Source organism: Arachis hypogaea, chromosome 10 (assembly GCF_003086295.3).
Source record: "Arachis hypogaea cultivar Tifrunner chromosome 10, arahy.Tifrunner.gnm2.J5K5, whole genome shotgun sequence".
NCBI classification, from domain to species: Eukaryota; Viridiplantae; Streptophyta; class Magnoliopsida; order Fabales; family Fabaceae; genus Arachis; species Arachis hypogaea.
The window spans coordinates 107483355-107555443 of record NC_092045.1 but is presented as its reverse complement, the minus strand read 5'-3'; the positions used below and the strand labels follow the sequence as shown (position 1 = coordinate 107555443).

At 33.7% G+C, this 72089-nt stretch overlaps 3 protein-coding genes, 1 long non-coding RNA gene and 1 other non-coding gene across 8 annotated transcripts; 4 read left to right on the top strand and 1 right to left on the bottom strand.

Annotated features, from left to right (window-relative positions):
* Window positions 1-13918: 13918 nt before the first annotated feature.
* On the top strand, window positions 13919-17861 carry LOC112716365 (probable auxin efflux carrier component 8). The gene is made up of 6 exons (XM_025768269.2): window positions 13919-14589; window positions 15424-15613; window positions 15856-15941; window positions 16263-16420; window positions 16520-16596; window positions 17312-17861. Exons 1-6 carry the CDS (start codon window positions 14061-14063, stop codon window positions 17376-17378), a joined length of 1107 nt encoding a protein of 368 aa, XP_025624054.1. The 5' UTR covers window positions 13919-14060; the 3' UTR covers window positions 17379-17861.
* Window positions 17862-32724: 14863 nt separating this feature from the next.
* Window positions 32725-32832, top strand: LOC112719516 (small nucleolar RNA R71). The gene has a single exon (XR_003161815.1). It is a non-coding gene; the product is annotated as a small nucleolar RNA R71 (small nucleolar RNA).
* Window positions 32833-40060: 7228 nt separating this feature from the next.
* On the top strand, window positions 40061-43226 carry LOC112716364 (mitochondrial outer membrane protein porin of 34 kDa). Its single transcript, XM_025768268.3, has 6 exons — window positions 40061-40428; window positions 40553-40620; window positions 40977-41087; window positions 41853-41939; window positions 42089-42297; window positions 42675-43226. Exons 1-6 carry the CDS (start codon window positions 40380-40382, stop codon window positions 42979-42981), a joined length of 831 nt encoding a protein of 276 aa, XP_025624053.1. The 5' UTR covers window positions 40061-40379; the 3' UTR covers window positions 42982-43226.
* Window positions 43227-53617: 10391 nt separating this feature from the next.
* Window positions 53618-57653, bottom strand: LOC112716363 (hypersensitive-induced response protein-like protein 2). 4 transcript variants are annotated; one of them, XM_025768267.2, is made up of 6 exons: window positions 56545-57653; window positions 55477-55674; window positions 54882-55002; window positions 54700-54791; window positions 54476-54572; window positions 53618-54223 (listed from the first exon to the last, which is right to left on the bottom strand). In XM_025768267.2, the coding sequence occupies exons 2-6, from the start codon at window positions 55663-55665 to the stop codon at window positions 53856-53858; spliced, it is 867 nt and encodes a 288-aa protein (XP_025624052.1). In that variant the 5' UTR covers window positions 55666-55674; window positions 56545-57653; the 3' UTR covers window positions 53618-53855. The 4 variants fall into 4 exon arrangements, with proteins under 4 accessions (XP_025624052.1, XP_025624051.1, XP_072061471.1 ...); XM_025768266.3 differs by having other exon boundaries at window positions 56534-56779; XM_072205370.1 differs by having other exon boundaries at window positions 55888-56626.
* A 12799-nt stretch (window positions 57654-70452) lies between these two features.
* On the top strand, window positions 70453-72061 carry LOC140175897 (uncharacterized). The gene is made up of 2 exons (XR_011866895.1): window positions 70453-71032; window positions 71146-72061. It is a non-coding gene; the product is annotated as an uncharacterized lncRNA (long non-coding RNA).
* The last annotated feature ends 28 nt before the right edge of the window (window positions 72062-72089 follow it).

The following is a 72089-nucleotide window of genomic DNA, read 5'->3' as shown; positions in this document are numbered from 1 at the left end:
CAAATAAACTCCCAGACTCAACGTATGAGCGCCACGTCAGCATATGAGCTTCCCATTTGTATACTATAAAGATAAAGATATATATATATATATATATATATATATATATATATATATATATATATATATATATATATATATATATATCCAAAACCCAAAATGTACATAAACAAAATTCTGCCTCTCTATAAACCTCTAAGAGAATAAAAAAGAATAAGTTATGCGAAGAGAAAGCTAAGTACATGTATATACATCACTGCATAATAAAATAGCTCAGTAACCACTTCGCTTCAAGTGTCCAGACGCCTAATGAGATACATCTTGACCTGCATCTGAAAAATAACAACATAGTATGGAATGAGAACCGGAGGTTCTCAGTATGGTAAAGGTACCCACATAGTTAATATAAAAGGTCCCGGAAGAGTTAGAGGAATTCCTAGAACTTCGACACTCAGAGTTCAGCTTAAGCATTCAACTAAACCAGAAATTAGGTAAGTTATCTAAGGTATTAAAGTTCTAAACATAACTTTAACTTAACACTTCACTTTCTGACTCCTCCAATCCTCCGAGACACTGGTGGAACAACCCCCTTCACACCTCTGTCAAGAGGGGTTTCTCAGAAAAACATACACATACAATTCAAGCAAAGAAAATACAGATAGAGAAGCATATACAGCAAGTAGAACAAGTAGCGGATAAGCAGAATTAAACAGTTAAGCAAACCAAAACAATGCACACTCAAGCAAATAAACAAATGCATATGATGTATGCCTATCCTATGGGTGATGAGGTCTCATCTGTCGGTTATACAGCCAACCCGACATGTCCTGGTAGTTAACCATTGGACAATCCCTCTGTGCGCGCATCCCAAGCTCAATAATATTCCATGGAGTCAAACTCCAAGCTCAAATATAATATTCCATGGAGTCACACTCCAAGCTCAATAATATAGTATTCCATAGAGTCAAACTCCAACCTCAATAATATTCCATGAAGTCAAACTCCAAGCTCAAATATAATATTCAATATTCATATATATATATGCATGCCCATGGGGGAATCCAGGGAGTTAAAGTGCCCAGTCACATCTTGCGACAGAAGGTCAACAAATAGTCTCAAATACGCAAGCCACATAATAATCTCTTTCCTTTTTAAAATAACACTTCAAATCAAAACTCCAATTCTTATAGAAATTTTGGCAATATCTCCTCTAAACTTCGAATTTCTGCCACCTTTCAAGGGTCCTAATTATCAAACCAAACACCTCTCAGTCATTCAAATCATTTCCAATAACAAATTATTTCAAAATCAAACAAATACCAATATTAAATCTTTTTCCAAAAATAACCAACTTCAACAGCAAATTATTAACAGCTAAACCACACATTCTATTCCATATACACAATCCATCAATTATACATTCAGTTCATTCCTATCTTAAGGTCTTCTAGCCTAAGTTTTCACGTGACATTAAACATTAACTATGAGAAACTAAAATTATACTTTCATATGGAATCAAAATATTCAAAGCTCCAGTAAAGTTTTCTGATCGAGCTATCGAAGAAGAAAACATCCAGAATCATCTGTGTCTCCTAAAATTTCTGTTGACCAAACTTAAGGGATAGAGGAGCTATGTCACCGTCAACTTCCACCAATCAAAAGTGGTGTCAACGTGTAGAGAAGGAAGATACGAATACTTTTACCGAATTAATTTTTTTATTGAAATTACGAATTGTAAGAAATCGAAGCTGAAAAGTTGGAGGAGGTTTACGTTCTCACGCTTCTCTCTCTCGCCACTCATTCTTTCGTGTGTGTGTGTATATATATATATATGACGGCGCAAATATAATAATGATAATAAAATAAATGTTACTTATTTCTTCAGATAATACTATTATATATAAAGCTAGTGATATAATAAGGCTAATGATACTCATAACTATATATTATATATATGTATACGTATATAACGACTTTCCATTAGGTAAGTGGTTGTCGCCTTTTATATATATATATATATATATATATATATATATATATATATATATATATATATATATATATATATATATATATATATATATATATATATATATATATATATATATATATATATATATATATATATAAAACGTAATGTATAATTGAAATCGCCTTTATTTCCGTGCTTTATGATTAGTAACAATAATAATACTAGCAATAGTTATAATAATAATAATAATAATAATAATAATAATAATATAATTATAGCAATAATATATATAAAGTTGACTGTATATGAGTTATTAATATAAATGATATTAATAACTTAAAGATAAAAGATATTTAGTGAAGTATTAGCAAAGCTAAGCTCACTAAAGAGTATCGATATTTATTCATATAAACAGATATCGAACTCGATAATAACATTATTAATTAAACTCTATTTTTAAATTAAAATATCAATTACTTCAAATTAAGATATACATATAAGTTTCATTACTTATAAATTACTAGAATTATAGTTTTAGTTATGTAGAATATTTCATCATATATATTATATATGATGAAATATTCTACATAACTAAAACTATAATTCTAGTAATTTATATATTAGAATATAACTTTAATTGAACTCAAATAATTATAAAAATTAATTCAACTACTTATAATAAAATGATTTCTAAAAATAGAGAATTCCAATTTATAAAATAAATTGTAATATATTTATATTTATATTTTTAAAATTGAGAGTCGCTACATGAAAGACCTTTATCGGAGAATTCCTATATTAATTCCAAAATTAACAATCATCAGAATATAATAATATACATGGGAGTTGAGATGGGTTACATGAGAACAAAGAGAGTTATGCAGAACAAAGAGAGTTATGCAAAAACAAAAAAATATAATAACAAGGATTCAGAATAATAAGAGTACAGAATAATAAGAGTACAAAATAATCATCAGAATAACAAAAATTCATAGTAACAAGAGTATAAAATAATCATCAGAGCTCAGAATTCAGAATACTAAAAATGTCAAAAAAAAAATATAATAGTCTTAAATTTTTTAAATCCTTAGATATCACGACTATATTTGATCCAAATTAAAAATTTTTGAGACAAAATTTAAAACAAAACTTAAGCTAATTCATTTTTAAATTCACTACGTAAAAAGTTATTTAAACACACAATTTTTTATTTTTTTTAATTTTATATTATCAATATGTTAAAATTAAATTCTATTATAATAATAATAATAATAATAATAATAATAATAATAATAAATTGTAGAATATATTTTCTGTTTTTCTTTATAGACATACAAGTCGCCGTTATAGGTAATGATTTCTAATGTAAGTAAAGTTTGAGTATAGTAAAACAATGAATCCCGATCAAATAAGTGTGGAGCTTCAACTAGGAGCTGGCCGTGGTGCATGGAAACCTAGCGTGCACGTACCATATTTTTGTAGGAGTGGATCATGAGAGCTTGTAGATGTTCTGATTTAAAAATTTGTTAAAATTAATATTGTTCGTGCAATGTTACTGTTAGAATCGGAAGATGTTCATGTAAAACACATAATTGCGGCAAGAAAATTGGAGTACACATTGTGTGACAAAAACAAGGGAGCAAAGCTGAAGAAAAAAGGTAAAGAAAAAAAAAATCCTATCAAGTGAGAAAATAAAACGAGGTTGAATGTGAGAGTATTTTTTTGTCTTAAAAAAACTCTCAATTGTTGAAAAAAATAGAGGGTTGGATGATGGTAGTGGCACTCGAAAATATTGCCATGTAAAACAATGTCCTAACAGAAAAAATGATGAATACGCTCTCATGATCTCTTCTTCCTGGTATTTTTCTTTTTTTTTCTGCCTTTCTTCAAACCTAGGTATTCAAAATTTAAAATGCGTCAAATTAAAAGGGTAAGAATTTCTCCCTTTCTCCTTTATTAAAAAAAAATTATCAATTAAATCAAGTCATCAATCTTTTTATTTTATATATATATATATAATTTAAAAAAATAAATAAATACAAATAAATTATGAATCTATTTATTTATTTATTTATTTATTTATTTATTTATTTTCTCTATTAACATTCAAAATTTTTAACAAAAGTATCCTTTTATTCATTTTTTTATGAGTACATAATTACATTCAAATTACACAAATAATATTTGTATTTTAATATTGTAATATATACAAATATGTATTTCATTATAAAAAATAATAAAAGAGGAGAAATTTGATTATTTTGAGTAATGACATGACATGTTTTAAAAAATTTGTTGTTATTTAAAAAAAAATTATTATAATTCTATTGAGTACAAAAAATTCAATGCAATTTAAGAGAACATTTTATACTCTCAAAAATTATATGGGACTTATAATTTTATACCAAAAATATAAATTTTTTGTACATAAATAATTTTAAAAATGATAAAAAAATGGTTAAAAAAGAATCAAGTTTCTTTTAAAAGTGTTGGATAAAAGGATATAACTCAAAAGAACACTTTGAGAAGTTTAATTTTTTTAGTGAAAACTAAATTGGTAGAAGTGGATTGGTTAAATTTGGACTGTATAGAGTGTCATCTAATTAAAAGAAAACCAAACTAGATGTCCCTTCACTAATATCACATGTCATGAGCACCCTTTTTACTTGAACACCTCCTTGTCATGGACATTCCAGCAGAACTTTAGTTTAATTTGTGAGAATCAACTTCCTCCGTTTCTAGTAAAAAAGACTTGAAATAATGAAAACACCTAAAAATATTTTCTGTTAACTACCTTATTTAGTAATAAGCCTTGAAATAAAAGGAGTAGGTTAAACATCACACTGTAACTATTGGATAATGGACTCCCTTCTCAAAATGGCTTTACACTATAAAAGGATCTCAAACCACCTCTTTAAAAAGACTTTTTTCTAAAACTTGGAAGTTCATATCCATCTTTTTCTCTCTCCAAATCTTTCTCCTTGTTCTTATTTTATTCATCAACTTCACACATAAAATTAGCATTCGGGTGTTCCACCCGACAGTAAGATTCATCAACCATTGTCCACTCTAAAAGAGCTCATTCATTTTCTTGTGACATTAGTGGAGGTCTCAACACTTGTTCTTCACCTCTATTCACATCATTAATTCTTATGTTACTTATTTGCTATGATAAAAGTGTATTCCTCACAAATTTACTTACCCTTAATTTCTTATTTTAATCTTTTTTTTTACTTAATCTATTTTCACAAAATTCACTCAAATCATATATACTCCACAGAAACATTTTTCATTGGGGAGACGCCATCTTTCTCATTTCTTGTATTTGGACCCCAACTCGCAGCGGACCATTTATGTCTTCTTCCACCTCTACTTCTTCTTCAGCTTGATAATACTTCATTAGCATCCATGAGAAGAATCAAAGTCCCTTTTCATTCACCAATTTTCTCAACTTAAAGGATTATGGTTGAGAATAAAATAACGCCGTTTTAATATTTGAAATTTATTTTGTTTCTAAACCTTTTTTAAACCATCCACATCATATACCATAACGGCCACATTAAATGGCATTCATTTTAAGCTTTTTTCTTATGTTTTGTAATTTCAAATGAACGGAAAGATTTAAATGTCTAAATTTTGAGGAAGTCAAAAAATTAAATGTATTTTTAATTTTTAAAAATTTAAATGTCTGCAAAATAAAAAATAAAAAATTTATTTATCTTTTACTCAGTTTGCATAACAATCTCATTATACACAGGAAAAGTCTACGGGGCCAGCAGTTTTATTGAATTTTGACCAGTATATAACCAGCAGAAGAATGTGAGTCATTGGATAAAATCTCATACCAATCTCACACCATCAAATCATCATTGATGGCTAGTTGATGACTAACAATCACAAAAATTGTTGGCCCCTAACATTGCTCTTATACACATACTCATCTTTCTTAAAGCCTATAAGTTGGTGGTAAAATACTAAAATCAATTACAAATAAAGATTTTGCAACCAAATAGAATGAGTTTGAATCTTCTCATTTTTCTTTTCTCTACTGATCTTACACACCTCAGACTTATTACTTCTTGTTATTAGGATTATCTTTTATAATAGTGAAATATAAATTTATAGAATCAAGACACAAAGGTTGCAGACCTTGTTATTTCGAGTTGATATTTTTCATGAGAGTGAGGATGTATTTCTAAAAAATTCTGATGCTCAAGTAAATAGTAATCAATAATAACATACTTTAGACATCTATTAAGACCTTTATTTATAGAAAATAGAGAGAATTTAAATAAATCCGTGCGAGATATATATATATATAAAATCCTACGTGGATATCATTCAAATTATATCTTGGATAAGTTTATCCTTCCAAAAAAATTATGTTTAGACTAACCACAACTTTAGACTTGATTTAGAAGCCAAATTGTAACATTTTTGATACATATAGTCTCTACTTCAGGAAAGTAGAATTTAAAATCTTTTCTATGAATTGTTCCATGAAAATAATTTGAATTTGTAAAATTATTTTTTTAATTATTAATTATAAAAAAAGTGGTATGAATCAAATTAATTAAAATGTCAATGAAAAATACATTATTTTCTAAAGCCACCTTTAAACACATTTCTAAAAAAATTTCGTGCTATTTTAATTAACTTATAGAGATGACTAACTATTTTTCTTAGTAGAAAATGTATGTTTTCAGAGACCGACACACTGAAACTAAAAGTCTAAAATTTAGTATTGTATTTAGGGATTAGAAATTGGCTAAAATTAAATTTTTATTTCTAAAAATAAAAACTAAAACTTTAATAACATTTTTTTTTAAAATATTTTAATTTAACTTTTTAAATTCTTATTCTATCTCTGCCACCATCTTCCCCTCTTCAACCTTCCAAATTCGCCTTCAACCTCACTCGTGTACGTCCCTGTACACTTACCTTCGCACTCCGATGACAATGATGCCTCATTATATTCTTCTACAACGTGAACCCAAAAGAGGAAGTCCCCTTCAAACCCCAGAGCCTTGGGAAGGATATTAGACTCGAAGATATACGTGATAAAGAAGGAGACTAGGTACGGGTTGAAGGCGAAGAAGGAGAAGGTGAAGGATGGGTTCAAGGAGAGGGTGGTGCAGGTAGTAAGGAGGGTGACAAAGTAGTTAAGGGAGGAAAGCAGCTGAGGTTCAGGACAGTGGTAGGGTGGTGGTTGGAGACAAGAAGGGGCAAGTGGGTGTTGATGGTGGAACGGTGATGCTCGGACAAGAACGCGGGTGTTGATGGTGGGACAAGAAGGGATATGTGGATAACGAAGTGATTAAGCTTTTCACTTTTCATCTATGTGTTAGTGTTGCAAGTGTGAGGAGTGTTGAAGTTAGTCCCATATCTAAGAAAGCATGGAAGAGTGAGGAGTTTAAAAGACGAGAGACCCATTGACTTGACACCTTAAGGTTTTGAGTTGGATGTAGTGTCTTCTCATCTTATGTTCTCTCACTTGATTCACTTGATTCCTCCCCGAAATCTCCCCGATTGTCGAGAGCTCCCCACGGTCTCTGGTGAGGATTGTTTCTCTCAACCTCAATTTTTCTACCGTCTAATAACTAGGGAATTAGTGGTTGTTAGTCTACTATCTACAAAGTTTCAATAAAAAATAACATTAGGGATTCCTTATAATTTTCTCTTTTAAAAATAAAATGATCTATGAAATGGGGAAAGAAAATATAAAAGTATTTTTAAAAGGGTCTGAAAAAGGCATATACAAAAGCAGGTGCTCTTTAAGCTTTAATTTAATGTACCCATGTAACAAGGAGAGGAACATTATTTCGAGATTTTAGTAGTAATCCCATATAGGATCGTAACAAAAAGAAAATCATTAAAAAAATAATAATCCTGAAAAATCAATGAAAAGGTCAGTTAAGATTTAGCTAATACGAATTTTAGATGATTAATTATTATATTCTATATGTGAAATTTTTTAATATCTAGATATACAAAAATTTTGATAATTAACTGGTTTTTTTTTATATTTAACCTAAAAATAATTTGGCCAAACACTACTAGTAAAGAAAGAAAAGGAAACCATAATGCACTGGTGAAGTTCTTTAACTAATATAGAATCACTGCAAAAAAGGCTTTATGTGGCGAATGCTCTGCAAGAATATAGGTAATTAATTATTGAATTCCTTTAGAAAACTAAATTTTGCAATTATAATCTAAGTGGTAGGGTTATATATTATTCAACCTTTTTTATTTAATATATCGAACTAATAAAAGTCAAAGTGAAACTTTAGCAGAAGGGAAAAATATTAAAATAATGTTTGTCCACATAAGGAGTTTATACATATGAAACTATTCTTTTTCATCGAACAAAGCATAAATGATGCATAGATCATATTAAAGAACTTTTCATATTCCATGTTTCATCCTCCAAAGACAAACATACCCTTGTAGACTCTAATAAAATTACTTTATTTCAATAACATTTGTCGCAAAGAATTTAAGCATATATATTATCTATTATAGATATTATTAATTTTACAATCAAAATATAACATATATTATACTCTTAATATAATTAAAATTAAATATTTTTTTAAAACTAAATAATTCTTTTCTTTTTTTTTTATTCTTTCACCTATTATATCTCTCTTATATATTATTATTAATAATTAATTACAAATTTAACAATTAAAATATATAATACGACCTTTTCTAATTACAATTAAAATTAAATTAAAATTAAAATTAAAATTAAAATATAGTTATCTATATCACTAATTTAATAATTACGTACAATGTGTCACATAATACTCTTTTATTAAAATAAAATATTTTTCTCAAAAATTAATAAACTCTTTTTCTTTATCCTTTTATCTATCTCTTTCATGTTCTTTATTTCTCTCTTTCCTTCTCACTCTATATATAACTTATAATTTATAATTTATATTTCTAATTTGACAAACTAAAATACATCATCATGAGATATTCTTTCGTTACAATTAAAATAAATTTTTTCTTCTAAAATTAACAAATTCTCTCTCTTCTTCTAAAATTAAAAATTTCTCTCTCTTCTTCTTTATTTTCTCTCTCTTTTAATTTCTCTCATTCTTTATGATTTTTCTACAATTCTGTTCTATAAAAAATAAAATTAATAAAATAATATAATTCAAATAAATTCATAAAACTTTAAAAAATATATTAAATTTATAATTAAATATAATTTTATAAATTCCTTAATATTATTCACATAAAAATATATTATTATTATTATTATACATACTTTTTTAAATTTCTTATTTAATTTTAAATTTTCACCGCATATCTTTTGAATTCATATTTTCACTTCTCTTCCTTCAAGTATTTATTACATATAATTTAGAAAGAATATTAATATTGTGATTAATAATTATAATCAAGATTTAATTATTTAAAAAAAATTAATTTTAAATTAATTTTATAACTATCAGTATAAATTTATTTTATACTAATATCTAATTTTATATATATATATAATATTATTTTTAAATAACAAGTATAAAAATTAATTATTTTCATTTATCCAACAAATTTAACATTTGATCAAATGTAAAAATATACACATTAAATTTTTTTAAGTTTTAGATAATTATAATAAAATTAATTATTAGTAAAAAATTAAACTCTTTCACATGAGAATAACGAAAAAGCTTATTATTTAATTTTTTTTATCTATAAAGACTATAATCTTTTTAACCGAGAACTTTTGTCTATTACGATATTTTTTTAAAAGTAACTTAATTTTATAAATTTTTCTACCATAATCTATAATAATAAAAAAAATAGCATAACATTAAAAGATTTTTATTCCCGAAACATTATTACGGACAAAAAAATACTTATTTATTCTAAATCATAAACTTCGACCCTATGTTCACAAGTTCAACTACATTAACAAGCTCTAAAAAGTGTTGAATTAAACTTAGAGCCTTCTTCTGTTCTTTCTCATCATTTGACATAATCGTGTTGAAATCTCCTACTATAACCACTCTATCACCAATAGTAGTGATTAATTAGAGAAATCGGTTATATTGTTGTTGTCTAAGTGCATTAGTTTTGTGTAAATGAATAACAAAAAAATTGTTCAAAGAATTAATGTTTTGATGTTTTTAATCAGAAATAGTATAAAATAATCATCTATATTAAAAATATTCATCTTACCTTTTCTACTCGCCAAACCACCAATCTCCCTGCCATATACCCTTAGGTTTAATAATAGAAATTATGCAAAAATCCACAACTTTTTATTTGTTTTTTCACAAATAAAATAGTATTTTTTGTCTCACATAAGGAGAATAAACTTTTTTTTTTAATTTTGACAATTTCATATTATCATCTTCAAAGACATCCACGTATCAATTTTGGGTTAGCACCTTCCCTTCTTTAGTTCTATTTGTCATATCCCAAAACATATCTTCTTAGAATTCCCATCCCCTATATCACTAGACTAGAGGTTTTCCTTTTAGCTTCGAGTATGGTACCATGTGTTGAGTTTTGTTCCATGGCCATTTGCTTCCACTTTTGGCCTCTTCCTCCACCCCTACCTTTTTTCTCTGATCTCTTAGACTCTGTTTATTTTTAGAGACAGAGACATTATGTGCAGCGACACTGAATTAATATAGTTTGTATCCATCCTAACAGAAAAGATATAGAGACACTAACAAAAGACACAACTTATTTTTTATTTTTTTTATTATTCTTGTTAATTTTTTATAATTATATTTTTTATTATTATATTTTTCTTCTCAAATTTTTTAAATGAAAAAAAAGAGAATAAATTAGATTTTCATAATTTGTTATAGTTTATCACCAAATAGAATACAAGAACACAAAATTTTGTGTCTCTATCCTTTGTGTCTTGTTCTCATTGTCTTATCTTGTCCTTTTCTCAAAAATAAACGCAGCCTTAGTGCCTTCACTAAATCTAAATTCTACTTTATTTGTGACATCTCCTAGCAGAATAGACTGGTCGCTTTCTATCTTAGTATGTTTTTGTATGTCGCCTATCTCAATTTTAAATGCCTTTTCATTACATGTGATCGTGCGTGCGTGCGTGCGTGCTTGCGTGTGTGTATTAGGTAGAGTTGGACTTCAGAATGTTATGTTTGCATCAAATTTTGGATTTAATCTTGACATCCCAAAAGTGACAGCTTTTCGAAAAAAGGTATTTTTGTACATGTAATTTCTGTTGTGTTTTTTGTTGTTGTTGTTGTCATTGTTTAATTATTTACCAAATTATCATTATATATCATCCAACTCCTTCAACCCCTGAACCTCCTCTACAATCTGATTTTTTCACTCCTTGAGTTTACATTCTTTTGATTAGTATTAATACTAAAAATTCTCGTCCAATTCTACTAAAATTTGGTATTTTGTCTGAATTTTTTTCTCTCATACTTAGGGATATCAATGAATTTTCATAGAGGAGGAGATCTATCTCCTATCCTCTCTCATTTCTATCACGAGTCCTTGCTTATTTCTTCCTACAGGGGAAGTATATATCTGCGAGTATATGTGGATATTAAATTTTACATTTTTTTTAAATTAATACGACCATAATAAAATCTTATATAATTCGACTAAATTTATTAAATCAAACACAATTCAAACATAAATTTAACATAATAATATACATATAAAATTTTTAATATATAATTTAAAATAAAATGAATTAAGATTACTTACACAATTTATATATATAAAGATATTTAAGTAAAATTTTTTTACGATTCGTGAAACAGATACCTCAATTCTCACTCCTAATCTGTTCCGTTTATTCGCGGTCTCCCGGAGCAGGTCCTCGTGACGGAGGTCATGACCACACACTATCCTTCTCCTTCAATTTCTTTTTCCTTTTCTTCTAAAGTTAGTAAAGTTTTGTGAGAGAGAGTACTAAATTTTGAACTCAACTAGATGTACAACTGCTTTGATAGGTCATGGCCAACATATTAATCATGTGATCATCATTGCTTTAGATAGATTTGAGGCAATCTTGAAAAGAGAAAGAAAAGAAAAAGGTGATTAGAGTCTCTTGTGGCAAAATTCCCTGCCACAACACTTAGTCACACTTTTGACCAAAAACTACAAATTATTCTTCTTCATATAATGTTTATGTTTCTTAACACAGTCTTTCATTACTTCACTCGCAATTCACTTCTGTATTCTCCTTTCTCTGCATTGTAAGAGCCCTATTAAATCCAAATAATAATACATGAAGCAGGATAAATAACAAATATATGAGTTTTCAATTAGTAACATACATTATGATTAAACATAAACATTCTGATTGAAAATTCGGATATTTTATTTGTTATTGTTCATGCTTCAGTTATATATTTTCTTAAGAACCTATGAAGTATGAACTGAAAGACATTTCTTGATTATTACCAGAGATTAAATAGGGAATCTATTCTTTTTTTTTTCTCTCTTTGCCCGTGTGACACAAATGCCCTCATTTTTTATTTATTGATTATTAAGTTCCTTTCTGATCCCATAATCATGGTACCTCCCCCCCCCCCCCTCCCGGGAAAAAAAAAAAGAGATTCGTTATTATATCACAAAACAGCAAGCTGACATTCGATGTTAGTTGTTTGTTTATTGCACATTGAAAATGGCAAGATATGAATATAAATTCACATCCAAAAATTAACTATCAATTTATTTTTGTAAAGAAATATATATTTAGTGTTTATAAAAAAATTAGAGGTGTGCATGGTTCGACCCGGCCTCAAGATTCGACCCGGTCACGAACACTTTTAAAGGCTAATTTGGTGTGATTTCACCGGGTTTAGGGCCAGGTAAGGGTCTAAAAAATAGACCCGGTAATTATTTCGGGTCGGATCCGGGCCATGGTCTGGGTCACCCGAAATTGGCCCGGTCATCATACACAATTAATATTTTGTGTTATTAGTGATGGATGATGGCTATTTTTATGTAAAATTTAAGTATTGTAAACCTTAATATTTTGTGTTATTAGTTATTATAAGACTATAAGTTAATGTTTTATGTTTAAAATGCATACGATTTTAGACTAATTAATGCATAATATTGTGTTACTTGTATTGATTTAAATATTTGGTGTTATTAGACAATATTAGTATTGATTATGATTGTGCTTTAATTTTAGAGAAGAGTTGGTTCTTTTTATATTTTTCTAAGTGAATTTTACCATGTCAAATAATGATTGGAGTCTTGAAATTTTGGATATTTTTGCATGCTAGCTTATAAGAAGGTATCAAGGTAATGTAATGTTAACGGTCCGGTTTTCACCCGGTTTTTACCCGGTATAATCGTGGCCCGAAAGTGTATAAGTTTCATCGGGTCTAGAATCGGGTTCGAGTCTAATAAATAGACCCTGTATATATTTCGGGTCGGGTCTGGGTCACATCAAACCCTGTTTCACCCGACCCATGCACACCCCTAAAAAAAATTATTATGTCATTATAAAAAAGTTCAATTATGTTATTATAACAGGTTTGATTATTATTTTATCGTAAAATATTTAATTATTTTTAGTGATTGATTATTTTATTAAAAATATATAAAATAATACATATAAATATATATTTTTATTTTTCATGACATCTTCTAACCATACAAATACAAAATTCGAACCTATGATACTTGCTTAAGTATGGACAAGTGAGTTGACCAACCCAAATTGATTATATATATAAATGTATATACATACATACTACCTGTTTTTTTGTATTTATAGAATATTTTGATTTACATAAATAACTTATGGCTGCAAAATCACAAAAAAAAGTCAGAAATTAAATTACTTTATTAAAATCTAATTACCAAAGAGGGGCAATTCTTTTGTTTAATGTTATGGCCTAGTAAAGCAAAGTGGTCATTATTAAGGCTGCTAGAGAATATAAGAGAGCCTGATAGGTCACTATGAAAAAAGAAGCATCTCATAAAACAGATTATTCTATTCTATATCTCACTAATAATACAATTCTTAAAAAAGCAATGTTAGATAGCTTATTATTAAGGTTTATATATGTCCTAACATATTTCAAACAGTTAAGACATCATCATCATCAACATGATTTCCTTAGAAGATGTTTATCATGTAATAACAGCCACTGTCCCATTATATGTTACTATGATATTAGCCTATGTTTCTGTTAAATGGTGGAAAATCTTCACTCCAGAACAATGCTCAGGGATAAACAAATTTGTTGCAAAATTCTCAGTGCCCTTGCTATCATTTCAAGTTATTTCTTCCAACAACTTCTACAAGATGAGCCTGAAGCTAATGTATGCTGATTTTGTTCAGAAATTGCTTGCATTTTTGGCATTAACAATAATCATTAAGGTTAGTGGCAGAGGAGGGTTAAAGTGGATCATAACTGGTCTTTCATTGTCAACACTTCCCAACACTTTGATCCTTGGGATTCCTCTCATGAAGGCTATGTATAGAGATGATGCTGCTCTTCTTCTTCCACAGATTATTGTCCTTCAGAGCCTCATCTGGTATAATTTGCTCTTGTTTCTTCATGAACTCGATGCCGCCATTCCGGCCAGGACCATGCCTGACACCCCACCACCACCACCACCATCACAACCCATAGGTATTTAATTTGCCGCTTGAATTTGGCTACTTTGTGTTTTTATGGTTTTTTTTTTTCAGACTCTTTTTTTAGTTTTAAGATAGTAGCACAGTTCGATGATATTAATTTACATTATTTAATCAATGAAATTTAAAATTTTGATGGTAAGATTTAAAATAACAATTAAAAAGATACCCAAACAAAAAAAATATATTCATTTGTTAATAATTTTCACCTTTGTCATTGTCACTCATACTTAGCAAAACTTCAATCCAAAACTGACTTTGTTTTATTTGAGATTTCATATTTCATATACCCTTCCTTTATGTTTTTTTTTTAATATTTAAGCATAGGCAACTTTGATAATTTATTCTTGTTCAGTCAACTGAAGTAACCTATTAAAACAAAAGTGGGGCCAAAGGAAAAACTTTGTTTCTTAAGTTTCTTTTTTCTTGTCTATTTTTTTGATAGATACTCACATATAGCTGTTTTTTTTATGTAAGATTGATAATTGAAAATTATTAAATAATAATTTAGTTAAATAAGTCAAATGATTTAACGATTTTTAATTAATAATTTTACATAAAGATAATTATATATAAATTTTTACTTTTGTTTTTCTCAATTAGATTCTGTTTCAAGACTTATTCCTCTAAAATAGAATCAATGTTTATAAATTACTCTATTGTCTCTGCAGTCAAACATGAAGTTATTTTATGGTACAAAAATTTTGTTACAATATTATTCTCCCATAAGTAATATTATATTATGATTATACATTTTATTTTATTTTGTTCAATGAAAGTGGTGTAATTTCTTTTCTGCTTTCTCTCCCTTCTTGTTTTCTGCTTAAAGGAGAAACAGAGAATTCTCAGGAATTACAACCAAAAGAAGAGGAAGAGGAAGATGAAGAAGCAGCACCTGCTGGGAGGGACAGAAAAAAGAAGATAATGTTGATTCTTATGACAGTGGGAAGGGAGTTAATCACAAACCCTAATACCCATGCAACTTTAATTGGTCTTATTTGGTCATGCATACACTTCAGGTAATTAATTGCATTATAAATCACTTTGATTTTTTTTATACATTAATAAATTCATATCCATATATATTAATTTATAAACATGCATGTAAGAAATTAGAAAAGGTTAAAATGAATTATTAGAGTGGAATAGACAGAATATTTGTCTAACTTACTCACCATAAAGTTGAAGATTTTTCTATGTTCATTGATCATTTATTATTAGACATAAATTAAATTAGGGTAACTGTGAAATTCTGTTCCAGGTGGGGAGTGAATCTACCAGATGTTATTAATCAATCAATAACAATATTATCCAATGGGGGTCTAGGTATGGCAGCATTCAGCTTAGGTAAGAGTTTATTTTCCCCTTTAAACTTAAATATAAACATTTTTTAAAAGCATAATAATATTTGAGACATTTATTTAGTATGAACTTCATGATCAATGTAATATTTTTTGCTTAATTTGATACACTGATTATATAAAATATTTTATATAATTATTTAATTATATTTATTTTTTTATAATTATTTACATAATTAATGTAAAAAATAATTATTTTTGTTGATATGACTTTATATGATTGAATGTAAAACTGTTTTATAAAGACAGCGTATCAAAATTAAATTCGAACAAAAATTGTCTTATTTATTTCATGATTGGAACTTAGGTCTATTTATGGCATCACGCTCAAGCATTATAGCATGTGGTCCAAGGATGACAATGGTTGCATTAGGGCTAAAATTTCTTGCTGGTCCTGCTCTAATGGCTTTGGCCTCCCTCATGATCGGATTAAAGGGTACATCATTGAAAGTGGCAATTGTTCAGGTACACTTTAGTATTATTGTATTAATCTTTAATTTATCTTTGATTTTCTAATCAGTGAAATTATGTTGACCATGAAATTGTGATTATTTACATGTGCAGGCAGCTCTACCCCAAGGAATTGTTCCTTTTGTTTTTGCCAAAGAGTATAATGTTAATCCTTCAGTTTTAAGCACAGGGTAAGTTCTATTGTTCTAATACTTCATGCAACCCATAACTTCCACAACTTGATAAATTGAATATTAATTATTATACACTCTAAATTTTGAAATAATTAAGGTGAGTACTTAATTTGTTTCAAAATAACGCAACAACATGTCTCCAACCACAAAAATGTGAGATGATAGAAGGATTAATGCATCTTATTTTTAATTTTAGAATAATATTTTAAATCAGTCTCTAAAAAATTTTTAACCACATATTTTAATTCTCAAGAAATTTCAATCACAAAATTAGTCTCTCAAATTTTATTTTATTGGACAAATTAATCTTTATATAAAATTTCAAAAAGTTGCACAAATAAATTCTTGTTGTTATTTAATAAAGGCATAACAATGTCCAATTTTTTAAAAAGAAAATTCAGATCAATCTTTCCATTATTTATTTAATGAAAAGAAAGTTTAAAAATTTATTTGGCGATTAAAACTTGTTAAGGACTAAATTTTTGGACTAAAATTTTTTAAGAACCGATTCGAACTGAAATATTACTCTTATTTTTTTTTCATGGTTGGAGACTAAGATGTAATTTAGTTTAGTTAGTAATTAATGACCAAATTGGATATTTACTCTACTAATGACTTTGATTAGATAAAATTCTAAAAAATTATTATATTATTATTTATTAGTATATCAAAACTAAAATTTTTGACGTTTGTTTTTTGGTGTGGCAATCAGAGTGTTACTAGGAATGCTTGTTGCCTTGCCGGTGGCATTGACCTACTACCTCATGTTATCACTATAATTGGAGCAATTATTACAAGGAGATGAAAAATTGGTGTGACATAGCAGTTTATATGGTTGTATATTGTCTCTATTGATTCATAGTCAGAGAGAACAGAGAAGAGAGAAACAAGTGAACTTAAATTAACAAAGTACACAAGTTAGATAGATATACCAGATTTTGCAATGGTGCATTATTCATCATCTTGGTTACAAGTTACAATCACTTGGAGAAAGAAGTACAGTATGATAGATATGGTGTCATCGAGCATTGAGAAAGCTACAACCATGGAGGAAGATATATGAGAGTACAAATTTTAGGGAATATATGATATGATTAAATATGTTTAATTACTATTCAATTTTAAGAAATCTCTCTTTATCTTTCATAGAATGGAGAAATGACTTGTAGGGTTTTTGTGTATGTATATCATCATTTATATATTTGTTGAGATGTATTATCCGAACTTTAAATGGGACTTTACAAGGGACTATTATACTAAAATTAGAGTGTATACAGGAGGTGTAAAGTAAGTTGGTTTTATAAATATTTATTGATTCGTTCCAACATTTATAAAATTGAGGAGTTAGGATTTAATAAATAATATTTGTGTTCCTCTGTGGAAAATAAAATAGTTATTTATATAAATCTAGATTTACATTCTCAAAATGAGAAATTCTTAGAATTATGAATATGAATTTCATTTAAGAATTTGTTGAATTTTCTTGTTAATGAATTGTTGTATATATAAAATGGGTTTTGATTTTTTTATATTTACTTAAACTAGGAATGGCAAAGCGAATAATCTATCTTATTCCGCTAAGCTCTAGAAACAAAACAGGCTAGTCTATTTTATCAAATAAAATGAACTTAAAATGCTAACCCACTTCATTTTATGGTGGATTGGCAATTAATCTGCTTAAATTTATTTTTTAGATTAATAAAATTAATATAAAAATATAATTAAAAATAAATCTAAATAAAAAAATCAAATTACAATACACTTTTTTATTATCTTCTTTTAAAATTTTAATTTCAATAGAATTATTCACAATAATATTTGTCAATAAATTTTTTTTATTTTAAAAAATAAATCACATTATTTAAACACATACATGACAGTATAAAATAAAATAAATAATATTAATAAAAAATAAATAAAATATATTTAAAAATTATATAATTATTAAGTTTTATCGTACTAATCATTTTTTTATTTTAAAAAAATATTTGGTCCAATTGCCAAAATTCGCAAATTTAGTGGTATGAATTTGATAGATTTTTTTAAAAAAATTTGGCAGTTTGCAAATTCTAATCAGCCCCTTTTTTTGGTGGATTGTCGGGTTATCCCAATGAATTTAACCTATTTTATCATTTTTAGATCAAGCGGACAGATAAACTAAACCACTCTAAGTAAGTTAACTTTTGTAGAAATTCAATTCTGCCACTAGGTAAACTGGACCTTGACTGGGTGCAACTTCTTAGAGGAGTGTTGGGCCTTAGATGTCTTGGTCTCTTGGACCAATCTTGATCTAGCTTGAATACTTTCATTCATCTCTTTCTCCCCTTCCTCCACCCCCAATTCTTCTCAGAACCAGCTGGAGTTAATTAAATGAAAATGGGTTATAATTTATTTGCCAACTTTATCCAATAAGGTCAACATATTAAAAAAATTGTAAACAACAAATTTAGTCTCTCAAAAATACACATGAAACTAATTTCATCTTTAAAAATAATAACATATAAAAAAAATGAATAAATTGTCAGAAAAAATATCAAATAGAATAAAATATTTTTTAAAAGTAATTTAAGTAAAATATTTTTTCAACGACTAAATGAATATCATGTATTTTTAATATTTAAATTTTTTCTCATAAAACTTTATGTCATAGATAACCCTTTATTTAAAAATACTAAGTTGATATCATTGTTGGAATCTAGTTAAAAAAAAATAGTACAAATGCTATATGTAACCATGTTGAATTGGTTGAAAACAGCTTGGAGGAAAAGAAACAAACCATGTTTTTCTTTTAATTTTAAATTCCATTTTAACAATCTTGGAGAAAAAGAAACAATCCATTTTTTTAAGAGAAAAAGTTTAATTCTGTTTAAACTAGCTTGGAGGAAAAGGAAAAAATTACGAGAGCAAAACGAAAATTTTGAATTGGCATGTAGCCCTATTATTTGTTTATTAAGCCGTTTAAACCTCTTCATCCTACTATTCATTGAAAAAAAAAACAAAAGTAATAGTATAATCGACTAATTTTATATAATTAAAATATTGATATTTTTGTTAGAAATGAGATTATTTAATATAATTATAGGTAGGTGAATTCTGTAGACAAAAAATTAATATGTGAAGACGTATTGAATATGTGGTAACATCCTAACTGTTCATACCCTGGCCCAATAACAAAGGCCCAGGTCCAAATAAAAGGTCTAGTCCAAAGGATTAAGCCTAGCTAAGTACCGACCTTCACATAAGAAGTCGGTATCAACCACGACTTACTCTAAAGAAGTCGGGCATGAGATTAGCTGGCAAATAAACACTCATTCAAATGAGTAACCGCCCCTAAAATCTCTCTAACCACTTCATAAAGCCATATCTTAACCTCCCTAAGATAATAGGACGGTTAACACCCTAAAGATACGGCACTACTCCAACGGTGGTTATTGGCTCACCACTATAAATACACTGACACCCATCAGGTATCTCTAAGCCCAATACTCTCTAGACCTGCTAACACCCTTGCTAACTTAGGCATCGGAGTGTCTTTGCAGGTACCACCCCCCATTCACCCACGTATACAAGTCGGAAGGAGGCTCCAGCGTGCAAACCAACTCGGAGTTCACCATCCGCGGGCGATTGGGCCAACCTACGCCATCTATTCTATTAATCTCCGGTTACCCACCGTAACATTGGCGCCGTTGCCGGGGACCCGAGAGATCATCCATCGATGGCGGACAGATCCCACGAAGAAGGCCATGTGGAGACAGATTCGGAACAAGAGAATCTGGACACAGGCAATAACGATACGGACCTCGCCCTCCACCAGGAAGTTGACAATCAGCACAGAGAAGGCACCTCCGGGGTAAAAAACCCGAAGGTAAACTCCTCGGAAGGGCATGAGTCGGAAAAAGGAGGACCATCCCACGTAACTGAACTCATGGGGTTAGTCCACAGCCGCCTGGAACAGTTAGAACAAGAGCGGGAGCGACAAAAGGAAACGGAAAAGAGCCTAAAAGAGGAGATGGAACGACGAAAAGAGTTAGAAAGAAAACTCTTAAAGTTGGAATCCTCCCTCAAAAATCGCAACTCCCGTGACGAACAGGAAGAGCCACCCTTAGGGGGAGGATCCCTTTAGCGAGGACATAATGAGGGCTAAAGTTTCGAGGAACTTCAAAAGCCCTGATATGGACCTCTACGATGGAACTACGGATCCAAAGCATCATCTGAGCAACTTCAAAAGTCGGATGTACCTAGCTGATGCTTCCGACGCTACGCGATGCAAGGCCTTCCCGACCACTTTATCGAAAGCAGCGATGAAGTGGTTCGATAGCCTCCCCCCGAGGTCGGTTACTAGCTTTGAAGACCTCTCAAGGAAGTTTTTGATGAGGTTCTCAATCCAGAAAGACAAGGTGAAACATGCACCGAGCCTCCTGGGAATAAAACAGGAGGTCGGAGAATCTTTACGAACCTATATGGAAAGATTCAACAAAGCATGTTTGGAGATTCAAGACCTGCCCACAGAGGCAGTCATAATGGGACTAGTCAATGGACTTAGAGAAGGACCCTTCTCGCAATCCATATCTAAAAGACATCCCGTTTCTTTAAGTGATGTACAGGAACGAGCTGAAAAGTACATCAATATGGAGGAAAACGCCAAATTAAGAGACCTGAGTTGGCGACCTGGACCCCCTCCCTCAACTAAAGAGAGGGAAAGGGAAGCCAAGAAAAAGGAAGAGCTCGGTCTCGAGAGGCCAAGGAAATATCACTCTTATACTCCCCTGAAAGTTTCTATAGTGGATGTATACAGAGAGATTTGCAACACCGAGAGACTGCCACCCCCTAGACCCATTAAAAATAAAAAAGGGGGAAGCCGCAGCGATTACTGTGAGTACCATAAAATATATGGTCACTCCACAAACGACTGCTACGACCTCAAGAATGTGATAGAAAAGCTGGCTAGAGAAGGTCGGCTTGATAGATATCTCATAGAAAGGTCGGACAGTCATGAAAAGAGAAAGCGAGATGATATGGATGGAAGAGACCCACCACTGCAGACTCCAGAGAGGCATATTCATATGATCTCAGGAGGATTTGCGGGAGGGGGACTTACTAAATCCTCTCGCAAAAGACATCTCAAAAGAGTCTACCAAGTCGGGGAAGAGTCACCCGACCTTCCTACCATTTCATTCACAAAAGAAGATGGGCAAGGAATAATCCCTGGACATGACGATCCAGTAGTAATAACTATGATCCTAGCCAATGCCCATCTCCACAGAACCCTAGTGGACCAAGGAAGCTCGGCGGACATCCTTTTCAAGCCTGCTTTCGACAAGCTAGGGTTAGATGAGAAGGAGTTAAGAGCCTATCCCGACACCCTATACGGATTAGGGGACATGCCAATAAAACCACTAGGATTTTTGCCCCTTCACACCACTTTTGGAAGAGGGGAAAAATCAAAGACTCTGAGCATAGACTTCATAGTCATAGATGTAGGGTCAGCATACAATGCTTTGATCGGCAGAGCTACCCTTAATCGACTCGGAGCAGTGGTATCCACTCCCCACCTCTGCATGAAGTTCCCGACCTCAGCGGGAATAGCAACGGTAAGGGGAGATCAAAAGTTGGCAAGAAAATGCTACAACGAAAGCCTAAATCTGAGAGGGAAGGGAAAAGAAGTTCATACCATAGAGCTCGGCGGCGCAAGGGCCAGAGAAGAGTTGCGACCACAACCAGGAGGAAGGACCGAGGAGATACAGGTCGGTAACGAAGAAGGAAAAAACACTTATATAGGAGCCAACCTAGGGGAAACTCTAAAACAAGGGTTGGCTGAACTCCTAAAAGAAAATTCCGACCTCTTCGCCTGGAAGGCCTCTGACATGCCTGGGATTGACCCCGAGCTCATGTCCCACAAACTCTCGGTCTACCCAGGGTCCCGACCTGTACAACAAAGAAGACGCAAGCTCGGCACGGAACGAGCCCTAATAGTAGAAGAACAAGTACAGGCGCTCTTGGAAGCCGGCTTCATCAGAGAAGTCAAGTACCCAACATGGCTAGCCAATGTAGTGCTAGTCAAAAAACAGAATGGTAAATGGAGAATGTGTGCCGACTATACCGACTTAAATAAGGCATGTCCCAAGGACCCTTATCCCCTACCAAGTATTGATACCCTAGTGGACTCCAGCTCGGGGTACCAATACTTATCATTCATGGACGCCTACTCGGGATATAATCAAATTCCAATGTATGAGCCCGACCAGGAGAAAACATCATTCATCACACCCAGAGCTAACTTTTGCTACGTGGTCATGCCATTCGAATTGAAGAATGCAGGAGCCACATATCAAAGGTTGATGAATAAAGTGTTTTCCCCCCACCTAGGGACCCTAATGGAAGTATACGTCGATGACATGCTGGTAAAAACAAAAAAGGAGGTCGATCTCCTATCAGACCTCTCGCAAGTCTTCGATACCATAAGGCTGCATGGGATGAGATTAAATCCCGCAAAGTGCGCCTTCGCGGTGGAGGCAGGAAAATTTTTAGGATTTATGCTAACACAAAGAGGGATTGAAGCCAATCCCGATAAGTGTAGAGCCATCCTAGAAATGAAAAGCCCGACTTGTTTGAGAGAAGTCCAGCAACTCAATGGCCGACTTGCAGCCCTCTCCAGATTTTTGGCAAGATTGGCACTAAAGTCCCTTCCCCTTTTTTCCCTATTAAGAAAAGGATGCCAATTTGAGTGGACTCCAGAATGCGAGGAGGCGTTTCAAGAGTTCAAAAAGTTTTTAAGCCAACCTCCTATCCTAACCCGACCAGTACCAGGGAAAGACCTCATTCTGTACTTATCCGTAGCAAGCAGGGCTGTCTCGTCAGCCCTGATAAAAGAAGACGAGGTCGGACAACACCCAGTCTACTTCATCAGCAAGGTCCTACAAGGCCCTGAACTAAGGTACCACAAACTAGAAAAGTTTGCCTACTCCTTGGTAATAGCCTCACGAAGGCTACGACCTTACTTTCAAGCTCACACAATAAGAATCCGTACGAACCAACCCATGAAGCAAATCCTCCAAAAGACGGATGTTGCAGGGAGAATGGTTCAATGGGCAATAGAGCTCTCCGAGTTCAATTTGAGATATGAAACTCGGACAGCAATTAAAGCTCAGTGCCTCGCTGACTTCATCGCAGAATACGCAGGAGATCAAGAGGAAAAGCCGACTACATGAGAACTCTATGTAGACGGATCCTCCAACAAAACGGGAAGCGGCGTAGGCATAATATTGGTAGATGAAAGAGGAACCCAGATAGAGGTTTCTTTAAAATTTGAATTTCCGGCTTCAAATAATCAGGCAGAATATGAAGCCTTGATCGCCGGACTAAAGTTGGCAGAAGAAGTCGGTGCTACAAAGGTGATGATATACAGCGACTCACAGGTGGTGACCTCCCAAATAAGCGGAGAATATCAGGCAAAGGACCCTAATATGAAGAGGTACTTGGAAAAAACTTTGGAACACCTTGGGCGCTTTGCAGAAACCGAGGTCAAACATATAACTCGGGATCTAAATAGCAGAGCGGATGCCCTATCCAAGTTAGCAAGTACCAAACCAGGAGGGAACAACAGAAGCCTGATTCAAGAAACCCTCCAAGAGCCCTCGGTAGCAAAAACAGAAGATAAGCAAAAGGTACTTGAGGTAGTCGGCTTAAACCTCGGATGGATGAACCCCTTAGTCAAATACATAAAATTTGACATCCTCCCTAAAGGGGAGAAAGAAGCTAAAAAGATCCGAAGGGAAGCACAACACTACACCTTGGTGAGAAATATCCTCTACAGAAGGGGGATATCGACACCATTGTTAAAGTGTGTACCGACCTCAAAAACCGCCGAGGTATTGGAGGAAGTACATAGTGGAATCTGCGGAAACCATCTCGGAGCAAGGTCACTCGCCAGGAAAGTAATCCGAGCAGGATTCTATTGGCCGACCTTGCAGAGAGATGCCACAGAATTTGTGAAAAAATGCCAACCATGTCAGATGCATGCAAATTTCCACGTAGCTCCACCAGAAGAGCTCATCAGTATCACTTCTCCATGGCCTTTTGCAAAATGGGGAATGGATTTGTTGGGTCCTTTTCCCCAAGCGCCGGGCCAAGTCAAATACCTGATCGTGGGGATAGATTACTTCACAAAATGGATAGAAGCAGAACCATTGGCCACCATCACCGCTCAAAGAAGTCGCAGGTTCCTCTAAAAAAATATCATCACAAGATATGGGATACCTTATTCCATTACTACAGACAATGGAATCCAATTCACCGATGCCACCTTCAGAAGCTTAGTAGCCAGTATGAAAATCAAACATCAGTTCACCTCGGTGGAGCACCCACAAGCCAATGGGCAAGCCGAGGCAGCCAACAAAGTCATAGTGGCGGGGCTAAAGAGGAGATTGCAAGAAGCAAAGGGAGCTTGGGCTGAAGAACTTCCTCAAGTGCTATGGGCCTACAGGACAACCCCCCAATCCGCCACGGGAGAAACACCTTTCCGATTAGTTTACGGCATAGAAGCCATGATACCAATAGAAATCAATGAGCAAAGCTCAAGGGTAACTCTCCACGACGAGGTCGGAAACATACGGGGGCAGAAAGAGGAACTCGACTTGCTCCCCGAAGTCCGAGAGGATGCCCAGATAAGAGAAGCGGCATTGAAACAAAGGATGACTACAAGGTACAACAAAAAAGTCATTCGAAGAACATTTGCCCCGGATGACTTGGTCCTAATCAGAAACGACATTGGAGTCAACAAAACAGGAGAAGGAAAGCTCGCCGCAAATTGGAAGGGACCATACAAAATCAATGAAGTTTTAGGAAAAGGTTATTATAAAGTAACCGACCTGAACGACACTGAGTTACCAAGGTCGTGGCATGCTTGTAATATGAAAAGGTACTACAGTTAAAAGCGAACTCTACTCCCTGATGTACTCTTTTCCCAACTTCATGATTTTTTCCCAAAAGGGTTTTTTCTGGAGAAGGGTTTTTAACGAGGCATCATAGTAGAGGCTAAGGGAAAATAGGCTATTAAGACCCTTAGTAGCAAGAAGGTACCTCCCCAATAAATAAAGATCTTTCTCATCTACTATATCTCTTATAAAATCCTTTTCATTTTTTTCTAAGTCTTTCTACGAAACGCACCGACTTAAACTCGACAAAACGTGAAAATCCCATGAACCGACCTAGATGGTCGTTAGGATAAAACGACGAGGTACAAGTCGGTGTAAAGAGGTTATATGAGTTGATCGTGAAAACTCGGGACAATCCGATTCGTATGTCGATGAGAGAACCCGATTAGATAGCTCGGAAACACTTCGACCTATAAATCGGGGCGAAGGACCGAGTAGAAGAAAATGCATCGCAAAAATAACCTAAGCCGTAAAAACTCGCTAAAACAAAGTCGAGTATAAGGGATAACAAAAAGAGATTAGTAAACCTAGGAAAAGTTTAAAGACTGTCCCAAAGGTCCTTAAACAAAAAAACTCAGAAAAACAAAGGTTTACAAGAAAAGATCAAGGGAACTTCAACCAAAAAGCATACACGCATAAGGTAATCAAAACCCTTATCCAAAAAGGGTATCCATTTCGTTAACTTAAAAAACCCTTATCAAAAAAGGGTATTTTTTGATATTTTGTCTACGGCCCGAGAAGGCCAAGAGAAATTGTTCAAACTGCACAAATAAAAATAAATAAATAAAGAGTTTAAAAATGGGGGGCCCACAGGCCGGACCCCCAAAAACTTGGTGCGCGAAATTGTGATCAATACTTTTCACAAATCAAATAATCCCCGGTAATGAATCCAAAAACTTGGTGTTCAATACCATGGCATAAACACAACTTCGCACAACTAACCAGCAAGTGTACTGGGTCGTCCAAGTAATAAACCTTACGCGAGTAAGGGTCGATCCCACAGAGATTGTTGGTATGAAGCAAGCTATGGTCACCTTGTAAATCTTAGTCAGGCAAACTCAAATGGATATGGGTGATATACGAATGAAACATAAAGATAAAGATAGAGATACTTATGTAATTCATTGGTGGGAATTTCAGATAAGCGTATGAAGATGCTTGGTCCCTTCCGTCTCTCTGCTTTCCTACTGTCTTCATCCAATCCTTCTTACTCCTTTCCATGGCAAGCTTATGCAAGGGTTTCACCGTTGTCAGTGGCTACCTCCCATCCTCTCAGTGGAAATGTTCAACGCACCCTGTCACGGCACGGCTATCCATCTGTCGGTTCTCAATCAGGCCGGAATAGAATCCAGTGATTCTTTTGTGTCTGTCACTAACGCCCCGCCTTCAGGAGTTTGAAGCTCGTCACAGTCATTCAATCATTGAATCCTACTCAGAATACCACAGACAAGGTTAGACCTTCCGGATTCTCTTGAATGCCGCCATCAGTTCTAGCCTATACCACGAAGACTCTGATCTCACGGAATGGCTGGCTCGGTTGTCAGGCGAGCGCTCGGTTGTCAGGCGATCAACCATGCGTCGTGTATCAGGAATCCAAGAGATATCCACCCAATCTAAGGTAGAACGGAGGTGGTTGTCAGGCACACGTTCATAGGTGAGAATGATGATGAGTGTCACGGATCATCACATTCATCAAGTTGAAGAACAAGTGGTATCTTAGAACAAGAACAAGCGGAATTGAATAGAAGAACAATAGTAATTGCATTAATACTCGAGGTACAGCAGAGCTCCACACCTTAATCTATGGTGTGTAGAAACTCCACCGTTGAAAATATATAAGAACAAGGTCTAGGCATGGCCGTGAGGCCAGCCTCCCAATGATCAAAAGATCTAAAGATCAAAAGACTCCAAAGATCAGAAGATTCCAAAGATCAGATCATGAAAATACAATAGTAAAAGGTCCTATATATAGAGAACTAGTAGCCTAGGGTGTACAGAGATGAGTAAATGACATAAAAATCCACTTCCGGGCCCACTTGGTGTGTGCTTGGGCTGAGCATTGAAGCATTTTCGTGTAGAGACTCTTCTTGGAGTTAAACGCCAGCTTTTATGCCAGTTTGGGCGTTTAACTCCCATCCTTGTGCCAGTTCCGGCGTTTAACGCTGGGAATTCTAGGGGTGACTTTGAACGCTGGTTTGGGCCATCAAATCTTTGGCAAAGTATGGACTATCATATATTGCTGGAAAGCCCAGGATGTCTACTTTCCAACGCCGTTGAGAGCGCGCCAATTGAGCTTCTGTAGCTCTAGAAAATCCACTTCGAGTGCAGGGAGGTCAGAATCCAACAGCATCTGCAGTCCTTTTTAGTCTCTGAATCAGATTTTTGCTCAGGTCCCTCAATTTCAGCCAGAAAATACCTGAAATCACAGAAAAACACAAAAACTTATAGTAAAGTCCAGAAAAGTGAATTTTAACTAAAAACTAATAAAAATATACTAAAAACTAACTAGATCATACTAAAAACATACTAAAAACAATGCCAAAAAGCGTACAAATTATCCGCTCATCACAACACCAAACTTAAATTGTTGCTTGCCCCCAAGCAACTGAAAATCAAATAAGATAAAGAGAAGAGAATATGCAATGAATTCCAAAAACATCTATGAAGATCAGTATTAATTAGATGAGCGGGGCTTTTAGCTTTTTGCCTCTGAATAGTTTTGGCATCTCACTCTATCCTTTGAAATTCAGAATGATTGGCTTCTTTAGGAACTCAGAATCCAGATAGTGTCATTGATTCTCCTAGTTAAGTATGATGATTCTTGAACACAGCTACTTATTGAGTCTTGGCCGTGGCCCAAAGCACTCTGTCTTCCAATATTACCACCGGATACATACATGCCACAGACACATAATTGGGTGAACCTTTTCAGATTGTGACTCAGCTTTGCTAGAGTCCCCAATTAGAGGTGTCCAGGGTTCTTAAGCACACTCTTTTTGCCTTGGATCACACTTTTATTTCTTTCTTTTTCTTTCTTTTTCTCTTTCTTTTTCTTTCTCTCTTTTTTTTCGAAATTTTTTTTTCGTTTTCTTTTTTTTTGTATTCACTACCTTTTTCTTGCTTCAAGAATCATTTTTATGATTTTTCAGATCCTCAGTAACATGTCTCCTTTTTCATCATTCTTTCAAGAGCCAACATTCATGAACCACAAATTCAAAAGACATATGCACTGTTTAAGCATACATTCAGAAAACAAAAGTATTGCCACCACATCAAAATAATTAAACTGTTATAAAATTCAAAATTCATGCAATTCTTCTCTTTTTCAATTAAGAACATTTTTCATTCAAGAAAGGTGATGGATTCATAGGACATTCATAACTTTAAGGCATAGACACTAAGACACTAATGATCACAAGACACAAACATAGATAAACATAAGTACTAAAATTCGAAAAACAGAAAATAAAGAACAAGGAAATTAAAGAACGGGTCCACCTTAGTGATGGCGGCTTGTTCTTCCTCTTGAAGATCCTATGGAGTGCTTGAGCTCCTCAATGTCTCTTCCTTGTCTTTGTTGCTCCTCTCTCATGATTCTTTGATCTTCTCTAATTTCATGGAGGAGGACGGAGTGTTCTTGGTGCTCCACCCTTAGTTGTCCCATGTTGGAACTCAATTCTCCTAGGGAGGTGTTTAGTTGCTCCCAATAGTTTTGTGGAGGAAAGTGCATCCCTTGAAGCATCTCAGGGATTTGATGATGAGAGGGGTCTCTTGTTTGCTCCATCCTCTTCTTAGTGATGGGCTTGTCCTCATCAATGGGGATGTCTCCCTCTATGTCAACTCCAACTGAATAACAGAGGTGACAAATGAGATGAGGAAAGGCTAACCTTGCCAAGGTAGAGGACTTGTCCGCCACCTTATAAAGTTCTTGGGATATAACCTCATGAACTTCTATTTCTTCTCCAATCATGATGCTATGAATCATGATAGCCCGGTCTATAGTAACTTCGGACCGGTTGCTAGTGGGAATGATTGAGCGTTGGATGAACTCCAGCCATCCCCTAGCCACAGGCTTGAGGTCATGCCTTCTCAGTTGAACCGGCTTCCCTCTTGAATCTCTCTTCCCTTGGGCGCCCTCTTCAAAGATGTCTATGAGGACTTGGTCCAACCTTTGATCAAAGTTGACCCTTCTAGTGTAAGGATGTTCATCTCCTTGCATCATGGGCAAGTTGAATGCCAACCTTACATTTTCCGGACTAAAATCCAAGTATTTCCCCCGAACCATAGTAAGCCAATTCTTTGGATCCGGGTTCATACTTTGATCGTGGTTCTTGGTGATCCGTGCATTGGCATAGAACTCTTGAACCATTAAGATTCCGACTTGTTGAATGGGGTTGGTAAGAACTTCCCAACCTCTTCTTCGGATCTCATGTCGGATCTCCGGATATTCACTCTTTTTGAGTTTGAAGGGGACCTCGGGGATCACCTTCTTCAAGGCCACAACTTCATAGAAGTGGTCTTGATGCACCCTTGAGATGAATCTCTCCATCTCCCATGACTCGGAGGTGGAAGTTTTTGCCTTCCCTTTCCTCTTTCTAGAGGTTTCTCCGGCCTTGGATGCCATAAATGGTTATGGAAAAACAAAAAGCAATGCTTTTACCACACCAAACTTAAAAGGTTTGCTCGTCCTCGAGCAAAAGAAGAAAGAAGAGAGTAGAAGAAGAAGAAATGAGAAAGAAGGGAATGGCTTTGGGTTCGGCCAAAAAGGGGGAGAAGAGGTATGTAGGTTGTGTGAAAATGAAGGAGTGAAGATGGGTTTATATAGGAGTGGGAAGAGGGGTAGGGTTCGGTCATGTATGGGTGGGTTTGGGTGGGAAAGTGGTTTGAATTTGAATGGTGGGGTAGGTGGGTTTTTATGAAGGATGGATGTGAGTGGTGAAGAGAAAGATGGGATTTGATAGGGGAAGGGTTTTTGGGGAAGAGGTGTTGAGGTGATTGGTGAATGGGTGAAGAAGAGAGAGAGTGGTAGGGTAGGTGGGGATCCTGTGGGGTCCACAGATCCTGAGGTGTCAAGGAAAAGTCATCCCTGTACCAAGTGGCAAGCAAAATTGCGTTTTGAGCCAATTCTGGCGTTAAACGCCGGGCTGGTGCCCATTTCTGGCGTTTAACGCCAAGTGCTTGCCCTTTTCTGGCGTTTAACGCCAGTCTGGTGCCCCTTTCTGGCGTTAAACGCCCAAAATGGTGCCAGACTGGGCGTTAAACGCCCATCTGCTAGCCTTACTGGCGTTTAAACGCCAGCAGGTTCTTCCTCCAGGGTGTGCTGTTTTTCTTTCTGTTTTTCATTCTATTTTTGCTTTTTCAATTAATTTTGTGACTTCTCATGATCATCAACCTACAGAAAACATAAAATAACAAAAGAGAATAGATAAAATATAACATTGGGTTGCCTCCCAACAAGCGCTTCTTTAATGTCAGTAGCTTGACAGTGGGCTCTCATGGAGCCTCACAGATGCTCAGAGCAATGTTGAAACTTCCCAACACCAAACTTAGAGTTTGAATGTGGGGGTTCAACACCAAACTTAGAAGTTGGTTGTGGCCTCCCAACACCAAACTTAGGGTTTGACTGTGGGGGCTCTGTTTGACTCTGTTTTGAGAGAAGCTCTTCATGCTTCCTCTCCATGGTGACAGAGGGATATCCTTGAGCTTTAAACACAAAGGATTCTTCATTCACTTGAATGATCAATTCTCCTCTATCAACATCAATCACAGCCTTTGCTGTGGCTAGGAATGGTCTGCCAAGGATGATGGATTCATCCATGCACTTCCCAGTCTCAAGGACTATGAAATCAGCAGGGATGTAATGGTCTTCAACCTTTACCAAAACATCCTCTACAAGTCCATAAGCTTGTTTTCTTGAGTTGTCTGCCATCTCTAGTGAGATTTTTGCAGCTTGCACCTCAAAGATCCCTAGCTTCTCTATTACAGAGAGAGGCATGAGGTTTACACTTGACCCTAAGTCACACAAGGCCTTCTTGAAGGTCATGGTGCCTATGGTACAAGGTATTGAAAACTTCCCAGGATCCTGTCTCTTTTGAGGCAGTTTCTGCCTAGACAAGTCATCCAGTTCTTTGGTGAGCAAAGGGGGTTCATCCTCCCAAGTCTCATTTCCAAATAACTTGTCATTTAGCTTCATGATTGCTCCAAGGTATTTAGCAACTTGCTCTTCAGTGACATACTCATCCTCTTCAGAGGAAGAATACTCATCAGAGCTCATGAATGGTAGAAGTAAGTCCAATGGAATCTCTATGGTCTCATTTTGAGCCTCAGATTCCCATGGTTCCTCATTGGGGAACTCATTGGAGGCTAGTGGACGTCCATTGAGGTCTTCCTCAGTGGCGTTCACTGTCTCTTCCTCCTCTCCAAATTCGGCCATGTTGATGGCTTTGCACTCTCCTTTTGGATTTTCTTCTGTATTGCTTGGAAGAGTACTAGGAGGGAGTTCAGTAATTTTCTTGCTCAGCTGACCCACTTGTCCCTCCAAATTTCTAATGGAGGATCTTGTTTCAGTCATGAAACTTTGAGTGGTTTTGATTAGATCAGAGACCATGGTTGCTAAGTCAGAGGTGTTCTGCTTAGAACTCTCTGTCTGTTGCTGAGAAGATGATGGAAAAGGCTTGTCATTGCTAAACCTGTTTCTTCCACCATTATTATTGTTGAAACCTTGTTGAGGTCTCTGTTGATCCTTCCATGAGAGATTTGGATGATTTCTCCATGAAGGATTATAGGTGTTTCCATAGGGTTCTCCCAGGTAATTCACCTCTTCCATTGAAGGGTTCTCAGGATCATAAGCTTCTGCTTCAGATGAAGCTTCCTTAGTACTGCTTGGTGCATTTTGCATTCCAGACAGACTTTGAGAAATCATATTGACTTGTTGAGTCAATATTTTGTTCTGAGCCAATATGGCATTCAGAGTGTCAATCTCAAGAACTCCTTTCTTCTGATTAGTCCCATTGTTTACAGGATTCCTTTCAGAAGTGTACATGAATTGGTTATTTGAAACCATTTCAATCAGTTCTTGAGCTTCTGTAGGCGTCTTCTTCAGATGAAGAGATCCTCCAGCAGAGCTATCCAAAGACATCTTGGACAGTTCAGAGAGACCATCATAGAAAATACCTATGATGCTCCATTCAGAAAGCATATCAGAGGGACACTTTCTGATTAATTATTTGTATCTTTCCCAAGCTTCATAGAGGGATTCTCCTTCCTTCTGTCTGAAGGTTTGGACTTCCACTCTAAGCTTACTCAATTTTTGAGGTGGAAAGAACTTTGCCAAGAAGGCATTGACTAGCTTTTCCCAAGAGTTCAGGCTTTCTTTAGGTTGTGAGTCCAACCATGTCCTAGCTCTGTCTCTTACAGCAAAAGGGAATAGCATAAGTCTGTAGACCTCAGGGTCAACCCCATTAGTCTTGACAGTGTCACAGATTTGCAAGAATTCAGCTAAAAACTGATGAGGATCTTCCAATGGAAGTCCATGGAACTTGCAATTCTGTTGCATTAGAGAAACTAATTGAGGCTTAAGCTCAAAGTTGTTTGCTCCAATGGCAGGGATAGAGATGCTTCTCCCATAGAAGTCGGGAGTAGGTGCAGTAAAGTCACCCAGCACCTTCCTTGCATTGTTGGCATTGTTGTTGTTTTTGGCTGCCATGTGTCCTTCTTCTTTGAAGAATTTGGTTAGGTCCTCTACAGAGAGTTGTGCCTTAGCTTCTCTTAGCTTTCGCTTCAAGGTCCTTTCAGGTTCAGGATCAGCCTCAACAAGAATGCTTTTGTCTTTGCTTCTGCTCATAAGAAAGAGAAGAAAACAAGAAAATGTGGAATCCTCTATGTCACAGTATAGAAATTCTTTGAGGTGTCAGAGGAAAAGAAAAATAGAAGGCAGAAGTAGAAAATTCGAACTTATCAAAGAAGATGGAGTTCGAATTGTACATTAAGGAATAGTGTTAGTCCATAAATAGAAGGATGTGAGAAGAGGGGAAGGCATTTTCGAAAATTAAGTAAAAGATTTAAAAACATTTTGAAAAATACTAATTGATTTTCGAAAACTAAGATTGGAAAAGAAATCAAGTGATTTTTGAAAAAGATTTTGAAATTAGAAATCAAAAAGATTTGATTGAAAACTATTTTGAAAAAGATGTGGTTAAGAAGATATGATTGGTTTTAAAAAGATGTGATTGAGAAGATATGATTTGAAAAACATTTTTAGAGAAGATTTGATTTTGAAAATTAATGACTTGGCTATCAAGAAAAGATATGATTCAAACATTAAACCTTTCTCAACAGAAAAGGCAACATACTTGAAATGTTGAATCAAATCATTAATTGATAGCAAGTATCCTTAAAAATAGAAAGAAATTGATTTTGAAAGAGATTTGATTGAAAAGATATGATTTGAAAAAGATTTGATTTTGAAAAACTTTGAAAACTTGAAAAAAATTTGATTTGAAAACAAAATCTTCCCTCTTGTGCCATCCTGGCGTTAAACGCCCAGAATGGTGCATATTCTGGCGTTTAACGCCCAAAACTCTACCCTTTTGGGCGTTAAACGCCCAGCCAGGTACCCTGGCTGGCGTTTAAACGCCAGTCTGTCTTCCTCACTGGGCGTTTTGAACGCCCAGCTTTTTCTGTGCAATTCCTCTGCTGAATGTTCTGGATCTTCAATTCTCTGTATTATTGACTTGAAAAGACACAAATTAAAAATATTTTTGGATTTTTTTAATAAAGAGGAAAAATCAAAATGCAACTAAATAACAATGCATGCAAGACACCAAACTTAGCAGTTTGTATACTACTGACACTAATGAGAATACATATGAGACACATAAACACTCAAGTCAAGAGAATTTAAAAATCAGAGCAATGAAATCATCAAGAACAACTTGAAGATTAATGAAGACACATGCATGAATGCAAGAAGAACAGAAACATGCAATTGACACCAAACTTAAAATGAAACACTAGACTCAAACAAGAAATATTTTTGGATTATATGATTTTGTAATTTTTTTGGATTTTTCGAAAATTAAGTGGAAAAGAAAATAAAGGTATCAAAATTCTTAATGAGAATTCCAAGAATCATGCAATGTTTAGTCTAAGACTTCGGTCCAGGAATTAGACATGGCTTCACAGCCAGCCAAGCTTTCAAAGAAAGCTTCGGTCCAAAACACTAGACATGGCCAATGGCCAGCCAAGCCTTAGCAGATCACTGCTCCAACAGCAAGATTGATAGAAATCAACAAGCTCTTGTGATGATAAGTTGAAACCTCAGTCCAATAGAATTAGACATGGCTTCACAGCCAGCCAGACTTCAACAGATCATCATGAAACACTAGAATTCATTCTTAAGAACTCTGAAAAAAAATACCTAATCTAAGCAACAAGATGAACCGTCAGTTGTCCAAACTCAACAATCCCCGGCAACGGCACCAAAAACTTGGTGCGCGAAATTGTGATCAATACTTTTCACAAATCAAATAATCCCCGGTAATGAATCCAAAAACTTGGTGTTCAATACCATGGCATAAACACAACTTCGCACAACTAACCAGCAAGTGTACTGGGTCGTCCAAGTAATAAACCTTACGCGAGTAAGGGTCGATCCCACAGAGATTGTTGGTATGAAGCAAGCTATGGTCACCTTGTAAATCTTAGTCAGGCAAACTCAAATGGATATGAGTGATATACGAATGAAACATAAAGATAAAGATAGAGATACTTATGTAATTCATTGGTGGGAATTTCAGATAAACGTATGAAGATGCTTGGTCCCTTCCGTCTCTCTGCTTTCCTACTGTCTTCATCCAATCCTTCTTACTCCTTTCCATGGCAAGCTTATGCAAGGGTTTCACCGTTGTCAGTGGCTACCTCCCATCTTCTCAGTGAAAATGTTCAACGCACCCTGTCACGGCACGGCTATCCATCTGTCGGTTCTCAATCAGGCCGGAATAGAATCCAGTGATTCTTTTGCGTCTGTCACTAACGCCCCGCCTTCAGGAGTTTGAAGCTCGTCACAGTCATTCAATCATTGAATCCTACTCAGAATACCACAGACAAGGTTAGACCTTCCGGATTCTCTTGAATGCCGCCATCAGTTCTAGCCTATACCACGAAGACTCTGATCTCACGGAATGGCTGGCTCGGTTGTCAGGCGAGCGCGCGGTTGTCAGGCGATCAACCATGCGTCGTGTATCAGGAATCCAAGAGATATCCACCCAATCTAAGATAGAACGGAGGTGGTTGTCAGGCACACATTCATAGGTGAGAATGATGATGAGTGTCACGGATCATCACATTCATCAAGTTGAAGAACAAGTGGTATCTTAGAACAAGAACAAGCGGAATTGAATAGAAGAACAATAGTAATTGCATTAATACTCGAGGTACAGCAGAGCTCCACACCTTAATCTATGGTGTGTAGAAACTCCACCGTTGAAAATACATAAGAACAAGGTCTAGGCATGGCCGTGAGGCCAGCCTCTCAATGATCAAAAGATCTAAAGATCAAAAGACTCCAAAGATCAGAAGATTCCAAAGATCAAATCATGAAAATACAATAGTAAAAGGTCCTATATATAGAGAACTAGTAGCCTAGGATGTACAGAGATGAGTAAATGACATAAAAATCCACTTCCGGGCCCACTTGGTGTGTGCTTGGGCTGAGCATTGAAGCATTTTCGTGTAGAGACTCTTCTTGGAGTTAAACGCCAGCTTTTATGCCAGTTTGGGCGTTTAACTCCCATCCTTGTGCCAGTTCCGGCGTTTAACGCTGGGAATTCTGGGGGTGACTTTGAACGCCAATTTGGGCCATCAAATCTTGGGCAAAGTATGGACTATCATATATTACTGGAAAGCCCAGGATGTCTACTTTCCAACGCCGTTGAGAGCGCGCCAATTGAGCTTCTGTAGCTCTAGAAAATCCACTTCGAGTGCAGGGAGGTCAGAATCCAACAGCATCTGCAGTCCTTTTTAGTCTCTGAATCAGATTTTTGCTCAGGTCCCTCAATTTCAGCCAGAAAATAACTGAAATCACAGAAAAACACACAAACTTATAGTAAAGTCCAGAAATGTGAATTTTAACTAAAAACTAATAAAAATATACTAAAAACTAACTAGATCATACTAAAAACATACTAAAAACAATGCCAAAAAGCGTACAAATTATCCGCTCATCAATAGCCAAAGATCATTTTTTCACAGCAGAAGCAGATAGGTCACCACCACCAGAATCAGGAGGAGCGCCACCGGGACCAGGAAGAGAAGCACCCACAGGAGATGAAGAGGAAGTCGGAGGAATAACTGAAGTACTCGGAGCATCTTTAGAGCGAGGAGGAGACTCAATAATCCTCTGCCCCCGAGTCTTCAACTCTGATTCAGAAACAATTACGGGGACAGGAGGATCTACGATGGCACCATCAATGACAACTTTGTCAGGATGTAAAGGAGAAAGATCCAAGTCAGGAGCAATAACTCTGACCTGCTCCAGGAAGATCCTCCAAGACTCCTCGGCACCATCGGCAATGGAGTCCTCTAACTCCTCATATGCTTTCCGAGAATTCAACAGGTCGGTTTTCACAGACACAAGATCCTTGAATAGGCTTTGATAGCTGGCCTGTGCCGTTTTCCTCAGTTCCATCTCCATGTTGCATTGGGCCTGCAAAGCCTTCCCTTTCTCCCGGAGGGTATCTCTCTCCTCCCTTAGCTTGGCAATTTCCTTCCTCAACTCTCCCTCATGCTCTTGATATGCACGAAGCCTTCCTTCCAGCTCCTCGACCCTCGAGGTCGCCCCTAAAGAGCTGAGAGGAGCCCTATCAAAGATATCCAAGAGCTTGCCACAGACCCCCGCCGCTTTGAAGCTCTCCTCGATCATAGTGGTAAGGTGGCCCCGAACAGACATATCATCCATGCCTATACGAGCATAAGGATAGATATTCTTTCGGACGAATGCAAGAGCATCCGCCTTAACCTCCCCAGAAGAGCCAGACTCTAAGGTCTTGCGTTTCTTGGGATCAGGAGAGGGTCGGACGAGGAGGGCGGCTGAGAGGGAGCTGAAGAGGAAATCACCATGGGATGGGAAAGGGTCCCAACGTTCCGAGGAGGAGGAGGAGGAGAGATAACCCTGGCCCCACCAGATCGAGCGCGAGACTTAGCCTTAGCCTCCTGGACCCTCTGAAAAGATTTTTGAGCATTTGTCTTTGCCATTTCTGAAAAAAGAATACAATAGCTAAAGAATCAAACAAGTCGGAATGATCAGTTAACAAGTCAGAAATTTAACAGACCAGAAGAAACTACCTAGCTGTGATTGGACAAAGGTCGGAGACCCTTGGAGAAATTTTTTAGTGTCCAAATATGGGGCCCTCCCCCACACTTCTCGGAGGAACCCCACGACGGCGACCTCTACTTCATCCAGGTCATCCAGACCATATTCTCGCAAGGAGAGGCCTCAAGCCAGTATAAAGGAAAGTGAGGAAAAGAATTATCATCCAGAAAAAAGGGGTGATGACCCTCTACAGCTTGCACTTTGAAAAAGAAATTCTTAAAGTCATGAAAAGATTCATCAAAAAGGGTAAAAATCCTCCGACCTTGTATAGCTCGGAAGGAAACCCATTGTTGTTTATTATTCAGCCCACTAAAAGGCTTGGTCATATGAAAAAGATGGAAAAAGATTTTCAGAGAAGTCGGGAAATCCAGAGCATAGCTAACAAATTGGTAAATTTTCAAGAAACCCCAGGAGTTGGGATGAAGCTGGGTAGGGGCAACCCGACAATGCTGCAAAACAGACATCTCAAAATCGGAAAAAGGCAGAAAGACGCTCAGACGGGTGATCATGCACTCATACATAAAGAAGAAATGGGGAGCCGTTTCGTTGGCTCTCCCATGACAAACTCGGTCCTCTGAACTGGGAACAAGCAACTCATATTTAGGCTCATCCTCATCCGAAGTACAGAGCCAGTGGTGGGTGCGAAGATGAGTAATAAACTCCGCATCAACCAACGGCTCCTCCCCCAGAACAGTAACGTCAACCCAATCTACGGAGGCCATTTTCTTTCTCTAAGAAAAATGAGGAAACCTACAAAGGGAAAAAAGAAAAGGAAAAATCAAAAACAAAGGTCTCTAGAGAGGAGAAAAAGGAACCGAGCAAAAGTCTACAAACCTATTTCTCTACAAAGTAAAGTCATACGAAAAGTGCGAAAAAGGAGAAAGAAACTAACCTCTTTCTGGAAATGAAGGTAGGAAGAAGCAAAAGTCTCCGGAGCACGAGAATATAGTACGAGTAAATACAGCACGAACAAAGAAAGAAGAAGTTTGAAAGATTGCAGAAACGGAAAAAGGAAAGAGAGGGAAAGTATTTATAAACATGCTAAGGGGCATAATGGTAAAAACGAAGCAGTCATTAATGAGAGTGCACCGTTACCAAAGCCATCAATCCCTAAGTGCATCCCTAACGGACACGACGCTTGAATAGACGTAACTGTCAGAAACAAAAGGTCGCGAAAATCACGTCGGTTTAAAAAATCCGTATTTTCTCCAAGAAAGTCGGCTACGAACCCGAGTTAAATACTTGAACCCAAGCCCTAAAGAAATCTTGGGCTCAAGTAGGGGCACTGTTCATACCCTGGCCCAATAACAAAGGCCCAGGTCCAAATAAAAGGCCTAGTCCAAAGGATTAAGCCTAGCTAAGTACCGACCTTCACATAAGAAGTCGGTATCAACCACGACTTACTCTAAAGAAGTCGGGCATGAGATTAGCTGGCAGATAAACACTCATTCAAATGAGTATCCGCCCTTAAAATCTCTCTAACCGCTTCATAAAGCCATATCTTAACCTCCCTAAGATAATGGGACAGTTAACACCCTAAAGATACGACACTACTCCAACGGTGGTTATTGGCTCACCACTATAAATACACTGACACCCATCAGGTATCTCTAAGCCCAATACTCTCTAGACTTGCTAACATCCTTGCTAACTTAGGCATCAGAGTGTCTTTGCAGGTACCACCCCCCATTCACCCACGTATACAAGTCGGAAGGAGGCTCCAGCGTGCAAACCAACTCGGAGTTCACCATCCGCGGGCGATTGGGCCAACCTACGCCATCTATTCTATTAATCTCCGGTTACCCACCGTAACACTAACCAATACACAGAGAGACATATTGAAACACGTGAGGACTGTAATAATTTCTGATATACTTTAAATATCAATATTCAACCAAAACATCATATTTACTTCTATATTAAAAATAATTTTTGAATATAATCAATAATCACTTTTAATTTTAAAATCAAACCCAAATTAGTTAAAGCACATCCGACGGTCACAATTATCCAAAGCGAACCCTCCTTTCAAAATCCCACCGTTACATTATGCTTTAAAAATTAAAACCTTCGGAAAAAAAGTGTCTAAAAATATTTTCATTTTTAAAAAATATAATTATAAATTATAAATAAGTGTCTAAAACTTTATATGAGAGATATATAAATCCTTATGCAACCCAAAAAAAAACTATATAAAAAAATATAAAATTAAGACTTATTTATCATTAAATTCAGTGAAAGATTTAATTATATTGAGATAAAAAAAGTCCGATAGTTTTGTAAAAAACACAAGAAAAGAAAAAACCCTGAAATTAGGGTTTTGGCTGGGGGAATTATCTTATTTAATTATCATATATATATAAATTTCCGCGGAGGGTTTCCATTTCCACCGTTAGCCCACTCTTGTTATTCGATTCCTCTTTCCACTTTCCGTTTCCCAATTTGAGATCTGTGAAGAAGCAGCAGCAGCAGCAGCCATGGGTAAGGGTCCAGGTCTCTACTCTGACATTGGAAAGAAAGCCAGAGGTACCTTCACTCTTTCTATTTCTAACAAGCTAATCGTTTTTTTTATGGAATTTTTCAGTGTCTGATTTACTGATTTTAATTCGTTTTTTTCTTTTTTTTTTGCTTTGTCTTTTGTTTTATGTAGATCTGCTGTTCAAGGATTATCACAGTGATCAGAAGTTCACCGTCACCACCTACTCACCCACTGGAGTTGTGAGTGTTTTTATTTATTTATTTATTTAGTTGACTTCATTTTCAATTTGATTGAGCTGGATTCATTTTCTTCCATATTGGTCTGTATGATGCTCGAGTTGTAATGAAGTAGGTGAAATGACTGTTATATTGAACATGGTTGTGTATAGTTTAGGTATTTCTCTCTTCGTTAGGGTATTGTTCTGTGGTTTGTATTGTTTTCAGATGCATTATTGTGATAGTAAAGATGTGGTGTTGTGGGTTACCGTTGAAATGAAATGTAATGTAATGTGTGGGGGTGACTTAATTGGAGGATAGTTTTGGTTACTTGGAATGAAAATGGAACCTTATTATTTGGTACTCTTCTCTTGCTGCAGGCTATAACATCAACAGGGATCAAGAGAGATGGACTATTTATGGCTGATGTTAACACTCAGTTGAAGAACAAGAATGTCACCACTGACATCAAAGTTGACACCGATTCTAATGTAAGCGCAGAGTTCTCTTGTTTGGATGTTCTATTCTTTTCTTTTCTTTACTTTATTCTCTCTATTGTCTGGTTTCTGATTTGTTTAGTGAATCAACGTCTACACAGTCTAATGAACCCATTAACATTTAGTTAGTGATTCATGCTTAAAGGGCCATACAATGTTGCAACTAACTATCCAATTTGCTGACACCAATATTCAGTTTTACTAAACAAATAATTGAATGTAGGTCATTTTAAATTGTAATTCGAGGGCTTTGGTTACTCACAGGCTGTTGTTGAAGTGAATTCTTTGCATTCCATTGAATATCATTTTTAAATGAAAAATACTTTTATTTTCCTCCCACTGATAGTCTGATTTTGATTTCAGTTTCCATGATCTGAGATGGCTCGAGTCAACTCTGACAGCCATATAATATACTATGTTTCTGTCTACATAACTATTGAAATTTTCCTGTAGCAAGTATGTCAAATACTCTATTGTTAAAATTTGATTCAAGTACAAGCACTGGGGCAATGAAATACACAAGGGTATTCAAGGGGTATTATTTATCCTATTGGGTTATGTTTTCCATCTTGACACTGTATTTTAATTGGGTGCCCTGTTTGGACAATATTAATGCACTTTTCGGGAGGTTGATATTGGGCAATATAAACTTTAATTATAGTGTGCTCGTAGCTGCTATAGTCAATTTTCTTGAAACCCAGTTCAGGACTTGCCTGTTATGTATGCTTTACTAATGTTAATCATGCTTTTGCATTTCAGCTCTTCACAACCATCACTGTTAATGAGCCTGCTCCTGGTCTCAAAACCATCTTTAGCTTCAGAGTTCCTGATCAAAGGTCTGGAAAGGTAAGACATTCATTTGCAGTGTAAACCTTACATCTCCATAGACAAGAGTGGATTATAAAATTTAAGAAATGAACTCATTGAAACTATACTAAACCTTGAACTATATCTTTCATTGGCAATAAGTTGAGTTTTGTCTGTGTTGGTGACAGGTGGAAGTTCAGTATGTGCATGACTATGCTGGAATAAGCACCAGTGTTGGGCTCACTGCAAATCCAATTGTTAACTTCTCTGGTGTTCTCGGGAGTGACGTACTTGCAATTGGTTCTGAGCTCTCTTACGACACCAAAATTGGGGAGTTCACAAAATACAATGCTGGAGTGAACTTCACCAAAGCTGACTTGGTTGCCTCTTTGACTATGTGAGTGATTGTTTCTTCATTATCCATGTTCTTGTTCGTTTCGTCCCAACCCCCTACAGTTAGCCTCTTCATCTAAGTGCTTGGGAGTTTTGAAGCTAGTCTTTAATACAAGTTGTTCTTAGCTTGCTTTTTTTCACATTATTTTTTAGAAAAATACTCTTGTAACTTAATTCACAGCTGATTATTTAACATTGTGGGCTCAATCATGGTCCCTGCTTTAGCATCTCCCATCCCCATTGTTCGGACTTGTATGTTTTTGTATTTCAATGGCTTCCTGTGGAACAAGGCTTTATTATAGTACTTTCCTATTTATGGATGTTTGAACTGATTTATTGTATGTACTGATATGCAGTGGTATTATGATTTCTTGTATGCAGGACTGACAAAGGCGATTCCCTGAATGCATCATACTACCATATAGTCAACCCCTTGAAAAACACTGCGTTTGGTGCCGAGGTGACTCACAGTTTCTCAACCAATAAGAACACCCTCACACTTGGCAGCCAGCATGCACTAGACCCCTTGACCACAGTGAAGGCTCGGATCAACAACTCCGGCAAGGCACATGCCCTTATCCAGCATGAGTGGCGTCCCAAATCATTCTTCACCATTTCCGGGGAGGTTGACACCAAGTCTTTCGAGGAGAGTGCCAAGATTGGTTTGGGTTTGGCTCTCAAACCCTAAGGGATTTTGAGCCATCATGGCAAGATAGACATTTTAGGAAGCAATTAGTTTGTTTGTCAGACTGAATCATTTTCTTGTGGTTGTTTCTCTTGGAAGAAGGGTCCATGGTATTTTGATTGCAGTTGAGCAATTCAACGTGTATAAATAAGTACTAGATTATTTCTATGAACCAAATGGTAGCTTTTGCAAGCCCTCTTTTGTTAAACTGAGGATTGATGCTCAATATTTGAGGTTTTGACCTGCGAGATCTGTATCTGGTTGTTTTTCCACAACTACCCGAGCATTTATTTCAATTGTGCTTATCAGGTGTAGCTGTCATTGCATATTTGCTTGTGATGAACCATTGACGCTTTCTGGCACTTTCACTTGCTAATAAAACATCATATTCATAGGCCTCAAGTTGGGTCCCAAGAAAATTTGCCTTCATTTTTGTATATCATGCAGTGATTGCCCCCTTTTATTCTGATTCTTTATTCCGTTAATAGTAAGACATTGATATTTAGGGATCAATTTTGTGGCTTAAAAATATAAACTACACTGAAGGGGCAAAGCATAGCTTCTTTAATTGTTATTTCTTATTTTGTAAATATTTTATGAATTCATTGGAATTTATTTTTGATGCATTGTTAGTCTCGGTGCATCAACACTAATTTCAATTTATTATTCATAATGATTTCTCTTCATGTAGTTTAGATTAAGTACCTCATTTTAAAACTTAGATAGCACATCTACACAAAAGTTAAAATATTATTATCAATTAATGAAATTATTCTCCTAAATCAATAATTTGGACATATCTGACAACTGTATAGAATTATGCTCCAAAATGCTAATAAGATTTAGTTTTGTAAGGACACAATAAAGATGTGTTTTTATGTCCAAGATGTCGTTCGAATTTCCGAATTCTTGGTTAAGAAACTAGGTAATGAACCACTAAATTACATCCACGGATGAGGTAGCGAAAATCAGGAGTTTATGTAAAATCATAACAATAAATTAAACACATAAAACATGAAATCGTGAAATTGTTCTACTTAGTAGAATTTTTTAGAATCGATTTACTTATTCAAAATTATAATATCAAAATATTTTAATAATTAAATCAAGATTCTAACTAACTAACGGTGGTTTTTGTTGCTTTCAGTTAGAGATGGCAAAAAACCCAAATCCGTAACAGGACTAAAATGGGACCCGTAAAATTCCCACAGGAGCAGCGGTGGGGATTGAGGTACCCACCCCATGGTATCTGCTAAATCTCCATTGGTATGAAATACTAATATTAAATATATATATATATATATATATATATATATATATATATATATATATATATATATATATATATATAATTAACGTAAAACTCTAAAATTTTTATATATTTAATTTTTTTATTTAGAAACAAATTAATGATGTGAATAATCTCTAAATTTGCACCAACTAATTATTTAAATTTGTATTATTATAAGAGAGAGTACTATTACCCAGTTATGATCGTCAATCAAGATTTGTTATGATATTATGTTGGAAATTTTTCTATTTTGTTTTATTTAAATTTGAATGTGGGAAATTTTGAATTTATGTTATTATGTTGAATGTGTTTGGATTGCTTTTAATTTAATATATTTTAGTTGAATCGTATGAAATTTTATGGTGATTTTTTTATTTTTAAAATTTAATATCTACGGATACTTCTTCTGCGGAGAAAAATAAATGGAGACCAATAACGAAAATAGAAAAAAAACGAGACAATTTTCTAAACTGAAACGGAAACAGAAGAGAGTCCCTGCCCCCATAGATACCCATTGTCATCCCTACTTCCAATGTACTTATGTTAATAAATATTTGCATGCTATTGTTGTCACATAGATGAAACCAAAGGCAAATATGGCCATATCCGAAGTTGTCTGTTGTTGAAACCACCTAAGAATCAATGCATATTCGCATCTGCTCATAACATAGGGAAGCAAATGTTGTTACAAAAACAAAGCAACTTTTGTTTTATGTCATTGGTTCGATAAATTTTGAAACCAGCTAAATAAAACTATATTATCTATGCCCTTTTTCGTTTTATTCATATAGATTGTAAAATTGTAAATTTTGAACGAAACATGCAAAAAATTTTAGGTAAACTTATTTGTAATTTTGTATATGAATATTGATATTGAAAATATTCAATCGACTTAATAATATATAAAAGTTATAAAATTTTAAGAAGTTATTAACAAGGTAACGGTACTGATGATACCCTTAAATTTTATGTACCTGCAAATTAAGTAAACGGGATGCAATCTTTTCACCGTAGTGACAAACACTGGATCCAACAAGTTACCGAATAAATTTAAATTAGTTTTTCTTATAATGGATTATTTTGTCTTTAGCAAAGGTTTTTAATGAGACATGATGTTTGAACATATATTCTTTGGGATGGTATTTTCAAAATGCTAAAGAGTAAGAAAGATATAATTCTAATAGTAAAATTGCATTTACGTCACTGAAATATATTTTTGGATAATGTTACGGTGGAAAATGATATTTTGTGAAAAGTAAAGATTACTTTTTTTAGTAAAAATATTTTCCAATTTTTTTTTATCAAAATGCTCATGTTTCTTATAAATTTAATAAAAATCTTCGCTTTTTATCCAATTCAAGTCTTCACCAATTTTTTTTTTCGTTCTTATTAATAACAGTTCTTTTAATGTAATAATACACCGGAATTCGTGATCCACGAATTTACTATTCAAGTTTCTACGAAATTCACCAATGTAAGGAGAAATATATGGTAAAGATGTTGTTTTAAAGATGTGGTTACGTGGCAAAATCTAAACCACACATTCTAAAACCACACTTTTAACTTAAAACCGTAACTCTTCACAAAGAAAAGCGTCACCTAATGGAAAAAAGTAAATTAGAAGATTTAAGAAAAGAAATAATTAAATTATCAAAACTAATAAATCAAAAATTAATGATTTTAACCAATGTTAATTGTAATGACACTGAATTCTTAAAATCAATACAAAATGATTTTTCTCAAAATCTTTATTTTACTATAAGTTTTATTGAAGGACTTCAAAAACTTGAAAAAACCTATTTTTCACATGGAATTTCTAAAAAATGCTACCATGGAAATGATTCCCCACATCTTCATCATACTTTTAACCCACAATTAAATTCTATAGTAGATATGCTTGAAGAAATATTAGTATCTATAAAATTTCAAAGAAATAAGGAAAAAGAGAATCCCAAAGAAGAAAAAATTCAAAATATAATCAACATAACAGACTTAAATGTAAAATCACCATTGAAATTATGAATATTGAAGAAAAATTAGAAGAAGTCACAATGCTTTTTAAACAATTAAAAATGGCTCAAGAAAATAATATTATGGAACATGACTTTCAAATAGAAGAAGAATTAGTAAATACTGAAAATATAAAAAATGAAGAACATATTCTAGATTATTCAAGTGACGAAGAACCAGCAATTCCAATACAAGTAAAAAATGAAGCTGGAACATCTAAGGATAATCAATCTCAATTTAAATGGGAAACAGGTTTTGATAATTATGCTTTTAAAAAAGAATTTATAAATAAAGATTCAAAATATACAAAAATACCATCAAAATACGTTCCTAAAATCCAGAAAATGGAAGGAGAAAGAATGCTCGATTTAGACTGTAAAAAGAACGAAAAAGAAATTTTTGAAAACTGGTTGAATTCCTTCTTATTAGAAGCCTTTACTAATCCAAAACTTAGTGAATTGTCTGGAAGAGACATTTGGAATTACATAGGATTTCATACTAAAGGAACTATAAGAGATTATATGACATCAATAGAAAACCAAATAATAGAAGAATTAGAAACAAAAACAATAGCTTATGATAAGATATTATATATAATGATGATTCTATATAAAGAATTTTTTGGAAAAAATATTATAGATCATAAACAAGAAGTCTATAATAAAGAATATCAAGAAGCAAAAAACCATTTAGCTAATATTCAGATATATGATTTATGTAATGTGGAGTCTTATATATGTGAATATAGAATACATTATTACAAATTAAAAGAAGAAGACAAAAATCATTATCTCAGTATGTATATAACAAAACTTCCATATCCTGCTAATGAATTTATAATGGGAAGATTTATAAGAGAAATAAATAGAGGAACAATTGAAAATAATTTTGGTGGAGCAACCTCTGTAATAAGAGAGGAAATAAAAGAACGTTGTATGCAAGAAGCAACTCAAAAAAGATTTGCAAATATAATTAGAATTTGTTGTTAGGATAATGAATAAATACCTCAAAAATATGATCTTAATAAAAATTTTCAAAGAAAAAGAAAATATCAATTTAGAAGAAGAAAATACTATCCAAACTGGAGAAAAAAGAGATATTTTAGGAAAGAAAATAACAATAAAAACAAAAGACAAAGAAATAACTATTGCCCGAATAAAAAAGAAAATTGTAAATGTTGGTATTGCCAAGAAGAAGGACACTACGCAAATGAATGCCCAAAAAAGAAAGATAAAAAGGATCTTACTAAACAAATAGAAATTGCTAAGTCTTGTTTCATGGAACCATTAGAAGAATCTGATGATAACTTAGACTATATTTTTGAATATGTCTCAGAAACAGACTCAGAGACTGAGTAATAATGCTACATTTATTACTATAAAAATAACAGAAAAGTTTATAAATGCTTTCATAGATTTTGGAGCAACACAATGCTTTGCTAGTTCAAATATAAAACTTGATTGGAAAAAATTAAAGAAATCATTAAGAGTTAGAATAGCTGACAAATCAATACATAAAATTGACCAAAAAGCAGAGATGGTTGAAATTTTTATTCAAAATTATAGGTTCATTGTTCCATCTATATATATGTTAGATTCTGGAATGGATTTTATCATAGGAAATAACTTTTTAAAGCTATATCATCCATTCATTCAAGAATTAACATATATAGTTTTAAAAGCTCCACACGATTCTTCAATAAATCAAAAATTAAAACGTATAAAAATACCAACTACTACTATAGATAAGATCTTAAAATTTAAAATATTTTCTATATTAGAAACATGTTATTTAAATCTATACTTTCAGATAAATATTCCAAAAAATAATCTTGAAATAAAGATAGAAGAACTTTTGGATGAAATTTGTGCTGAAAATCCTTTAGATATTAAAAATACAAATAACGAATTAGTAAGCATTAAATTAAAAGATCCTACAAAAGAGATAAATGTTCCAAATAAAATTCCTTATTCCGCAAGAGATAGAGAAGAGTTCTCACTAGAATGTAAAGATCTTTTGGAAAAAGAAATTATAAGATTAAGTAAAAGTCCTCATGCGGCTCCAGCTTTTTACGTTGAAAACAATAATGAAATTAAAATGGGAAAACGAAGAATGGTAATAAATTATAAGAAAATGAATGAAGCAACTATTGGTGATGCTCATAAACTTCCAAGAAAAGATTCTATTTTAGAAAAAATCAAAGGAGCAACTTGGTTTTCATCCCTTGATGCAAAATCAGGATATTGGCAACTTCGTTTAGACGAAGAAACAAAGAAATTAACTGCTTTTACTTGCCCAACAAAAGAATCAACAAGTGTGTTGCTCTATGAATGGAATGTATTACCATTCAGATTAAAACAAGCCCCAGGTATTTATCAAAGATTTATGGAAGAAAATCTAAAGGAGTTAAATGAATTTGTTTTAGTGTACATTGATGATATACTAATTTTTACAAAACAGGATAAAGAAGATCATCTTCAAAAATTATTAATAGTTTTAGAAAGATGTAAAGAAAAAGGATTAGTTCTTAGCAAAAAGAAAGCAAGAATAGCAAAACAAGAAATAGAGTTTCTTGGATTAATTTTATCCACTCAAGGAAAGCTAAAACTTCAACCAAATGTTCTAGAAAAAGTAAATTTATTTCCTAATAAAATAGAAGATAGAAAACAATTACAAAGATTTTTAGGGTGTATAAATTATATTTCTGATCAAGGATTCTTAAAGAATATAACAGAATATACTAAAAGCTTATTTCCAAAAATAAGTACTAAAAAAGAATGGAAATGGGATGAAAAAAATAGTATGCAAATTCAAAGAATTAAAGAATTATGTGAAAAACTTCCAGAACTTTATATTCCAGAAGAAAATGACTACTTAATAGTAGAAACAGATGCCTCAGACATAACCTGGTCAGGATGTCTAAAAGCTAAGAAAGTTATAAAAAGCTTGGAACAAGAAAAAGAATCACTAGATTCTAAATATCCCCCAAAGGAATTACTTTGCAGGTATATTTCAGGAACTTTTACTCCAACAGAACAGAGATATACCACTCATGAAAAGGAAACTCTGGCAGCAATTAAATCTCTTAAGAAATGGAAAATTGATTTACTACCCAAGGAATTTACATTAAGGACAGATTCAAGTTACCTAACAGATTTTATACGATATAATTTAAAAGTTGATTATAATCATGGACGATTGGTAAGATGGCAATTATTTTTGTTACAATATCCAATAAAAATTGAATATATTAAGGGTGACAAAAATGTTATTGCAGATACATTAACAAGAGAATGGAGTTCGTCTACAACGCATTAGATCAAGAAATTCAAAAATACGAACAAGAACTCGAAAAGTGCAAGCATTGTCAGCAAATAAGGATACAGATCCAATCCCTCAAGAAGGCCATCGAAACAATGAAATCAACACAATAACCAAAACCATCAGAGTTCAGCCAGCTAAGCGTGGTGGACAAATCAGGTGAAGAAAAAATTCCAGAAAATAAAACAATTCCAGAAAATAAAACAATTGCTGAAATTATCAAAAAATCCACCCAAGATAAAAAATATTATGTAATTTATAATGGCCCCATGAAATGAGTATATGATGCCTGGGAAAAAGCAGCACCATTTACACATCAATCAAGGAAAATTCATAAAGGAGGGTTTTTAACACTGGAAGAAGTAAAAGAATCCTTCAGGGAATATGAAACTCTTCATCCAGAGCAAACCCTAAAAAGAGCAGATAAAGCTCCAATTCAAACCCAGAGAACAGGGATAATAAGAAACATTCCTACAAGGGCTGAAATCAAGGAAAAGAAAAGGGTCTGTAGATCAAATCTCAGAGAAACCCTTAACATAGTCCTAAATTGGACTGAAGAAAAAAGGGCAATCTTGGGATATTATCCTATTGCCAAAGAACAGCTAACAAAGCTGGTTATATTTCCAGATGCTTCCCCATCTGACACCTATCAGTTTTTCCAGTATGGATTAATTGATACAATTTTAATTTTTAATGATTTAAAAATTATTAGTGAGTTTCCTGCAGGATTCGTTGATGCAGTAAAGAGATTTAAAAATATTATTGACAACGTAAATCCAAGGGATATATCCCTAAAATTTACGAATAGTCAACCTATTTTTAATGAAGAAGAAGAATGCTTGGTTCCAGCACATCAAGTAATCTTCATGTCCGTCTTCCCAAAAAATTTTCAACCAATTGATCAAGTTCAAGATTTAACAATCTACAGTCATGAAGGAAGACTAGCCAGCACACTAGCAAGGGTCTTCGAAAGAACTCAAAATATAACAAGAGAATCTCACACAAGAATCAATTATAAAAGCAGAAATACTTTGCTTGTGTCCAGTAAAAGAAATGAAATTGAAGAAAGAGATATGAGACTCTTAGTAGACTTTGAATCAGCATTCTACAACTTATCTGGACTCTTAGAAAAGCTCCCCGAAGGGATAAAGAGGAATCTCTGCTATTTGATAAAAGACAGAGAAGACCACAAGTGCCAGCTATGTGTCTCAGAGTTATCTGAAGAAAGCAATAATGAAACGGAATCAACCCACATGATAAAGGAAGAAGACAACGCATCTGAAGGTCACATAATGAAAGAGGAGGATAGCACATCTGAAGCATCTCTCAACATTATTGCATAGTGACGTAAGCGCTTAGATCATAGAGCACCAACAATGTAGCTGGTGCAAGATAATAAACAATGACGTAAGCAATGACGTCATAAGAAGGGTAAGGATGGAAATTGTCTATCAGACCCAACCATTATAAATAGGTTGCTTAGGCAATTGTAAAAGGCATCAAACAATAGAAAGCAGAAGGCCAAGAGTACTCATATGCTAGGAGAGCAAGGAGGAAGCGGCCGAGGCGATTCTATAGTTTGAAGAAGAATTCCCTTAGGAAAAACCAATTCTAAACTTCCCTCTGGAGTTAGTATCTACAATCTCCCCTCTGGAGATAAAAACATCTTATGTAAAATATTCTAAATAAAGGAAGTTTTTCTCCAGAAAGGTACGCCTTTATCTTAATCTCATAGTTATGAATTATTTAGAAAGTTTAGAATTAACGGAAGAATCTGATTATTATAGATTATCTGCCTTATTAAATAATGAAAAACAGGCTGTCCTAAAAACAGAATTAAATCTCAAATCAAATGAAAATTTTAATAAACAAAATCTTTTAAAAGAAGTCTTTAATAGAAAAAATATAATATACTATGGAAAAATTCAACTTGAACCCCCTATAAAGATAAAATCTGCTAATGGAGAACTTGAAATAGCTTTGATAAATGATGAAGAATTGAGTAAACAGATTGAGAAAATTAAGGATCAACAAAAAATATCTAAAATTGGATGGATTCATATTAGTACTATACAAGTCTTAATCAAATCTACATATATGAAAGGAATTAATTCACCGATAAGCTTAGCAATCTGTGACAAAAGAATTACTGATGACCCAATAGATCAAATAATTGGAATTGTTCATGGAAACTTGGCAAACGTAAATGTTAAATTCAATGCCCATCTTGGATATGCTATACCTTTATCAACTGAAAATCTTGGAAGATCTATAAGTTTGGCTTATAAATTTCACAGAAAGAATCTAATGGAACAAGACGATGAACCATTTTCAATTACATATGCAATAAATTATGCTTTAACAAATAGCCATCATAGTATAATATTTAAAAACAGAGAAAGAATTTATGTCGATGAATTATTTCAGAAAATTGTAAAAACAGAAATACCAAAATATAAAGCTATTGAAAACCCAGTTCTTTTACTAAAAGAACCATCAGAAAAATTAGTTTCATCGAATTTCCAAATAAGAGAATCCAAAATTAATAGCCCTTTAAGTTTATCTAAGTTAAAGATTAAAGAAGAAAATTCTGAAATAAAAGAATTAACAAAAAAGGTCGAAAAATTAAACCCTAAACACTAAGTTATGACAATAAATAAAGAGAAAATATATGTAACCTATCAAGATAAGAAACAAGAGCTCTTTGAAAGAGAAAATCGGTTGAATTATTTACAGTTTTCTGAAATAAATCAAAGAGCATTTAAAGCTCTAAAAATAATCTATGACAAATTGAAAGGAGAAGCTGAAGAGTTAGAAAAATTAATAGAATCTCTAGAAAATAGTGATGAATCGATGATAGAATTTGCAGAAATTCTAAGATAAATAATGAAGTATACAAAGATTGAAAGACCAGAAAAAAAAATAAAAAGAAAAAGAGCGAAAAAATTAAAAAGTAAAATAAAGGAGTATAAAAGGGAATTAAATAATCTTCAGTTCGAAATTAATGACCTTATAATAAAAAGGATAGAAATAAGAACAAATATAAACAAGTTGGAGTTAAACTTAAAAAATTTATAAATGCCTGGAACACCATATTATGATTTAAAAGAATTAAAGCTGTTGAAAGAAAAAATGGAAAATGAAGTTGAAAAATTAAAAAGATATTTAGAAACAACAGAAAGTGTAGAAATAAAAGAAGTTTTGGAGGATTTGAAAAATTATATTAAAGAAAAAAACAAACAGATAAAAGATTTTATATACAATAATCAAAGCAAAAAAGAATATTATAAACTAAAACAAGATTGAAAAACTATAAAAATGAAATCAGAATTAGTAATAGTAGAAATGCTCAATACTTTTGATTATGAATTATAAAGTACTACCAACCAAATCTATACAAATTATAAACTCATTCGAAGCAAAATATGAAAAGTTAATAATTTTGAAAAAGAAATTACATTTTAAAAATTGGTATCAGAGTCAAGTTAACGATTAAGGGTAATACTTTCTCTTTAAGTAACACTTTTAGTGATACGCTTTTAAAATCAACAAATAACCATAAAAGACAAAAATCTTTACAAATACATCTGTACACTAGATGCCCCCAATGTAATCATGCTACTTATTGCACATTAAGTCAATGGTATTATCATTTTTAAGTGGATTCCTAATTATAAATATTTATTCTTCCTTATGGATAACATTGACAAGTCGTTCCTTAACATTGTGTGATAAGAATGAATTAAATCACCATTGTCGTTTCCACTAGAAAGAAGTTGAGGTGATAAGGATTGACTCACTGAAACACAAAATTAGAAAAACTGAAAAAATATTAGTGCATCAACTAGGGGAAGATAATAAATGTCTACTTGCCTATTGACTTAGTCAGGAATCTCCTTTAACATTAAAAAAACAAAAGTTTCAATTGCAAATTTCAACAAAGGGGTGATTCAGCGCTGTATGACTGAGAAACTTAAAATAGCACTTCTTCAGTTAAAGTAATTCTTGCAAGAAGCCTTTCATAATAATAATAATACGATTGCCAAGCAATTTTGATATATGATTGTCATCAAACTATACATTCAAAATTGAATATAGGCATATGTTATGCATACTATACTTTCTCCTATTCACTCCTTACTATTTTATAAAACAATATAAACATAGACACCAAGCATTCACAATGAGTATTCACCCAGAAAGAAAAACTAACATGCACATTATCTTGTCACTTTTACAATTCCTGGCAAAAGCTTTAAATTAAGTTCTGTGAGGCATTTCCCTGAAGGAGGCCGTCTCGAATCTGCGTAGCAATGTCCCTCACTGCACCAGGGCCGTGAGGTATGAACACCGATGAGGACTTTGAAGATGCACCGATTTCCTTCATAGTATCAAAGTACTGAGTCACCAGTACCATGTCCATCACATCCTTGGCAGTTGTTCCAGGCACATTTTCGGAGAATGCAAGGACGCTGTCCCTCAACCCGTCCACAATGGCCTGGCGTTGGCGAGCTATACCGAGTCCCGACAGATATTTGGACTCTGCCTCTCCCTCAGCTTTCTTGATTTGCAGAATCTTTTCTGCTTCAGCTTTCTCATTTGCAGCCACCCTCAGTCTAGCAGCTGTTGAACAAAAAGCACACAGGATCAGGATATATGCCCGATTGTAATGATAAATTGAATTTGACAATCATGAATATCCCCAGAAGAACATACTGTAAGAAACAAAATTTAAATTCCAATGAAGAGCCATCATACATATATGTCTTTTTAAAAAATAAAAAATAAAAAAGATATATTGAAGCACATTTGTGAGCAAATCTAATGCAAATAAATATATTTAAATGTACAGAGAGAGAGATTAAAACATGTTACCTGCATTGATCTCATTCATGGCTCTCTTAACATTAGTGTCAGGTTCGATATCCACAATCAGGGTCTGGACTATCTGATATCCGTAGGTAGACATGGCCTAAAACATTATGGATGAAGTAACTTTTAATGAGGGAATAATTGCAACCTTCACTGATCTATTTAGGAAATATTCTCAATATTAAGAAAGCAAATAGGAATCAGGAAACTGTAGAAAAGAATAATACCTTATCAAGCTCCTCCTCAACAGACTTTGCTATATCATTCTTTTGTTCAAACACCGCATCCAACTCTAATTTTGGCACACTGGCCCGAATAACTGAAGAAATGAACATAATCCACGTAAAAATTAAAATAATCCACAAAAGAAAACCATGAATGAATGAAGCAGAAAAGTCACCCCACCTACCATCAAAAACATATGATTGGATCTGCCCCCTTGTGTTTGAAAGCCTATAGAAGGCATCAGATGCTTTGTCAGCCACAGCTCGGTATTGCACGGACGCAACCACAGTGACAAATACATTGTCCTAACAATTTAATGACAGTCAAAATCTAACAAAATACAATAAAATTTTATTCAAAATGATGAAAAATAAATCCTGAGAATGATACTACAAAATATCTTTTGCAAATCTTCAACTAAAGAAATTTACTGCAGCATAAAATCCAAAGAAACAAACGTAGCACATAGTAAGGAACAGGGCAAGGAAGCAAATAAGAGCATCAGAAAGTTATTTGACATCTCAACCTCAAATTAACTAAAACACTATTCATTGCGCATGAGTTAGATCAATTATAATCAGTAATGCATTAACAAGGACTCATTCACAAAATTCTCAGTTAGTTGAGAAAATGGAAAAATTAAAAATACAACCAACAAATCTTCTCAAAGAATTTTTATGAAGTCATTTGAAGTCATGTCAACAAGGGAACCAGAACTACTAATTAATTAAATAACAGACCCATGAAACAGTGCAAATGGAGGAAAGGAAGCACTCTACCTTGGTTTTCGTTTCGCATCGAACATCAAGCTGCTGCACTCGTAGTGATAGTGCACCAGCTATCTGGTAACCAAGACACCAAGGTAAGCAATGGCATCCAGGCTCCAGAATTTCATCAAATTTTCCAAAATGCTCCTTGATAGCCACATTTGACTGGTCAACTTGATAGCAACCAAGTGCTTGACCCATCCTTCAGTTCTGCAACAGAATAGCACAACTCATCAAAAATTATATTAAACCTATGAAAATATGCATCTTTCCCCAACAGGTTTGGATAGTCAGCAACAGGCCATAGATCCAAAACCCTTTATCATAGCATATATATGTACAAAAAAGGTGTCTTGAACAGCAGAATTGCAAACCAAAAAGTATAATAAAGAATTAATGAATTCCAGCAAAGAAAAAAAACACCTCTTAGAAAGGATTTTCCAAACAAAGAAGAGAGTAGCTGCAAAGGCATCATCTTCATTTTTTTTCCAAGCATTTATTAGAGCATGAGAATTGAGACAGAAAAGAAAAAGAAAAAAAATGTTAATACTAATTATTTTTTATGAGTTCAGAAGTAATCAATTACAACCGTAAATGTTTACAGCTGATAGTTCCAACTATTTCTTCTGCTCTAGATAGTTCAAAATCAAAAAGACTAACCACAACAGCAGAATAAACTTCATAAATTCATCATTAGATAGTACAAATTACTAAGACACAATTGTTCAATTTTTTTCCTCTTTCTCTTTTTCCCTCAGAACTAAGCAAAACAAAGCAACAACCCTAAATTTTAGAACCAGTGAAACGTGAATTTCAAGTCAATCCTTCAGATCATAGAAACCAAAAAGCTCACAAATCAAATTTTGAGGTAACTCCAGGAAGCAAACACAAAAATTAACACACCACCTGTTCAAGAGAAAAAATAAAACAACAATTGAAACGCTTAACACACACACAAAGATGAAGCAGAGTTTAGAAGAGAAAATTGAGCAAGAAAGTGGTTAATTTTTTGTGAGAAAGCAAAGCAAGAAGATAAATAAGAAGAATTGCAGAAGAGAAATGCAACAACCTAGGGTTTACCGAGAAAGAAGAAAAGATGGAAGATATTTCTATGAATCTTCCTTAGGATGGAGTGTGGTACATATATACAAAGCGCAAAGCCAAATGAGGAAAGACCCAATGAGTTATCCAGTTAATCGAGTATCTTGTGAAGTTGTTAACTTTGATCATTTGATATATTCTAATACATATTTCTCATATTTTTTACTTATTAATTTTACATAAGATAACTATGTTAACACGCTATGTGGCCCAGATCAATTTTGAGTCAAAATTTTATCGGAACTGAATATTAATTTTGGGATAAAGTATATTTTTTATTTTTAAAATTTATTAAAAATTTTAAAATATTTTTAAATTTTATTTTATTTTAATTTTATTTTAAAAAATTTTTATTTGTATTAAATATATTTTTAATAGTTAATTTTTAAAAAAATATTAAAATTAATTTAATAATAATTTTACAAAAATAATATTTAATACAAATAAATTAGATATAATTATTATATATTATTATTATTAGATTGGTTCTAAATTTTTAAAAAATTTGGTTGTGAAAAGTATATTTGATTTAAGTATAAAAAATTTTAAAAATAAAATTAAAATAAAATAAAACTTAAAAATATTTTAAAATATTTTAACAAATTTTAAAGATAAAAAATATATTTTATTTTTAATTTTATTTGTATCCAGTTTGAATAGAATAAAATTGAATTTATAATTTTTATAAGTTCAAAAATTAAATATACATGACAAATTTTAATATTAAACTTTAAATAATCAATAAATAAAAAATTAACAGTAACATAAAAATAAAATTATAAATTAATTAAAATAAATATATAAATAAATTTTATTTTAAATTTATTAAATATTTATTAAATAATATTAATACATGAATAATATAAAAAAATATATAACAAATTAAATATATTATAAATAAAATTTTAAATATATAAAATAATAATATTATATCATATTGGGTAATTTAGAATTGATCGGTTTTAGGTAAAAAAATAAAAAAAAAAGTTTAGAAAACTCAAATCGAAAGGTTGATTTACATATTCAAAAAAAAATTAGTATTAGAATACAAATTTCACTTTCAGATTTATAAATTTAAAAAAAATCACAAATCTAATTCTCAAATCTCTAATATTTATACAAAATAAAAATATACTAAATTTTCACATTATTAAAAATATTATTTATACTACAATACAAAAAACAAAAAGGCGTGTTAGACACGAAAGTATAGTTTAATATTCCTTTTCGGATCTAGGTGGCCTGAGCGCAAATGATTCTTTGAACTATGTCGAATTGTCGATTCTGGACTTTCTGGCTATATGGAAGGGTTTGGGGATTGGGAGGGGGATTTTCTTTTAGATAAAATGAAGAAGTATAAATAAATAGTATTTTAAAAGATATTTATAAAATTAAAAAAGATATTAATTCTTTAAGAGCTCGTTCTTTGTCCTAGGTGTGGGATTTGGAAATAAAACAAAAAAATCAGTTGTCAAAGTGGTGAGATTATATAAATAGGTTTTAGGGTAAAATAAAATTTAGTTTCAAATATTTGAATTAAATTTTAATTTTGTTTTTAATATTTTAAAATTTTTATTTTAAAAAATTAGAAATGAATTTAATGATGTCTTATTATTAAATTTAACATAAATAATTAATGAAATAAGTGTTATAAATAGTAAAATATTATTAGTTAAAATATTTTTAATTGTTGGGCAATATGAGAAGCTGTTTTAAGTTTTTTAGAATTAAAATATTACATTTAAAATTTTTGAGACGAAAATAAAATATTTAAAATAATAAAAATTAAATTAAAATTTAATCTAAATATTAAAATTAAAATATTACTTTACTTATAAATAAAAGCTATTTTGTAATAGTATATGACATTAACATATATTTTCTTCCTAGTCATAAACTCCCGGGCAAGTTACTTAAATAAATAGAATAGAGAAAACGTTTACCCAAATGTGCAAAACTGATTCTTGTTACCTGCATGTGCAAAAAGCCATTTTTATGTAATCCGTGGCAATCCACCACGGTTTCAAAACGTGCATAAACCGTGGCAGGTCCTAGCGGATTATGGCCAAAAGATATAGAGCGTAAACCGTGGTAGGTCACCACGGTTTACTAAGGAGAGATGGCGTGCATAAACCGTGGAGAGTCACCACGGTTTATGAAGAAACTTGTTTGCACATAAAACCTTGTGGGTCACCACGGTTTATGTGTGGTAAATAATGGCCAGAAAACCTTGTTAATTTTATGTCCAAGAGACACAACTTATTTTTTTTTATTATTCTTGTTAATTTTTTATAATTATATTTTTTATTATTATATTTTTCATCTCAAATTTTTTTAATGAAAAAATGAGAATAAATTAGATTTTCATAATTTGTTCTAGTTTATCACCAAACAGAATTACAAGAACACAAAATTTTGTGTCTCTATCCATCAGTGTCTTGTCCTGTCCTATTTTCAGTGTCTTATCCTATTTTGTTGTTGAAAACAAAGGCAGCCTAATAAATACACACTATATAGTACATTTTATAAAGAAAAAAAAATCATCTATTTCTATTGAATATTTATAATAAAATTTTTTCGTTCTCTTTATGTATTATTGACTAATATATACTATAAAATTTTTACATGTATTATCAATTAGTTTTTCATTATGTTTATCCCTATTTTTCATTTTACACTATATTTAAATATTTATTATACTATAAAAAATATTAATGAACATAATAAAATAATTACTTATTAATATTTTTTAGAGTACTCATTAATATTCTTATAATATAATAAATATTTTTTATTTTAAATTTAACAAATACTAATGTATCAATATACACTTATATGTGAATTTATTAAATCTATATAAAAGATTTAATCAATAAGCATGTTAATGAATATTAATATACCAATATTAACAAGTAATTATTTTATTGTACTTATTAATATATTATAGTGTAATAAATCTTTATTTTATAAATGAAAAAATAAAGATGAATATAATGAGAGAGGTCACCTTAAGCTTAAACGAACTTTTGAGTAGTTTTTATAAGTTCGTCTAAGATTTTGAAAACTTCATAAAAACTCAAAATAAAAAATAAAAACACAGATTCCAAACATTAATGTTAGTGTAATTTATTTTTAAAAATATTTTTTTATTTTATAATAGAAAAAAATCCAAAAATTTCATGGTGTTTATTATTAGAGTCTATTTTTTTCTAATTTATTTTACATAACAAATTTTAAATATTTTAAATTTATTAAATTTCATCATTTTAAATTAAATATTAATTTTTTATTTTTTAGTAAATAGACATCAATTTTTTAAGCACTATAAAAATCATTTTCTTAGTATTATCTGATTTTTTTTTATTGTACTCTTTCTATTATAAAAAGCTGTTGTTGATAAGACATAATTTAAGATTCTGCTAATAAATTTATTGTGCTAATAAATTCATTTTCTATTGGAAATAAAATTAACAAGGTTTTTTTGCCATTATTTACCACACATAAACCGTGGTGACCCACAAGGTTTTATGCGCAAACAAGTTTCTTCATAAACCGTGGTGACTCTCCACGGTTTATGTACGCCATCTCTCCTTAGTAAACCGTGGTGACCTACCACGGTTTACACTCTATATCTTTTGGCCATAATCCGCTAGGACCTGCCACGGTTTATGCACGTTTTGAAACCGTGGTGGGTTGCCACGGATTACATAGAAATGACTTTTTGCACATGCAGGTAACAAGAATCAGTTTTGCACATTTGGGTAAACGTTTTCTCTATTCTATTTATTTAAGTAACTTGCCCTAAACTCCCACTAATTGATTACATGTCAAATATGAAATATTATAACACCATTTTTACATGTACAAATATTTTTATAACCAAATTAAATTAAGTTAGTTTAAATATAACAAAAATTATTTACATAAGGTGCGTATAAATCACCTACTTCTTTTTTTTTCGAGTTTTTTTTGTTCTTCGTATTTTTTTTCTCTCTCATCCTTCTTTTTCTTGTATTGTTATATTTTTTTTCCTTTCTCTAACATTATTGCAGATTTTTCATTCTTTTTTTTCTAACATTATTGGTGTTGACGCTTCGCTAAGGTTTTATGTTTATTCCTATGGCACCAAAAGGGAAGCGAATCATCTTCACTGAGGAGCACAACCTGAAGAATAAAGCGACCACTAGGATAACTAAGGTGGTTGAGTTCCTTTCATTTTTTATTCCTCCCCTCTTTTTCTATGTTATGTTCTGGTTTTCTGCTATTTTGCTTTGTTTGTTGCATGATCCTTTATTAGTTAGAATCTTAGGTCTAGTTTAGTTTTCCCTCAATGGCTTTAATTCTGAAAAGATGTCTCATATATTACTCACTGAGCTTGAATCCAAATAAAAAAATACAAGAGTGATATATTGCATGAGAAATTGAGTTAATTTTAAAAGTAGTATTATTTACTTAAATGTGGTGGTATTAATTGTAATTCTGAATGCATGACATGAACAGTGCATATTTAAATTTGAATCAAAGAATGTTGATGTACAAGGAACATGAATTTAGAGAATTATTATGATTTCTTTGAAATTAATGAAAGTTTAATCTTTGAAGCAAAGGAAATAGCAAAAGAAAAATAAAAGCAAGGTCCAAGGCTCTGAGCATCAATGCCTAGGGAGGTCAGACATGATTAAAAGCTCAAAGAGTTGTTTCCCTAGTCACATGCTTGTGGTGTTCTTGTGTCAAGTAATCCTTGAGACAGAACACTTAGAGTCGAGACCAAGTGCGTTTAACAGAGTACGCCAAAGGCTTTGAGCACCACTGTCTGGGAGTAACTAAGAAAAATATTAAAATTTAATAATAATGAAAATATTTAGAACTTAAAGAAGTTCCCCAGTTAACTGCTTGTGGTGTTTCTGTGTTAAATAAAGGTTGAGACAAAACATTTAAAGTCACGGCTAGGCTCAAGGTGCAAAGCACCAAAGAAAAATTATTGTGTTCAAGGATTAAATTGAGTTACAAAAGATCAGAGAATTCATAATATTATCCGGATTCTAATTCCAGATGATAGTAACATTCTTCTGATTCAAAGGAGAGTGAGATGGCAAAACTATTCAGGATTGCAGTTGTAAACCCTATTATAAGAAGAGACATGGGCTTAATCGAACTCTCATTCTCATACAAATTCACATCCTAAGCCTATATTAATTTTGGTTGCTTGAGGACAAGCAACGATTCAAGTTTGGTGTTGTGATGCGTGAGTATCGTTCCTATCTTTTCCTAGTGAATTTGCATCTAATTTGTTGAGTTTAATAAAGAATTAATTATCTTTTAGCCAATATGGGTGCTACTTTGAGTCTTGTGCAATTTTGTTTATTTTAGGTAGCATTCGGCTGGATTTGATGGAGTTTCTGCAGCACAAGAACAAAAGGAGATGGCAGCGAGGAGCGACGCGTACGCGTGACTGACGTGTGCGTGTGATTTGGAACTTTCCTTAGCGACGCGTGCGCGTGACTGATGCGTACGCGTGATTTGAAGATTTGCTCAGCGACGTGCGCGTGACCGACGCATTCGCGTGACTTAGGAAAAAGAGCATCGACGCGTATGCGTGACATGCGCCACGTGCAGAAAATGTAAAAAAATGCTGGGGGTGATTTCTGTGCTGTTTTGACCCAATTTTCAGCTCAGAAAACACAGATTAGAAGCTGCAGAGTGAAGGAATCAAGTGGTCCCCATTCGTCAATTGAAGACTTGATGATTGTTATAATTAATTTTGATTTAAATTCAAATTTGAATTTGAAAATAGGAAAAGATATTATCTTAATTTTAGATATTAGATTTTAAATTATTAGGATTAGTTATAAAAAGGAGAGACTTCTCTTCTATTGGAGAGGTTCCATTAGGGGGATTCCATTAGGGAATTCTATACAAATTTTATATTTGGCATTCCATGAGCAACTAAACCTCCACTGTTAAGGTTATGAGCTCTGTTAAGGTTAGGAGCTCTGTCTATTGTATGGATTGACATTATTACTTTTTTATTTTAATTCATGTTTTGATTTATATTTCAATAATTGTTTTCGTTCTTTATTTTATGAATATGGATGGAACGGAAGTATGACCCATGTTCTAATTGAGTTCTTGTATAACTTGGAAAAGCTCTTTACTTGAACAACAGCTTGAAAACATGTTATCCTGAATTTCTAATTGTTTGTATTTAACGGGAAATGTGACATATAATCCCCTTATTTTTGGATAATTAGGATTCTTGTGGCATATAAATTGGAATTTGATCATCACCCTCTAATTGGAATTAATTGACCAAGGAATTGGCAGTTGATGAATTTTAGAGGAGACTATGAAGGTCTAAGGAATTAAGGTCTAGTCATAAATAGTTTGCCATGAATTAAATCCTACATGATTAAAATAGTTAGTAAGAAAAGTTAGTCCGGAAAAATAGATAACTCTGAAGCCTTAACTGTTTCTCCAATATTTTATCTTCAACTTATTTACTTGCGTGCCTGCCTTCTGATATTTTCAATTTTAAACCTTTTGAATATCTCAAAACCCTTTTTTTTCTTGCCTAACTAAGCTAATCAATCAATCATTATTGCTTGATCTATCAATTCTCATGGGATCGACCCTTACTCATGTAAGGTATTACTTGGTATGACCCGGTGCACTTGCCGGTTAGTTTGTGGTTGTAAAATACCGCACCACCTGCTTTCTTTCTAAATTTAGGTGCTTGTGGTCTGTTATGTGGTGACTTTTCTCATAGGGCTTGACCTGGAATTGGGTTGATATGGAAGACATATGTGTTATTATATGCTTCCATTGTCAACCACTGATGACAAAACTCATCTGGTCTTCTACCAACTCTTGCCAATGCAGCACAAGCATGCACACACGGCATCCCTAAATAACATTAACACAAGTCCAAAATATTAAGCCAACAGTAAAGAAAAAAAATAACAAAGCAAGAAACAAGTAAAAGTATATAACCACTCAATTGCCAAAAACCACATGTGCAGAGCCTTTTTCCCAGATAAACAACCATGTTAGTTGGCCACCCATGAACCTCAAATTTCTCGTATTCAGAGTCACCAGACCACATCAGGACCCAACTCTTTGATTCCTTCCTTATTTTTTCCAATCTGCTGCGCTGTATAGGTGGTAGAATACCAGTGTTCAAACTAAGCTTCACTTTGTTCCTAGCGATTGACCTCATTGCATACAATCTGACTTCCTCTAACAGTGTAATGATAGGTTTGGCTCTAGCTTCTTTGATCCTTGAGTTGAAGACTTCACAAGCATTGTTGTAGATATTGTCTATTTTAGGCGCATTGCTGAAGAAAGTCCGGCTCCAAGAGTCTCTAGGCTACTTGTTCAAATACTCCCAAGCTTCCTTGTTAACCCTCTCAATCTTTTTGATACTCTCTAGGAACCCATCTTGGCTGGTGCACCTTGCATACTCCCATAGAAACCCTCTCAGCTGGAGATCTTTCCACTGCTTATTGAAGTTCTTCCATAAGTGCCACACACAGAATCTGTGATGGACACCTGGAAAAACCTCCTTAACAGCATGGATTAAGCCCTAAATTTAAAAAAGAAAACAGGGGTGACATACATGTTTCGAGCATCAAAATAATCACTTAAGTTTTATAAGTGACATCAGATTAGTCCCTTAAGTTTTCTAAGTGACATCAATTTGGTCCCTTAAGTTTTATAAGTGACGTCAAATTGGTCCCTGTTCGTTACATACATATCAGTTCAATCTATATATACCAGTTCATCAAGCAGTAGTCCATCTATTAGGTAAAGCAGTTGTTCATTTTATACACAGCAGTTCAGCATATATAAGCAGTTCATGCTAATATCAGAGCAGCCTATACATGCATAAAACAACAAATACATGTGTAAGCAGTTCATGCTAATACAACAACAAAACAACAAATACATGGATAAAACGTACCTTCTGTATATTTGAAATGAAACAGAACTTGTTTTGCTTATAATCTCCCAAGTCTTGATGAAGTAATTCCAAGAACCACCTCCAGTTTTCAGTATTTTCAACAGGGACAATTGCATATGCAATCACATATATGTGATTGTTTGCATCTTGTCTAATTGCAGACAAGATCTGGCCACCATGCTGGGTCTTCAGAAAAGCTCCATCCAAGCCTATGAGGGGTCTATAGCCAGCCAGAAATCCCTTCTTACAGGCATCCAAGCAGATGTACATCTTCTCAAATATTGGTTCATCATCAGGGTTGGGCTGAGGGATAACTCCAACTGTGACAGTAGAGCCTGGGTTACTCTTAAGCAGTGTGAGCCCATAATCCCTTACCATCCCATACTGGGCAGTAGCATCACCATACACAACAACCCTAGCATCTCCTAAGGCCCTAGTCAGTGAACACTTGCTTAGTTCTAAGTCACATTTTGTCTTAAAATACTGAGCAGCCTCACATTGTCTTAAGTTAGGATATTTTCGTAGCTTCTTCACCAATTTCCCGGCCAGCCACTTCCTATTAGCCAAACTATTTTTGATTTCCCTTGCACAACTGTGATCATCAATGAACGTCTTGATCTGCCAGTAATTGTTCTCAGTGTTGTTAGCAGCATACACAAGCCATCCATAGTTCTCATCCTTATACACTGCTCTCATCCATACATTATCATTCTTTTTAAACCAAATCCTCCGACCCTCCTGTATACAATATTCACGCACAGCCTCTTTAAACTCCATCTTTGTAGTATATGTCATTCCAACCGCAAGCCTAAGCTCCCCAAACCTACCTCCATCTCTGAACACAGGAAAAACTTCATTCGAATCAACCTCCTCTAATTCATCATCAGAGTTTGGAGGAGTCTTCAGTTCTTCTGAGTGCCATGAGTCTCCACCATCAGATTCCTCATAACCTTCATCTTCGGCAGCTTCATATGTTCCCATAGACCCGAACCTAGGAATTGGTCCAAAAAAACGTGCATCATCCTCAGAGCCTGAGTCAGCACACACGGGACCATCATCCTCAACCATTACAGCCCTCTTTTGTTTAGAAGTGTTCTTATCTATCCTGGTTCTGAATTTCACATTTGTCTTTTTCTTTCCTGCTAATCTCTCCACACCCACATCTTCCTCACTAGACACTAAATCACCATCAGGCCGATATAGTTCATCCTCCTCACAACCATCACTAGCTTCACTATCTAAGGAATCCTCTGAGCTAGACAATGCCACATGTTCTGTTTGCGGCTATTTTCCTTTATCATTACGTCTTACACTAGTTCCACTAGCAGCTGCTCTTGTTAATGGCCTCTTTCCATATGGTTTTGTTGCTGCAGATTTTACATTCCTAGTCCCTCTCCTTGGTACAGCAGACTTCTTGGTCTCTTTTGATTTCGACCATGGTTTATGCATTTCAGTGGGTAGCGACATTTTTTTGTGGGTTTTTCGGCTTGGTATTACTGGGTTGAGTCACTATTTTTGGGGGTGGATTGGGGTTGGACATAGAAGTTACAGTAGGGTGGGGGTGTATTTTTTTGCTGGTTTACTAACAATAATTGAAATAAGTGGGAGCTTTGTAGTTAAGTCTGGTTTTTGGGTGGGAATGGTGGTGTCATTTGGTGCAGAGGTTGGAGTAGATGCTGCTGCGGTGGGAATTGGCTCGGCATCATCATTGGTGGTGGGGTTTGGGGTAGGATTCAAATCCTGTATCACCATAAGCTCCTTCCCTTTAGATGAAACTGCCTTTGCTTCCTCAATGTACAGAGGTTCTGAGACTCTATGTTCATAGTAAACATGAGCAACACCCTTGTTCTGCTGACCAAGGTAGCACATCTCCAAGAACTCATTGTCATTTGTTTTAGCCCTTAGACCATTTTGCAAGGGCCTATAGGAACCAGCCACCATGTTTGAGTGACCTTGTCATATCCAAGATTCTTGTGGTAGTCTTGGACAAAGAAGACATCGAGTTTGTCTGTATCAACTCCTGGCAACTCAGAGACATCTCCACCATTGTAAGTCACACCTCCATCAACATTTGTGATGAATGATCCTCCATGGTGAAATAGGATGGTAATCAAATCATCACCCATCTGCAATTTCAATTTTTTTTTCATATATCAGCCTCCCTAAACTTCAACCACATTACCAACTTATTAACTCCATAACTAAAACTGTAACTGCAGTAAACCCTTGGACATAAAAAATAAGTTTCCGTCTTAACAAAAACCCCCTTAGTTCGCCTAACCACTAAGAAACCTCCTCCTGATCAAACCCTAGCCAATACCGCAAAACACAAGCATGCATTCCGACACAAAGCACTCCAAGAAAACGTTTTTGCCCCTTGTGAAGAATAGATTAACAACAAAATTAAAAACATAGAGCTTCACCACATATTTATATCTTTCTTTACGTACCTATATCAGATAAACCCGTCTTCACAACTCTCTGTCTGATGCAGATGATGAAGGCGATCCTCTGGACCTTAGGTTCTCCACCGAAATACGCTCCGTAACTGCAATAGCACTGGCGCCAGTGAAGAGGGTAACAGAGAAGAAGATAGCTCTGCTTTGTGTTGTGTTTGTGTTTTGAGTGTGGAAGACGATACGTTAGTGTAACGTTGAGGGAGAGGTTTTTTTGGCATAAAACGACGTCGTTTTATGTCATTTTCGCGCCATCCCACAAACGACGTCGTTTTGGAGCTGCTAACGTGTCACTAGCGACTCCAGCTCAGCTTTCCGGTAGCGCCAGCTGGACGAAATTCACCGGAAGGACGACTTTGAGTACCGGAGATCAAGTTCAGGGACGATTACGACAAATTTTAAGTTCAAGGATTACTTTGATCCTCGAGGATAACTTCAGGGACCACTTTGATGCTTACCTCAAAGTTTGGTCAACCAACTGATGTCTTTCTCTCCAAGACCCTTCCAAACTTTAATCGGAATATTATCGGATCCTACTGCCCTACCATTTTTTGTCCGCTTTAGAGCCTTTTACCTCGAATTCTCAAAACCTTCAATAGTAGTCGAAGTTTTGATCTTCCCTCGTACATAACCGACCAAAGCTTGGAATAATCTTCTACCCTTCATTAAATGACTCGTAGAAGTAGCTCTTCCACCTTTCATTGATCTTCTTATCTTGAGTCAAAACATCTCCGTCATTATCCTTTAAGCACTTAACATGATCCAAGTCTCTCGTTCTTCTTTCACGGCTCTTTGCGATTCTATATATACCTTTTTCGCCTTTCTTTGTGCCTAAAGATTGGTAGAGACGCTCATATGCTTTTGTTCTTATTTCACTTACAGCCACTTTTGTCTCTTTCTTAACCGTATTATATTTTTTTCAATTATCTGCATTGTGGTACAAAGACTACTCTTTAAAGCCTTACATATTTGCCTTGATCTTTTCTTGTATACTCGCATTTCACCACCAAGACTCCTTGTCTCTTTGTCCTATCCCTCTAAATTCACCAAAATTTTTTTTTGCTGTTCTTCTAATAACTTCTACCATCTCCCTCCACATCTCCTCTACGCTTCCATCCCCTTCCCACTTTGTCTCTTCTCCTACCCATCTTAGAAAGCTTCTTTATTCCTCACATTTCATCTATTACTACCTCGTCCTTGTGTTCTTAGGAGACTTCTTAAAATATTTTTCAAAAATAAAAAATAAGAATAAACTTGTAGACATTTTACTGAATAAAAGAAACTAATTTCATAAATAAAAAAAGAAAAATGTTAGGAGGCTATTAGAATTTATTGTTTTTAGCTATCTCTTAGTCATCAATTCAATTCCTTTATTCTAGTTCTTTTAGTCTAATAATCCAACAACATACTTTATCCATAACTTTAAACATTGATGACTAAGTGATGGTAAAAGATAATAAATTTTGATGGTCATTTAGCATTCTTCACAAAGAAATTATATGCTGTAAATAGCCTAAACGGGCCTTATCCCAACTTTGAGACAGAGACGATATAGAACAATGTTACGTGATCAACAAATATTATTATTTTTTGCAAACACTTTGTCAATAATAATTTGTACTCATATCTACAGATGTTTTGTACACAAAAAATATATAATTTGTACATATAAAATTTATTAGAGTTTTGCACACATAAATTAATACAATTTATACTCACATTTTTCAAAATTTACACACATAAATTAATAAAATTTATTTGTTAAAAATAATTTAGTATTTATACTAGTCAAATAATAACAAAAAATACTAAAAGTTACTAGTCTTCAAGAATTTCTCACATATATTTACAAAAGTATCTGTTTGCTGTTTTATTTTTATTTTTTATTTTTTTTTAAAATTCTATATATGAAGTCACATGGCCAACACGAAGTCTTTCTATGATAATATGAATTTTGGAATGGTTTGATCTCCATTTTATATGATCTGAATAATAGAGTGAAAACCCAACGAAACTGAAATATAAATGAACATATCTTTAACCTTGGAAGAAATGTCTATTAAATTTTATGTACTAATCTTTTTCTTTTTCTTTTTTTTTAAAAAAAATCGTACTCGTGAACTAACAAATACAAATTAAAAAGGTGTTAAACTATGTCATTAATTATTATCATAATTGACAGAAAATTATACCGTCGATACATACAAATTGTTTTCTATTTTTTTTTCGTCATTAATTTTATAAAAATATTTAAAATTTTAATTATCAAAGTAGAAAAAAAAGTGACAAATCATGGTAAGTGATTAACACGTTAAATATCACTATACTCTGCTTTAGTAATTTACATGCTTTACGTAATTGCATTGACTAATATATAGAACTTCTAATAGAAAATTCCACATATAATAAAAACAAGGAATAAAAGTACAGCTCGAACATATTTGTGGTGTTTGGACTGCAACTTCCTATATGAAGCTGAAATTTCAAATGTGAATTGATCTTTTCGCACTAAAAAAATCCTGCATGACGTGATAGCACTTAATTTCCACTAAAGCATTGAATAGTCTATGGGGAATTTTCCAACTCGTGTTTTCTGTTCAAATTCGATTATAATAAAGATTTACCTATAATGTGTTCTTAAAATACATTTTAAGATTACAATTGAGTTAATAATTAAATTTGTTTTTAAAAAATAGATTATTTTTTAATTTTATTTTTAAAAAAATTTATCAATCAATTTTTTTGGTGTCTTTTTATTAATTAAATTAATCTTTTAAAAATTATACTTTAATCATATTTGTCTTTCGGTCACTTTATTAATAATTTTTATCAATAATTAATAATACAAAACATTAATTAACAATATACACAATACTTAACATATCTAATTGGATATTGATCAGATATGTTAATGAAAATATATCAATTTAATTTATTTTTTTAATTACATAAACCATAATTTTAATATAATTTAGGGACTTAATTAATAATTTTTTATAAACATATTTAACCACCATTCAGTTCGACACCAGTTCGACATATAGGATGTCAGGTATGCTTTTTTAATTAATCTTTTATATTATTATTTTTTAAAAAAAAATTAATTAATAATTTTAACTTGTGTTTTTAGGTATATATTAGCTAAACTCTTATAATAATTATAGTGGACCACAATATCTTTTTTCATAATATAAATTAGTTATTTTATTTTTAATTTATCAAAGTTATAAATATAAGAAAGTTTCAAAAATTTAATAGAAAGAAAAAGACCTTTAAACATATGCATCAATCTTTATTGTCATTAGTCACTCAATTACAGTTGTGAAAATTTTGTCTAAAAGCGACTATTCAAAGTAGTCTTTTATATTCCATTGGTGCATCAATTTAATTTTCAGATTCTAATTGCACTGATTTGATATCTCAAATTAACTTTCAGTTTCAGACGACATACTAGTCTCTCAATCTATTTTTGGAGTGAGTTAGCAGCTGAATCTTAATGTGACATCATCGCTAACCTCCACATCATCAATAACTTCCACATCATCATCATTCTCATACATCCATTTTCATCCCTAATTCCCTTAACCATCACCACAACCATCATTCTTAATCCGTCACCACATCACCACCACACCCTCTTCGACTTTGGGTCCACGCCTTCCACATCCACAACTTCTGCTGGCTTTTGTTTCAACTTTAGCATCCACTCCGCTCTCTGCTTTCGATGCTCCCTTGGTATCAAAGACGGCAATTGCGGTGTCTCACCTATCATCTCCACCACTAGTAGATACGCCTGCTGTTCCTCACCGATTAAAATTGACCATTCGAATCTCACAATTTTTCATGCTTCGCGAATCCACCATCTCCCTTTTCCTTTTTCTTCGTCTTATGTTGTCATACAGATCTGGAGTGCACGCGAGTCAACCCACTCGTGAATTTGGTGTTCGACTTCAAAATGGTTCAGCACCAGCTCAGAGGTCGCCTCAAGGTCCTCGACAATTATTCCTTTAGGGTTTCACAATTTGACGTGCTCTCCGGCTCTGACGTTTTAGTAAGGCTTTCTCGCCACTGATCTTGATAACCTCACCAACGAATTCGTCATTTTCGATCATTGCGACAGTTCTTCACTCTGCAACTATTTTGTGAACCCGTTTTCACTTTCAGCATTGGTGGAGAGTCGCGGAGGATTGGTGGAGAGGGCGGCGGCGTTGTCAATATGAGTGCGGGAGAAGATGGTGGAGTCGTGGAGGTGGTGGTTGAGAGTGTCAAGGAGGCCGGGAGTGGAGGTCGTTCTGTGTCTTGAGCTTGCCGTGAGAGGGTTGGAGAAGTGGCAGTGTTGGGGCGAGGGAGAGAGCGTGGTGGAGCATTTGGAAAAGAAAAAGGATATATGAGGATGATGATAATGTGGGAGTTAATGATGATGTGGGAGTTAATGATGATACCACGTGGTATTAATTGTGTCACATTAGTCATCTAATTATAGATTCATGCCATAAATAGGTTGAGGGACTAGTATGCTGTTCGAGGACTAATCTTGCAGATCAAATTAGTTTAATTGAAATCTCAAAAATTAAATTGGAGCACGAGCTGAATCTGGGAGACCACTTTGAGAATTTAGTCGCCAAAGATAGCTGGCTTCGTGGAATTGGGTTAAGCCTTAAGCAAGTTTTTCCTGCAAAGTTAGGAATTCGAATTCCGAGAATCCCATTTCGTGAAAGACCATGGGTGTGTTTGTTTTGAAATTAGATAGGTGAAAAACATGTTTCTTGAACATTTTTTTTTGTCTTACAAATCTACTCACACTGTCACACACCCGTACACACCCATTAACATAGCCACCATGGCTAGGTTTCAAACCTATGTGGCTTTAGTTTGAAGCAAATATTTTTGTCACTACATGACATACTTCGGCCACTGTTTCTTGAACGTTTTAGTTTTTGGTTTGGCCACTTTTTTTTTTTGTGAACGCAGATGAGATTTTATTCTCAAACTCACGTTTGTAAGAAGTAAAAATCTTAACTTTGCATTATCTAACTAGCATTCCGTCATCAACTATAAAATTTTAATTTCCTTTTACCAACTCTATCCTTAATATATGTTAATGTTTT

Bases quoted from the DNA above. Each gene is read 5' to 3' on its own strand.
- LOC112716363 (XM_025768267.2), bottom strand. From the start codon at position 55,665: ATGGGTCAAGCACTTGGTTGCTATCAAGTTGACCAGTCAAATGTGGCT. The intron at 55,003-55,476 runs GTAGAGTGCTTC...TTAAATTGTTAG, and splicing joins GATGCGAAACGAAAACCAAG to GACAATGTATTTGTCACTGT. The intron at 54,573-54,699 runs GTATTATTCTTT...ATAATGTTTTAG, and splicing joins TTGAGGAGGAGCTTGATAAG to GCCATGTCTACCTACGGATA.
- LOC112716365 (XM_025768269.2), top strand. From the start codon at position 14,061: ATGATTTCCTTAGAAGATGTTTATCATGTAATAACAGCCACTGTCCCA. The intron at 14,590-15,423 runs GTATTTAATTTG...TTCTGCTTAAAG, and splicing joins ACCACCATCACAACCCATAG to GAGAAACAGAGAATTCTCAG. The intron at 15,942-16,262 runs GTAAGAGTTTAT...ATTGGAACTTAG, and splicing joins TATGGCAGCATTCAGCTTAG to GTCTATTTATGGCATCACGC.
- LOC112716364 (XM_025768268.3), top strand. From the start codon at position 40,380: ATGGGTAAGGGTCCAGGTCTCTACTCTGACATTGGAAAGAAAGCCAGA. The intron at 40,429-40,552 runs GTACCTTCACTC...TGTTTTATGTAG, and splicing joins CATTGGAAAGAAAGCCAGAG to ATCTGCTGTTCAAGGATTAT. The intron at 42,298-42,674 runs GTGAGTGATTGT...TCTTGTATGCAG, and splicing joins TTGGTTGCCTCTTTGACTAT to GACTGACAAAGGCGATTCCC.